Below are 72089 nucleotides of genomic sequence, written 5' to 3'. Positions count from 1 at the left end.
ATAAACGAGGGCCTTTTTGGCGCAATCGTGGCTTATAAATGCTGGTACCAAATGAACGATAACCAGCATGGGTGAACCAGTGAAGTGTCCCTCATTCCGGCTTCTGCTTGTTTGACTATAAAGCGCCCTCTTTTGTCCATGCATGGAGACAATACACTAAGAGCTCTTCCCAGTACCCGCCTTATACGGAAGATGGATAGTGCCACTCAATGAGTGTGAATATATTTTTTTGGGTGCGTGTGAAAATATTTTTTTTTGTACAGCGGCCGCCACATATTATCTGACGGCCGCCAGATAATAAGTGGCGGCCGCTGTACAAAAAAAAATATATTCACACTTTTTATGTGGCGGCTGCCACTTATTATCTGGCGGACGCCACATAAAAAAGTGTGAATATATTTTATTTGTACGTGTGTAAATATTTTTTTTGCACAGCGGCTGCCACTTATTATGACGACTTATGTAGCGGCCGCCACATAATAAGTGGCGGCCGCTGTACAAAAAAAATATTCCCACACGCACCCAAAAAATATATTCACACTCATTGAGTGGCACTATCTGTCTTCCGTAACTTAACGCGTAGTACCTAGTTTTTGTGATTTCAACATACAGGGTGAGCAGAATATTTCGATGAGTATTTTGAGAACCGAAATGTGTACTCACAGACTTTGCGGAATGAATTTTGATGAACAGTTTGAGTAAAATGCAAGCAGGTCTTTAAAGAATTGAGTGAAAGTTGCAAAATGTATAACAAGATCATTAAACCAGTTTTGTCGAGGTTTGTCGCTTTTTTTCAGCACTAACGTTGGTCTTTTCCAAGACCTGGACACAATTTAGTTAGAGCAGATGCATTCAAATTTTCCTTCCTGATTGGTTTCCGTCTAGATTGGTGGGTTGGGTAAGATCAAGACCACCACAATCATCAAGGAGCTCTCCAAACCCTGGATGCTGGATGAGGAAGCAGCCTGGAGACCATGGAGAAGTTTCCTTGGAAGATCAGCAAGGAAGAAGTCACCACGCTCAAAGAAAAGGTAGAATCTCCTCCTTGTGCTCAAGCACACCCCCCCCCCTCCTCCACAGTGAAAACTATAAACTTTATATTTATTTTTGTGTAAGTTGGTCAGTAGTGCAGAATGATTCACATGTTAATTAATGCATGCAAAGTAGAGAAAAAAAGTAAATTTTATTGACTATCATCCCACCCTATGTTATTAAGCTATTGAAATGTCAAACCCCCAAAAAACAGATTTTTACCTACCCTACCACACAGTTGTTTTTTATATCTAATAGAAAACACCACACTTTTGGTTCTTGGTTGGCCTTATTTTAAAGAAGCCGCATCTAAACAAAGAGGAAATGAAGAATTACAGACCAGTGTCGAATCTTTCCCTTTTGAGTAAAACCCTTGAGAGGGTTGTCTTAATGCAACTCTCATCTTTCTTAATTGAGAACAATCTACATGACCCGCATCAATCTGCCTTCCGTGCTAATCACAGCGTCGAGTCTGCCACCCTCAAAATCCAAAATGACCTGTTGCAGGCTATGGACAAGCGCAAGATATCATTGCTCGTGTTGCTCGACCTATCAGCAGCTTTTGATACAGTTGACCATCCCACATTATTCAGCCGCCTCAACACTCGTATTGGGATAGATGGAGTTGCATTAGACTGGTTCAAATCATACCTTAATGACCGATCTCAATTTGTCCGGGTCAATGATTCAAGTTCATCTACTGTCTCTCTTGATTTTGGGCTACCTCAAGGATCAGTCCTAGGGCCCGTCTTGTTCTCTCTGTATACAATGCCACTTGGTGAAATCATTCGAAAGCATGGTATATCCTATCATTGTTATGCAGATGATACCCAATTATACATGTCAGTAGACCCTCAACAACACAAGGTTGATTCAGCAATCCAGCAGATGGAAACATGCATTGATGACGTACGTTCTTGGATGACTCAAAACTGGCTTAAATTCAACGATGAAAAGACCGAATTTATCATCATAGGTTCAAAGCAGCAATCGTGCAAAGTTCATGTTCCATCTATAAGGGTTGGTGATTCAACCATCATGCCATCAAATCAAGTCAGAAATCTTGGTATTATCTTTGATTCATCTCTATCCATGGAACCTCACCTTACATCAATCTCTAGATCAGTCTGCATGTCGATCCGTAACATCGGACACATACGAAAATATCTTGACAAACACACAACTGAAATACTTGTTCACGCTTTCATCACATCCAAAATTGACATGGGCAATTCACTATTGTATGGCATTAACCTAAATCAACTAAACCGTTTGCAGCGACTACAAAACATCAGTGCCAGACTAATCTCTCTCACTAGTAAACATTCTCACATCACTCCTGTACTAGCAGATCTCCACTGGCTTCCAGTATCATACAGAATTAAATACAAACTTGGCCTATTCGTGTTCAAAATCCTCCACAGCAATGCGCCGGAGTATCTCATCGACCTCATCCACCCGTACTCAACAGCACGCACCGGACTCCGCTCCAGTGAGCTCATGATGCTTCACGAGCCCAGGACCTCCACTCTGTGGGGTGACAGATCCTTTGCGGCAGCGTCAACCCGAGTGTGGAACCAACTCCCTCTGGCTATCAAATCATCTCCATCCATCACAACATTTAAGACAAACATAAAATCTCACCTGTACAAACAAGCTTACTCTCACAACACACAATCTTAACTTGACTTTCTCCTCGAGCGCCATGAGCGCCTATTTTTGGCGGATACCGGCGCTTTACAAATGTTCTTTTATTTATTATTTTATTATTATTTTAATTTATGTTTCAGTGTCCAATTCATTTCATGGAGCCTTTCAGAGATCTCTCAGGTTATTCTGGATGGCTGCATGTCTAAGGAAACACATGCTTTATGTTAAAGGGAAATAATGCTCTGTATAATTTTTGTTTGTGAACCCCCCCACCTCCGCCCCCCCCCCCCCCCCCCCACCACACCTCCACCACCCCTCCACCACCCCCAGGCTTGACCCTACTCATCTCTCACCTCATCTCCTTGAAACAGGGTGGATCTAGCTTTGGCTGGGGGGTGCAATGTCAAGTTGGGGGGGGGGGGTCTGGAAAATGTTTTCATTATTTGCGCCGGTTGGGGGGGGGGGTACAGCCTATAGATGCACCACTGTAAAACCAAAATGCAAGCAGGTCTTTAAAGAATTGAGTCAAAGTTGCAAAATGAATAACAAGATCATTAAACCAGATTTGTCCAGGTTTCTCGCTTTTTTTTTAGCACTAACGTTGGTCTTTTCCAAGACCTGAACACAATTTATTTAGAGCAAATGCATTCAAATTTTCTTTCCTGATTGGTTTCCGTCTAGATTGGTGGGTTGGGTAAGATCAAGACCAACACAATCATCAAGGAGCTCTCCAAAGCCTGGATGCTGGATGAGGAAGCAGCCTGGAGACCACAGAGAAGTTTCCTTGGAAGATCAGCAAGGAAGAAGTGACCACGCTCAAAGAGAAGGTAGAATCTCCTCCTTGCGCTCAAGCACCCCCCCCCCCCCACAGTGAAAACTATAAATGTTATGTTTATTTTGTGTAAGTTGGTCAGTAGTGCAGAATGATTCACATGTTAACTAATGCATGCAAAATAGAGAAAAAAGTAAATATTTAACGACTATCATCCCACCCTATATTTTTAGGCTATAGAAATGTCAAACCCCCCAAAGATTTTTACCTACCCTACCACACAGTTGTTTTTTATTTTATATGTAATAGAAAACACCACACTCTATGTTCTTGGTAGGCCTTATTATTTTATTATATGTTTCAGTGTCCAATTCATTTCATGGAGCCTTTCTGAGATCTCTCAGGTTATTCTGGATGGCTGCATGTCTAAGGAAACACATGCTTTATGACAAAGGGAAATAATGCTCTGCATAATTTTTATTTGTGCCCCCCCCCCCCACCTCCGCTCCCCACCTCCCCCCCCCCTCCCAGGCGTGACCCTACTCATCCCTCACCTCATCTCCTTGAAATCCAACTGGGAGAAATGCAAGCTGCGCGTCTTTGCCGCCACGGGCAAGAAGGAGCAAATGGACAGGGAGAAGATGAACATGGCCAACATGCTCAGCAAGTTCCGCATCAACTGCTCGGACGTGGAGGTCATCCCGGACCTGAACAAGAAGCCCAAGGAGTAGAGCCTGAGACAGTTCAAGGAGCTGTCCAAACCCTGGATGCTGGATGAGGAAGCAGGCGAGACCATGGAGAAGTTTCCTTGGAAGATCAGCAAGAAAGTAGTCACTACGCTCAACGAGAAGGTAGAATCTACTTCTTGCGCTCAAGAACCCCCCCCCCCCCTCCTCCACAGAGAAAACTATAAACAAGGGCCATTTGGGCGCCATCGTGGCTTATAAATGCTGGTACCAAAATGAACGATATCCAGCATGAGTGAACCAGTGAAGTGTCCCTCATTCCGGCTTCTGCTTGTTTGACTATAAAGCGCCCTCTTTTGTCCATGCATGGAGACAATACACTTAGAGCTCTTCCCAGTACCCACTTTATACGGAAGACGGATAGTGCCACTCAATGAGTGTGAATATTTTTTCGTTGGTGTGTGTGAAAAATTATTTTTTTGTACAGCGGCCGCCACTTATTATGTGGCGGCCGTCAGATAATAAGTGGCGGCCGCCACATAAGTCGCCATAATAAGTGGCGGCCGCTGTACAAAAAAAAATATATTCACACTTTTTTATGTGGCGGCTGCCACTTATTATCTGGCGGCCGCCACATAAAAAAGTGTGAATATATTTTTTTTTGTTCGTGTGTAAATATTTTGTTTGTACAGCGGCCGCCAATTATTATTTTGCGGCCGCCAAATAATAAGTGGCGGCCGCTGTACAAAAAAAATATTCCCACACGCACCAAAGAAAAATATTCACACTCATTGAGTGGCACTATCTGTCTTCCGTAACTTAACGCGTAGTACCTAGTTTTTGTGATTTCAACATACAGGGTGAGCAGAATATTTCGATGAGTATATTGAGTACCGAAATGTGTACTCACAGACTTTGCGGAATGAATTTTGATGAACAGTTTGAGTAAAATGCAAGCAGGTCTTTAAAGAATTGAGTCAAAGTTGCAAAATGTATAACAAGATCATTAAACCAGATTTGTCCAGGTTTCTCGCTTTTTTTCAGCACTAACGTTGGTCTTTTCCAAGACCTGAACACAATTTATTTAGAGCAAATGCATTCAAATTTTCCTTCCTGATTGGTTTCAGTCTAGATTGGTGGGTTGGGTAAGATCAAGACCAGCACAATCATCAAGGAGCTCTCCAAACCCTGGATGCTGGATGAGGAAGCAGCCTGGAGACCACGGAGAAGTTTCCTTGGAAGATCAGCAAGGAAGAAGTCACCACGCTCAAAGAGAAGGTAGAATTCTCCTCCTTGTGCTCAAGCACCCCCCCCCCAGTGAAAACTATCAACGTTATATTTATTTTTGTGTAAGTTGGTCAGTAGTGCAGAATGATTCACATGTTAACTAATGCATGCAAAATAGAGAAAAAAAGTTCAACGACTACATGTATCATCCTACCCTATATTTTTAGGCTATAGATATGTCAAACCCCCAAAACAGATTTTTATCTACCCTACCACACAGTTTATGTAATAGAAAACACCACAATTTTGTTCTTGGTTGGCGATATTATTTTAATATATGTTTCAGTGTCCAATTCATTTCAAGGAGCCTTTCAGAGATCTCTCAGGTTATTCTGGATGTCTGCATGTCTAAGGAAACACATGCTTTATATAATGCTCTGTATAATTTTTGTTTGTGAACCCCCCAAACCTCCGCCCCCACCTCCCACCATACCCCAGGCTTGACCCTACTCATCCCTCACCTCATCTCCATGAAATCCAACTGGGAGAAATGCAAGCTGCGCGTCTTTGCCACCACGGGCAAGAAGGAGCAAATGGACAGGGAGAAGATGAACATGGCCAACATGCTCAGCAAGTTCCGCATCAACTGCTCGGACGTGGAGGTCATCCCGGACCTGAACAAGAAGCCCAAGGAGTAGAGCCTGAGACGGTTCAAGGAGCTGTCCAAACCCTGGATGCTGGATGAGGAAGCAGGCGAGACCAGGGAGAAGTTTCCTTGGAAGATCAGCAAGAAAGTAGTCACTACACTCAACGAGAAGGTAGAATCTCCTTCTTGCGCTCAAGCCCCCCCCCCCCCCCCTCCACAGAGAAAACTATAAACGAGGGCCTTTTGGGCGCCATCGTGGCTTATAAATGCTGGTACCAAATACACGATAACCAGCATGAGTGAACCAGTGAAGTGTCCCTCATTCCGGTTTCTGCTTGTTTGACTATAAAGCGCCCTCTTTTGTCCATGCATAGAGACAATACACTTAAACCTTTCCCAGTGTCCACTTTACGCTAAGTCCCTGGTTTTTGTGATCTTAAGTCCAGTCTTGCAACATCTATTAATTGTGTCCAACCTTTGACATTCTGGAGGCTGATTTTCAATAATGAGATTGATCACTTTCAATCCATTTTTCGTTCAACTCTCAGTTCATTTGATTTGCCAAGTGCATGGAACTCGACTTTAGTAAACATCAATAAATCACGACATTTTTTCGCCTGAAATCTTTTTCTTTCTTTCAGACCAACAGACAGATGCGGATCCGTGAATTGCTTCGCCAACATTCCCAGGAGGTTCAGCTCATTGTCATGTAAGTACAAACCGGCGATAATGGCCACTATCGGACAATTAACCTATCACGGTGGAATTGCGTCAACGCAGCTTGTAAAATATTGTCTAAACATGATATACAAATGGACGCAGAACGCCAAAATCTGAGACAAACAAAAGTTAACGTACAAAATTCCATGAGCCGTTTTGCGGATACCGCCATCTTTGAAAGGGGGGGGGGGCATTACATTGAAAAGTCATGCCATCATTCTCAGCTACAGTTGCATGATGAGACGTATTTTCATTGTAATGCCCCCCCCCCCCGAAAAAAAAAAAAAAAAAAAATGGCGGTATCAGCGAAAAGGCTTATAGAGTTGTCTAATGGGCGTGGTTAACTCGCAAACGGCGGTAGGTCAATGGGTGGCGCTTTTCATTTTCATTGCTGACGTTCACACGAAATACCAAAAATTCTTTACAAGCCGCTGGCGAAACAAGACACTTTTTAAACAAAACTAAGGACACTTGTGTAAAAACTTACTTGTGTAAAAAGGGCACTCTTTACAGAATACTCGGGGGGGAGGGGGGGGGGGTTGTTAACCGCTGGTGCAAAAAAAGGGGCGGGGTGAGCAATAGATCTAACAGTCAGAGTTGTAACGAGTCACTGATTTTTGTGACTCGAGTCGAGTCGAGTCATTTTAAAGAAGTGACTCGAGTCGAGTCGAGTCATTAGGTCAACAAGGTCGAGTCGAGTCGAGTCGAGTCACAGAGTGTGGTCGAGTCGAGTCGAGTCGAGTCAAGTATTTAGCTCGAGTCAATTCGAGTCACAAATATTTGAACACTTAATTACAATAAAAAGCAACAAACACAAGAGAGAAAGAATACAAGGCACCAGTCTTTTACGGAAATCCAAAGACATAAAGTATGCTGTATGGTACCCAACCAACAGTTTCCATTGCTAGCTCACGTCACAGATAAGAAGATGTGAAACTTCGGTCTTATAACTGGTTTGGTTTCGGGTCTAGATTTTGTTGTTCGCTGATCGCTGACAACGTTAAAACCTAATTGCATTATACAAAACTGTTTCTGATTATTTAAAGGTGGGCCCGTCCGTATCCATTTTTGTGTGTGAAATCGGGACATGAATTTAGCCAGCGTTCCACCAAGAACTTCAAAATCGCCCGAAACCAATGATGAAACCACGGATTGAGAAATGCGTTTTAAGTCTGGTTCCGGGTTTAGCATTACATGCTATAGAACCACAAGGTGGGAGTCCGCGACACGGTGTATGTTTGTTGTTTCATTATGGAGGAAGGAAACAGACTGCCGCTGTATATAAACGTACATTATTCGCGAACATTAACGTGACGTGAACAAAAACTGGCAACGCGAACGGCGCAGCGTAAGTCATTGCAAATATTTTTCGCATGTAAGTTTTGCTTTTATTTTGGGACTCGAGTCTTATTAGCCTTCCTCGAGTCGAGTCGAGTCATTCTGATGAGGGACTCGAGTCGAGTCGAGTCATTTGCTCGCAGTGACTCGAGTCGAGTCGAGTCATTTACCCGTCGGGACTCGAGTCGAGTCGAGTCGCCAAAAAATGTGACTCGAGTCGGACTCGAGTCGAGTCATTGACTCGAGTCATTACAACTCTGCTAACAGTGCTTGTGACCCAGTCTGACTGAGCTACTGTGGTCACCTGATCAAAAGTGGTGATCTGATTGGCCAATGTGCACTGTTGATTGACATGCAGGAAGGGTCCATTATAACCTTTTCTTTGATTTCTTGCAGGAGTCTACCTATTCCCAGGAAGCGTACTTGTTCAGCTTACATGTACATGTGCTGGCTGGAGACATTATCCAAGGATATGCTGTCAGCAGGGGACTTGCATCACCTGACCAAATATGGCATCCAAATAAAAGTCAATACAAAGAAATTCACTTGAAATGATAAAGTGACAAAGGACAATTCCAACCAGTTGAAAGACCCTCCTCACTTGAATGGAATTTGTGCTTTGTTTTGATTGATTTCGTTGATATTGTTTCTTTACCATCTAACGGGCTCACACTTTCACTGATGTTTTCAAAGTGAGTTTCTTGAATGCAATCAAGTAATACTGATTAAGAACAATAAAAGACTTCAAATAATTTGGAGTCTGTTAATCAAGAAACACTTGTCTCACTTTTGCGGGCTTTAAAAACAACAGCCAACTCCACTTTTTTCGTTACTGTGGGTACGTTTCTGTTTCAACTGAAATTAATTAAAATCATGTTGTTTTTTCATAACGAAGCCAAGCGAAAAAAGAGAATATTTATCAACAATGGTTGTGCTTTTGGTAATCCTCAGAATGAGGTTTTATGCATACTGTTTTCATAGCCAGTCAATTGTTACTTTTACATAATTCTCACATATTATAACGTTTAAAATAATGCAATCATTTAATAAAAACCAGTGTATTCTAATTGCTGTGAATAGCATTAGAATATTTCAAACAATTGTTAATCCAAATGCCAAGCTTAAAGTCTATAAGAAAATCAGATTCAATCACTCGAGACTTTTTTCGCGACATGAAATAAAAATTGATACATACATGGGATTGATTTAATTGACATCATCTGTGCTGGGCATACAGGGAACATAAGGCGAAGAAAATAACAAGTTACAGTAAACGCCCTAAAATTATCCAGGTATGTAGCAAAATATTTTGTTTGTTTGTCTGTATGTCTTTTATACTTTGTTTGCTTTAATTAGGATACAGTTATTGTGTTTAATTAGTGTTTTAAATACCCAATACTACAAATAAGTTGCATTTATTTTCGTGGAAAAAACACGATATTTTATATGCTGACCAAATGTGGCAATAAAAAAAAATGGCGGTCAGAAACATGGCCTAAAAAATCCAGGTTGGTCGAGATAACACCATAAACACAATTTTTTTTTAGTTGTTAACATTTCTGGATACATATGGTGGCACTGCTTTTATTGCAAATCTTTTGTTTCTACAAAAAATAATGACCAAGCTTGCTTTGAAAAAATATTCCATCAAAATACTTCTCGATAGGCCTACAATGGGTACAAAAAATCGTTGTCAAAAAACTTAACGCATACTTTTCACTATATCCCAATACTTATGCATGAAGCTAAATATTTTGTTTTGCAAAAAGTCAAAACAAATTGGCAAATCCATTGTAGTATACAGATCAGCACATGCGCAAATCAAAAACATTAATAATGATATTTTGTGACATTGTCATTGAACATTATTTGTTTTAATCCATTAGTTATTGTTTCGGCAAAATGGAAAGCGATTAAAAAAATCAGCAACACGATGCTCGTGTATCTTTATGTGTTGGATTTGTTGTGTTTATTCGGGGTAAAGGAGGAAGCCACTGAATGAGGTGTGGTGATTGGAACTACTATACGCCCTACCGTGCATTGTGAGATACATCGTATCTCCACGCTGCAGAACCACCACCGCGCTCCCAGACACCTGCTCATTGTGACTTGAATCATTGCTATAGCCAGTGACAACCACGTCGCCGTTCTTCCGGAGATGAACCCACAGGCCGCTGCTGGAAGAATATTTGCACACAGAAAACATGAACACGTAGGTGCCCGGCACACCACACGTGAACGTGCCTGTCCCGAGATCGAAGCTGGTACCCGGCAGAAGCGTCTCGGTCGCCTGGAAGGGCAAACGGATGTCGTAAATCCAAGAGGCATCCGAGTCGCTCGTCCTCACCACGGTGAATGCTACCCGCTGGTTGGAGTCGTCTGGTGCCTCCCCTGGCTCACCCTTTTGACCTTTGACACCAGTCAGACCGGTTTGCCCGACTGAACCTTTAGGCCCAGTGTCACCTTGAGGGCCAATCGGTCCGATTAGCCCTGACTCGCCTGCAATACCAGTACGACCTTGGAGCCCCAACTGACCTTTGACACCACGTGTTCCCTGCTGACCCCGGGGGCCGATATCACCCTTTTGACCTTTGACACCAGTCAGACCGGTTTGCCCGACTGAACCTTTAGGTCCGATTAGCCCTGGCTCGCCTGCATGACCTTTGACACCATGTGCTCCCCGCTGACCCCCGGGGCCGATATCACCCGTTTGACCTTTGACCCCAGTCAGACCGGTTTGCCCGACTGAACCTTTAGGCCCAGTGTCACCTTGAGGGCCAATCGGTCCGATTAGCCCTGGCTCGCCTGCATAACCTTTGACACCACGTGTTCCCTGCTGACCCCGAGGGCCGATATCACCCTTTTGACCTTTGACACCTGTTTCCCCTGTTGGCCCCACAAAACCTCTTGGTCCCATCTTGCCCGGCAGGCCTCTGCCGTCGTCACCCGGCTCTCCTTTTTGACCTGCATCACCCTTTGACCCTTGTAAAATTCCGACAATTGCAGCTGTTTCCTGGCAGCACGTTTGGCCCGTCTGAGACGCAGGACCATCACTGTCCGAGGCAACCGGCCCAGTAACGGAAGCTCGGAGGTTGACGGAGTTACCCAGAAGGAGGGCGATTGAAAGAACGGTTGCCACGAAGATCTTCATTCTGTACAGAATAACAATGATTAAACTGAAACAAATCAGGTGAGAATTTCTTTTAAATAAAATAGTTTTAAAAAAATAGCGACGAGTACAGAAAAAGGAAAAAATGTTGCAACCTGACGTCACCTTTTTCTTCATTATATCATCTCAATGAAGGTCATTCATTGCAAAAATGATGATCAGACATGAATCTGGGACTGAGAAACATTTCCATTTTTGTTAGGAAATACTTTTCTTGATCCTCCATAAACTTTGTACACAATCGCGGAAGTGGCGTCAGGTTGCAACCGTTTTTTTCGAGAAAAATATTGATGTCAGATAAACTGCAGAGTTAGTCTAACTCATGACAATCGGATTTGAAAACAAAACAAAACATGAGATTGAAGAAATCGCTGTTCAGAGAATGTGTTCTTCGTGATAACAGTGACGTATCAGGGGGCTGGAGCTAACATTGATGAAAAGCTTAATAGGATAAAGCGCATTGGAGCTGTAGTATTTTTTTGGGGGGGGGGGGAGGCGGAGCACATTTTGCCCCTTCCCAGGTCCTTATAGAATAATTAATTAAACATCACCACACCCACCTCGATGGTTCGTTCTTGAAGATCAGGTCCAAGAAGAGATCACAAGGAGTTCAGTGAAGGCTGAAAAACATACGAAGGAACACTGATTACCTTTTATACTTTAGTAAGAAATAATATTTTATTATTCAATTTAGATAAACTCGTGAGTTTTTTTCTCATTTAATTTTGATGGCACAAATTGTTTTTATGGCACATTGTTGGATTTCTCACGACATTGACTGATGCTTGAAATTAGTCCAATATTTCTATTGAAACGTTTATTCAAATCGCCTGCATCTACTTATGACGCAGTAGTAAGTCATTCAAATTTCAATGCCACACCTTGCTCATTCAATATTTAAAAACATGGGCAAGCGTTTTGAACACCCGGTTGAATTTAGCGAAAGTTCGCAATTGTTCAGAGTATTTTCATTCACGAGTAAAAAAGTAGGCATCAAAACGTGACTTGTGCCTTGATTTTCTTGCGCTTTGGATTTCAGTCCCGCTCGAGAATTCAATTTGATGCGTACGTTTATAAAAGTAGCACGTGTTCAATGACATAAGTTGCTTAAGATGTTGTGTTATAGTGTTGCAAAACAGTTTAAAATTAATGACATTGCTTTTGAAAAAGTTTGATCAAGGAATTTACAGCTATTTCGAAGAAAATATTGAATGCCTAACAAATTTCAAAACAGAAGTTTAAAAATGTAAAATGTTAAAGTGATAGAAGAAAATACATTCTGAGCACTCAAAAGAGAGATCTGTATATGTAAACCGAAGTGAGCAGTTTGTTTATTGTTGTAATCACTCTGTGGAAATAAAAAGAGCGAATTATTTAATTTCCTTTCTTATCGCCAATGCGATTGACGTTTAGCGAATCGCTAATGCCAGATTAAGATGACTCCTGATTTTACTGCACTTTCGCTGACAATGAATACTTCCTCTATAACAAATACGCCTACTCGGTGAAAACTCCAATAAAAAATAGAATGATTTTTTTAGCACGAAAAATGCTGTCCACACGCCTTTTGTTGTTGTAAATATCCCAAAAAATCGAACGCTCTAACTGCGACCATTTGAAGAGTAAACATTGCGACTTCATGAGTAAGTTGCGAAATTGGATGGGAAAACTGTACTATGATTCACTGACGTTATAAACAGTCACGAATGACAACGTGATCAACGAACAACAAAGAATTAGAACGGTAATTGCGGACACAATTTAGTAAATCATGAGAACATGATTAAGAATATAACATTACATGTGTATACATGCTAACTAATCCGCTTAAACAATAACTAGCAATTGATGCAATCAATACTTATTTTCATTAAGTTATTTTTTTACTTTTGCGAATCTAAGGCCAAAAAAAAAAAAAATCGGTCTCTTGTCAGACCAAAGTTCCGGAATTGACGCGGCCACGCGGCTTTTTTTTTTTTTGCTTTTTTTTTTTTTCTTCAAGCTTGGATTGTTCAGACAAGTTGGGTACTATTTTGCTTTTTGACAATTAAACTTAGCGTGTTTCGCCATTAGTTCGAGGCACCCTGGTGAATTTGACGAGGAATCTGATTGTCTGAGAATGAAATCTAAATTGATGGTGTTGCTATACAAAAAATGGCATATCTAGCAACAGTTTGAGTGTCTGTATTATCAACATTGCTTTAGTTTAAAGATGCAGTTCCCGTACTATCTTCGAGTTTCACCTCCACAATTTGATTTCAATTGCTATTTTTCTGAAAATATATAATATATTTACTTTTGAATTAGTAATGGAACGGGAAAAATCCGACAAAGTTTAGTTACTGAATTATTGCTTCACAAACTTTAAATTATTGGCTGTCAGACAATAATTCGCTTCTCGCAGGGCGGGTTCAATTGTGCGCAAAAAATGAAAATTCCTTTGGCATGCAGACGCCCAAAATCGGATCAAAGTAGTTGTTTTTACCTTAATAAACAAAACACATATACACATCGACAATTCGTAAGAGAAACAAATCTATTTTGAATAGCAAGGGGTATGCATCCCTTACTTTGAATAAAGGAAATTGAATTTGAATGCACATTGGACAAATTCGATCGGAAAACCTATATTAATGATAAATTTCCTTCAAGGACGTTCTCTGTTACAGTTTTGACAACAACGTTTATCGATGCACACAAAAAGATAAAGTCTGCCATTAAATAAACGCTCAATTCTGACAGTTGTGTGAGGATATGTCAAATAGCAGATACTCACCTGAATCAGTGTAACGTTCTTGAATTCTCTCACGAAAGGAATCCTCAGCACTCGAGCAGATTGCTGGCTGAAAATAATATCAACAAAAACGAGTCATTGAAAGTCAGATGGGAGATAACTTGGGGGGTGGTGGGGGAGGCATAGCTGAATTGTATCAGTAAAACGCCGCAAAAAATCTCTGTCGGGTGAAATGTGATTTGGATTGATTATTTATTCCGGTAGGAATTCGTTCATCAACGGCCCTGACTAGACTCACGTACGGGCGGTGGTTTTTTTTTTTGAGAAACATCTATACAAAAAAAACAAGTTAAAATTAGTTAAGATCACTTGCAAATGTACAGAAAGTGTACTTCACAATAGAACTGGTTTCAAACAACCTTTAAAATTATTCCGCCTGATTAAGCGTAAAATAAAATAAGTAAAATGAAGGCTTTGCTGTTTTTAAAATAGTGTGCCGGCTGGCACACTCTTTTGCGTGTGTAAGCGACGGCATCCAGTTGTGCATACGTTTACTCTTAAATGAGACGTGTATGTTTGCATGGTAAACATGTAAAAAAGAATATAAGGTTTGCGGTAACACCATGTGAATAATTTTGAGTTGTGTGGTTCTGAGAAGAATCAGTTGTTTACAATCATATTATTCCTTTATTTCTTTGGAATTTCATTTCTAAAGTTGTATTTTAAAGATCGGACTTGGAAGTATCTTTTGTTATAAACTTAGTTTGGATTCAATGTTTAAGACTTTGTGTTTCTTAAATTTGATTGAAGAAGTGTATTTTAATCGATTGTATTTTTTGTTGTTTTATTTAACAGGTTTGAAAGCCATTTTGATTTTAATCTGTAACTTTCTTTGGCACTGTGTTTTTAATTGTTTCAATTCTGGGTTTCGTTTAATAGTTTTACTGTGTGTTGGTCTTGGTTAAGGTTACACTGGTTTGGCTTTTGGTCATTGCTTTAGTATCAATAAAGTTATTTTTCTTATTTTTGTTTATTGAGGAAACCTACATTTTGAGTCACTGTCCCACTTCTTGCATTTCCTCGCGTCTTTACCCTATTCGATCATTAGATTAATTAGGTTTTCTTAAGTGAGTTCCCCCAGCATTTAGTTTTATTTAGTTTAGTCGAGCGGTCCATTTTTCCCGATTACATTTCCGCAAACCTTCGAAACTGCGTTTTCTCTTTTCTCAAAAGTATAGAATGCGCTGAAATTGCAACAGGTTACTAGATATACACCCTATACTTCAGATTTTGATCAATTTTGTTGCTTTTAACAAAAAAAAAAACACCAAGGGCAAAAGATCCTATGTTCCTCTTAATTGTTCAACATTGCTCGAATTTGAAGTTGCAGGAGTCACAATTAAGGAGCATACATATTCTGCTTTAATTAATCGATCTCATGTCAAAAAATGTCAAAAAGACTCTCATTGCCGGAAAAAGTGTGAGTACATCGAACCAGGATTTCATGTTTGACAATTAAAATAATAAAGTAACATCGCAGCAGGGAACCTGATGTAAATCACAAGTGCGTAAAGTATTTGGAATAAGTACGAATCACGATCAATTTCAACTGTTCTGAATCACAGCAGGGAACCTGATGTAATGTACCCTTGAAATAAAATGCAGCCAAAATGTGCTCAAAACCAGTCGAACCTGTACAACCGTGTTGTTGACAATAACATATTCCAAAGATTTAGTTCGCTATCCATAGCGACAAGAATCCAAATGAGTTTGCGAAGAAGTAAAGAAAACAGTCATTATTTCGACAATTTCGTTTTGAGAGTCCAAAATGGAAGTAGTAGCGGAAATATTGTCAGACAGGAATTCCTCATTCCGAACAACAAAAACCTGATATGTTTGTGTGATCGTGTACGACCCGATCACGGTTTTGAAATGGTAAGAATTATTTTATCCCTTTCTTTCCTTTTTTTTCTTCCTTCTTTTTTATTCCAGGCAATAATTCTGTACGATTTTTTTTCTCAACGGTACATGGTATAAACTGGAAACCTTGACCAAACACCAACCCTGATTCCGAAGTGAGTATATAACTCTGACGTCATAATGACGCCATCAGGTATCAAATTACAAACGATTTCAATGCCACAAGCTTATTGACAAAAAGAACAATCATGTTTACACTTTATAATCTGATAGATGATACCTTGATAAACATTTCTGATTTTCGAAAACAAAGTCGTCTGACCTTTCCTTCCGGGGTTATCCCGGTTAAATTAAAGATTTATGCAAACAATTAACCTTTAATTAAAAACAAATCTAATTCCTTCGAAACGGATCAAGGAAAAAAGATGAACTTGAACCCTGGTCCAAAATATTCAGGAAAAAGTTGTGACGGCATCATGACGTCATCGGTTATTTCAAACGATTCATCACGGTCAAATTTACTTCGAATTATAACTTTACAAAGAAATGGGGGCGTTCCCACTTTTTGTAATGTTGTGGGCATTGCCTCAGGCAAAAGCTTTTGTTCCCAGACATACCATCTGTTTGTCAAGTGTCAATCGAATGTGTCTCAGAAACTCAAAATATTCATCAGAGAGCATTTTGTTTTAGAAGGGATAATTGAGGCGACTAATCATCATGGCCAGGAGGATATTTTCATAAGGGATAATTAAGGAGACTAGCCATCACGTCTTGGAGGATATTTTTGAAGAGATAATTGAAGATACTAACCATCATTGCTTGGAAGATATTTTTAGAAGGGATAATTGAGGAGACAAACACTCATGACAAGGAGGTATTTTTGAGAAGGGATAATTGAAGAGTCTAATCATCTGGCCAGGAGGATATTTTAAGAAGGGATTATCGAGGAGACTAATCATCACGGCTAGAAGGCTATGTTTTTTTAGAAAGGACAATTGAGGAGACTAACCATCATGGCTAGGAGGATATTTGAGAATGGATAATTGAGGAAACTTATCATAACGGTTAGGAGGATATTTTTAGAAGGGATTATTTAATGAAAACCATCATGGTTCGGAGGATATTTTTTGAAGGGATAATTGAGGAGACTAATCATCATGGCTTGGAGGATATTTTTGTAGAAGAGATTATTGAACACACAATTTATCCACCACGGCTTGGAAGATACGTTTTAGATGTGATCATTAAGGAGACTAACCATCATGGCCTGGAGGATATTTTTTAGAAGGGCTAAATGAGGAGACTAACCATCATGACTAGGGGGATATTTTTTTAAAGGGATAATTGAGGAGATTAATCATCACGGCTAGGAAGATATTTTTGAAGGGATAATGGGGGCAGACTAACTATCATTGCTTGGAGGATATTTTTTTAGAAGGGATAATTGAGGAGACTTATAATTACGGTTAGGAGGATATTTTTCAGAGGGATTAATGAATGAAAACCATCATGGCTCGGAGGATATTCTTTTGAAGGGATAATTGAGGAGACTTATCATCACGGCTAGGAAGATATTTTTGAAGGGATAATGGAGGAGACTAACTATCAATGCTTGGAGGATATTTTTTTAGAAGGGATAATTAAGGAGGCTATTCATCACGGTTAGGGGGATATTTTTCAGAGGGATTATTGAATGAAAACCATCATGGCTCGGAGGATAGTTTTTGGAGGGATAATTGAGGAGACTTGTCATCTTGACTTGGAGGATATGTTTCAGAAGAGATTATTGAACACACTTTCCATCACGGCTTGCAAGATATTTTTTGAGAAGGGATAATTGAGGATACTAATCATAACGGCTAGGAGGATATTTTTAGAAGGGATAATTGAGGAGACTAACCATCATGGCTAGGAGGATATTTTTAGAAGGGATAACTGAGGAGACAAACCATCATGGCTAGGAGGATATTTTTAGAAGAGATTATTGAACACACAATCCATCACGGCTTGGAAGATTTTTGAGGAGACAAGGAGATTTTTGAGAAGGAATAGTTGAGGAGACTTCTCATCATGGCTAGGAGGATATTTTTATTTAGAAGGGCTTATTGAAATAAAAAAAATCACGGCTTGGAGAATATTTTTCAGACGAGATTATTGAACAGACAAACCATCAATGCTTGGAAGATAATTTTTAGATGTGATCATTGAGGAGACTAACCATCATTGCTTGGAGGATATTTGTTTTTAAAAGGGATGATTGAGGAGGCTAATCACCACGGCTAGGAGGGTTTTTTTTAACGGGATAATTGAGGTGACTTATCATCACGGCTAGGAGGATATTTTAAGAAGGGATTATTGAAATGAAAACCATCATGGCTTGGAGGATATTTTTAGAAGAGAAAATTGAAGTGACTATAACCATCATCACGGTGTCACACGTAAATCCGACTCCTATGAAAATCGGACCCCTATTTCCCTATTATTGGTTGATCCCTCGCACGTGACAGGTCACTCTCACGAAACGATCCTAAAAATAGCATAGTATCGTACTCACGCGTGCGCAGTACTACCAATGAGTCCACATTTCATGGAGTCGGATATTCACGCTACACCGGCAGTTCGGCAGTTTCACGCATAAAAAAGTACGCCCTCTGTTGGCGAGATGGAGTTAGTGGTAATACCACGTGACAACCTAGCGCGATGTAAATAAACCTTACGCACAGCGCTAGCGATCCCTTTGTTTCGTTGGTGGATTTAAATACCCCGCGAAAGATATAAAAATTGATTGGTTTATTAAAATGAATATGCAACAGATTACCAAATAAGGCTTTACAAACCATCAATGAAGTTATGTACGGTCGACAGTTGCCATCTAGCGTGCACAAATTATGATAATGTGTGTTTTTTATGCAGCGTGTGACTTGTGACCTGGTACGATTTTAGTCCGAGTAACTTGGACCCAACTTATTTGGACATGGTCTGGCGATAGTGGGGTCCAAGCTAATACCGCGACCTGGACAACATCATCCTGTCACTGTCCCAAAAACCAACATAATGAGTCACGTTTGTAAACACATACACTGTACATGTGCATTTCGAACTGTAAAAGGGAATCGGGAACCAGCTTGAACTGGTACCCGCCATAAAAGCTGCGCTAGTTCCCGACTCCCTATTATCGTTTGAAATGCACATGTGTTTACAAACGTGATCCAGTCTACTCATTATCATAATCGATGCGTCGCGCGCGCTCGGTAACGGAATCGCACTCGGGATACGGGGACCATCGAATGTACGCTGGGCATGTAGAGGTTAACGTGTTCAAGATCGCGAGGGGAGCTCTCCGAAATGAACGGAAAATTTCACTTTTTTTCCGGATCGTAAGTAAACTTCAGTACAACCATCTTAAAGGGAATGTACATCATTTGCTTTTGCTGTAATTTTCAGAAATGAACTATTTATTGAGGGGTTAGTATAATAGATCAAATATTGTTACACTGACATTTTTGAAGTTTTGTGTACGAAAAGGTTGATAAAACCAAGAAAAACAAAAATGTTCAAGTAGTCTGGTTCCCTGACTCCACAAAAGATAAAATGGATCAATGTATAGATGATGGAAAATTGTAAGGCAAGGGAACCAGTCTAGCTGGCCTGCACCCGTTCATGAACACGTAATCAATAGCAAACAAAATTTGGACTGAAAAATGGTAAATTTGGAGCAGTAGTTGAAAAATAGTTAGGTTTTTCCAACGCTGGTCGGCCGACCACCGTTGGAAATGTATACAAAAATACAATTTTCTTGAAAATGACTTCACACCAGGTGCCATAATTTTACAAGATGCTTGAGACTGTCATTTACCAACATCCTAGTAAGGTATTTCGTAAAAACTTGGTAGTTTTATTTTTCGATGTTTGCAAATGTTGTATATTCCCTTTAATTATCGATGTCTACTTGTACCTTAGGTGGCATATCTAGTAATTTGGAGGCCGTTTTAAAGGTGAAATCTGATGTTTTTTGTTGGAAATGTTGGTTTTTGGGACAGTGACAGGATGATGTTGTCCAGGTCGCGGTATTAGCTTGGACCCCACTATCGCCAGACCATGTCCAAATGTTAAAAAAGGCGATAAGTTGGGTCCAAGCTACTCGGACTAGTACGATTTAGCGTTTTCGTGCCGTCATTTCCACTTCGAGAAAACATCATTTATAAAGTAAAATGCAGTTTTGTGACGCATAGCCTACTTGGTCAATCTATCAATAAATGAGTTATCTAGGTTCACGTTGATATGGACGAAAGGTTTGGGACGACATGCTTTCGTGAGATTTTAGCCAATATTGATGGTGAATAAAACAGGAATTCGTCAAGTCGCAACGTACGAAGTGTACATGTGTCATGGCGTGACGAGTGGGGACCTTCGTGGCCATGTTTTGGCATGATTTCGGAGATTCAGACGGAAATCTCAAAGGTAAGCCTATAGATTATGTATTTACTCTGCTCAGAAGATGTAGTTTTTGTAGTTTCTCCTTGTTTTTAGCCTGCGACACAAGGATTTTGTGTACGTACGCCGCGCCATGACAGGAAGTTATTACAGTAATGTTGTACATGAAACAGTCGTAGCGTAGGCGCCTTGAGCTATCCCACAGCACGCACTTTTGGACGACGCAACGACTCGTGTATGTAGAAGACTTTCATCTAAGAAATATTTCTGCCCAGTGTGCCTTGCTAGTTGCTATTACCCAGAAAATCGTATTCGTAATAAATAATCACAATGCATTCCTTAATCCTAACAGTAACAGTCCTGAATCCTCCAATTTCATTATGATTTTTAAATTTCATGTAAATTTTAGTCAGCGTGGTCAGGATTTGCTGGCAATGGCATGCATCATGCAGGAACATGAATGATGATGGAGGAATGGAGGTCATTCTTTGCAGGCAGGAGCCTGACATTGTTCTTGAAAACTTCTCAAGGAAACTGTGTACTGTACATGTATGTTCTAAATGCGTAAACAAAGGATTTGACATGTAGGCCCTACATGTAGGTTACATTGCCAGGGCTGTCAATACATTAGGCTATTTCTTTTTTGCCCTCACTCAGTCATATAATTGTACTTTTTTTTTTTGTAGAGTATTTTTTCCATTAATTTCAAATTTGACCTGGGACTAAAATGACTTGAGACTTACCCCCTTAGTTGACATTGGACCGACTTTTATACATTTGTACCTGGGACCAAGTTGACCTGGAAGTGGAACTGAGTTGGCCATGCTGTCTCAGACAGTCAGACCCGTCTGTTAGGGACCGAGTTGGTAACAGTGGTTGTTGGGTACGGAGTTTACTCGAAACCCATGTAATGCATGCTCTTGTTCTTGTTGTGTACAAACACAAACGTCACCTAACTGTACATGAACTTGAATGTGTACTTTAATTTGCCATCTAGACCTATTGGTTGTCTCTCGGACGCTGTGGAGGAGGTTTGCCTACAGTTCTTCTTATGCGGAGTGTACGGCATTCCACCATGACACGCAGATGACGTACCCTGCCCTGACGAAGGATACCTTCAGAAAATTTGACAATTTTCATCGGTGAGCATCTTGATATTATTTTACTTAGAAATTGATCATGGCATGTATGTACATGCATGTACATACATCATGTACAAGTACATGTTTACATGTACATTGTACATGTATGTCTGTGCCTATAGAAAAAGATAAAATATGAAACTTTCTTATCTTCTATAGTTTTTAACACTCATATTCAATGCAAGAAAAATCCCAGCAAAGGCACAGACAACAATCTTGAAAATAACCTGGCAATAATTTTCAACAGAGACTTTTGAGACGCTTCCTTTTACCTGTCCTTTTAATTTTTTTTACGTCACATTTAACCTAATGTGCACATGTTCAAATTGACGTCAACACCAGAAAAGGACTGGTGTATTTGCTGCCACCATGCATCTCAAAGTATCCCTTTGACTTTGTTCCATTTGTTATATTCTTGTTGTGCTTTCAGGTTTTGAAGAGTTTCTTCCTATTTCTGGATTGAAGATGGCAACAACATGCATGGCCGGGTATAATGGACGAGCTTTGGATTCCTCCGCATCTGATCTGTACTACCCACCCATTGCGATTGAACTCCGTATCAGATCCTGACCATGCCATGACATGGCCATGTTCATTCAAACAGCCCAACCCCCACTCTGAACCTTTCTAAATAGTCCATGGTGTGGAGTACATGTACAAATACTTTTATTGTGATCTGAATTGGGAGTGGTAGGAGTAGTCTGTTCGCTGCCTCCCTGTCCCATATGCTTGAATAACATAGTTGACGTAAACATTTCATAATGAATGTCTTACTGCTGGGGGGGGGGGGGTTGAGAGAATTGAGATAGTTTGGGAATTTAGGAGATAACTGGAGGTAATCTTTGATCAGGACAGTTTCTGTTTTGTCCTTATTGCCATTTCAGATGGTATATATCTTGTCAATGTCACCACAAACTGACACTTGCGCACACTTGAGTATTTACAGATTTGGGATATTTTGGGTTTCACAAAATGACATCCCCCACAGTGCAACACTTTTAGAGTGCACCCATGCATTTTCGGTTTCACGAACTGACACTGATCTTAATTTTACCAATTAAATCGCTTTTTAATGAAAATTTTTTACATGTATAATCGCACAAGTACACGGATATTGCCGCATCATGCTTGGGTGTCAGTTCGTGAAAACAAAAATGTACGGGGTGCGCTCTAAAAGTGCCGCACTGTGGCGGATATCAGTTCGTAAAACCCAAAATATCCCGGTTCTGTAAACACGCGCGCGTACAGCGCACACACGGGTGCGAGAGTGTCGTTCGTAGTGACGATGACAATCTGTACCTGATTTCATGAAACTTATTGTAACCTACGATGCATCGTTGTATCCCTAGGATGACGCATCCTGTGATTCATTTTACAAAATATGCTGTAAGTGCGACACGTCGTAGTGTATTCAAAGGACAAAAGGTGACTACATGTACATGTTCATGTATTTTCATGTTATGTATTTATTCAAAGTACAGTAGTCGTCGAAAAGTCAACAAAGAGTTGTCGATTGTACTTGTGAAAACTTTTCTAAAATATTTAACAAAATTGACGATGTATGATGCATTCCACACTGGAAAAGAACTTCACAGTGGACTGTGTTTGCATCAAATTGTGAAGCGATGTAGTGCTTTGTAAATCTGGGGGGGGGGGGGGCAGGTCATCCAGGTATGTGTACACGTACTTATGTGAAATTTTAATTAAGCGAAAATTTGAAACCTGAAATTGCCATCACCACCACTTATGAAATAGTGCAGTTGAACTGTAAGCTCCTTTCTCCAACAAAATATTAATAATAAATAAATATAAAAAAAACCTTGACTGTCTTCAGGTGTGAGGGTATGCTTAAATCCATTTGCCCTTTCATAAAGTTGAATTTTTGAATCACTTTCTTGAATCAACTGCAACTACCCTACTTAATTTTTCAGACTTTTCATAGTTTTATAACTTGCCAAACCTGATTTCACTAGTTGAGTTCATGCCTGCATTACATGTGCACTGTATTTACTTGTAAAATATGGCTGTTGTGAAGTTTCACTTCTGTAAATGAAACTTTTTTTAAAAAATAATATGGATTGGTTGTGAAATAAAGAATGCGTTTATTGCCAACAAAAACCTATTTGTTATTGTTTTGTTTAAGCTATAGATCCAATTAATTGTCAGCAACTTCCCCCAGAAAATTAAGAGGATAGAGTGTCTATAGCTATACTGATGGCAAATTCATGCTTGGTTTTGGATTGTGCTGCTTTAATATGCTGTACAACACTCACTCACTGTACACTAAACATTTGTGAATTTCGGATTGTGTGTTTATTTTGTCCACAGTGAGTGTTTTCTTCTAAAGACAGATATAGATGGTTCTTTATTTCTATGTTATCTGTTTTGCATTTTATGCATTTTTTTTTCAATGTCTTGCGATCGTCCCGAATGCGATGGTTTTACGTACGTACACATGTACAATGTACATGTACATGTGTACATGTTGTACGGCGCTTTTGTGTACACAACACACGCGGCGCTAGGCCAGTTGGTACCCGCGCGCCAGTTTGCATGTATTAGTGGGATACTAGATCGTAAACCAGCGATGCATTGTAGTCTGACTTTCAACGTCTATATTTTATTTTAAAATGTCGACCCGACCAAGAAAAAGTATGATTTGGCTATTTTCATAACTGAATAATTAATGGTATCAACATAAAGATTTCTTCTGAAAAACTGCGTTTCGCTTTTATTGAAGGCTTTTAAAAGTCTTCGATACGCGAATAAATTCATCCCGCATTGCAAAAATGTTGGCGAAAATTCCCCTAAAACACACCTTAGCATATAAATTATACCCCTTTCTCATTTATTCCTAAAGAAAACATCATATCCCGTCATTGCCTCTCATTTATGATAATAAAACATATTTCTAAAGTGTCTAATTTTGACATTATTTGGGACGAAACATCGATGTTTTTTTTGTATGTGGACGGCGCCATGTTGTGTGACGTCACCGGCATCATTGGAGTTCACAAATACAGCACTAACGCATTACAGAACCTTTTTGTGTGTACGCGCTATGCATGTGGAACTGCTGTGTCATGGCTTGGAGGATATTTTCTAGAAGGGATAATTGCGGAGACTCACACTCATGACAAGGAGGTATCTTTTTAGAAGGGATTATTGAAATGAAAACCATCATGGCTTGGAGGATATTTTTTTTAGAAGGGATAATTGAGGAGACTAACCATCATGGCTTGGAGGATATATTGAGAAGGGATAATTGAGGAGACTAACCATCATGGCTAGGAGGATATTTTTTAGAAGGGATAATTGAGGAGACTTATCATCCTGGCAAGGAGGATATGTTTTAGATGTGATAATTATTAAGGAGACTAACCATCATGGATAGGAGGATCTTTCCTAAAGGGATAATTATTGTGGCGACTAATCATCACTGCAAGGAGGATTTTTTTTGATAGAGATTATTGAAATGAAAACCATCATGGCTTGGATGATATATTTTAGAAGGGATAATTGAGGAGACTAATCACCACGGCTAGGAGGATATTTTAGAAGGGAAAATTGAGGAGACTAAACATCATGGCTAGGAGGAATTTTTTGGAAGGGATTATTGAAATAAAAACCATTGTGGCTTGGAGGATATTGTTTTAGAAGGGATAATTAAGGAGACTAACCATCATGGCTTGGAGGATATTTGTTAAGAAGGGATAATTGAGGAAACTAACTATTATGAATGGGAGAATTTTTTTTAGAAGAAATTATTGAACGCACAAACCATCACGGCTTGGAAGCTATTTTTTTTAGAATGGATAATATTTTAGGATAGTAATCATCATGGCTTGGAGAAATTTTTTTTAGACGAGATTATTGAACAGACAAAGCATCACGGCTTGGAAGATATTTTTTAGATGAGATCATTGAGGAGGATAACCATCATGGCTAGGAGGATATTTTTAGAAGGAATAATTGAGGAGACTATGGCTTGGAGGATATTTTTTTAGAAGGGATAATTGAGAAGCCTAACCATCATGGCCAGGATTATTTTTTTTCGTAGAGGTAATTGAATGACGTTTTCTGGTTTCTAATTTTGATCAAAAATATTAAATGCATAGAAAAAAAGGAACAGTCTCCTACCAAATCACTGCTCTATTCTGATGCTTGAATGAAGAAAATTTTAACAGACACTCACCTAAGCACAGTTCTTGAATTCTCTCGCGGAAGCACTCTTCAACACTTGAGCGGATTGCTGGCTGAAAAAAATACCAACAAAAATATGAGTCATTAAAAATCCTCTAGGAGATAACTTGGAGTCTGGTGGGGAGGCATAGCTGAATTCCACAAGTACAATACGGCCAAAAAAATGTCTGTACAGTGAAAATGTAATTTGGGTTGACTATTTATCTCAAATGCGTTCTCCAAAAATCAAATCTATCCATGAATTCTACAAAATGCATCCAGCTATTGAACTTGTATAAAACTGTGTGCATCATCATGATCCAGTGCGTTTGTGTTTGCGCCCTCTAGTCTATTCTGACCAGTGACACTTTTATCCTGCAATGCTTAAAAGTAACTTGATGAAACCGGAATGGCGCACTGTGAACTATAGCAAAATGCCAGTTGAACAACAAAGTTCAAAGGCACTGAGAATATCCACAAATAATAACACATATAAGACCGGCATTTTGAGGTGTCCGGATACCTGTATACGTTCTTCCGTGACCAACTTCCGCATAACTTTTCATTCTGATTGAGTTTGAGTGATATCCGGAAATAATATGAGTACATTGCACTAGGATTTCATGTTTGGAAATTTAAACGATAAAGTCAATAGGGAAAAAAGGAGGCAAAAAATAAGAGTGTGCTTGATCATGCCAAAAATATTGGCCAGGTTATAAAGAGTCCAGGTTTTGAGAGACTTTTTTTTGGAAACCGAAAATGTGAAACACCGATTTGTAGTTCCTCTGAAATATTATTTTGAATGATCAATACATCTTTACTGTTCTGAATCACAGCAGGGAACTTGATGTTTTATACTTGCGAAAAACTGCGGTCAGAAAACAGTCCAACCTAACAGTCGAACCTAAATAAAAAAGCCCATAAATGTGACTTCGTAGTGTATTATCCATATCGACAAGAATCCAAATGATTTTTGTTCAAGAAGTAAAGAAACCAGTAAGTATTTGGACAATTTGTTTTTGAGAGTGCACAATGGAAGTAGTAGCGGAAATATTGCCAGACAGGAATTCCTCATTTTTATTGCCTTGAAATTTGAACTCGCAAAACCGTGGTCTGCATCCGCACCAACTGTTTACATTATAAGAGCTGAAATAAAATAGCTCGATAATTTACAAAAGTGTTTGAAATTAACTCTTTCAGACGGGCTTAGTGAATGTTATGCACAAACAAAGTCCGTCTGAACAAGTTAATTTCAAACACATTTGTAAATTATCGCAATACTTTATCAACTCCAAAGTGGTCGTTGGGAAAAGGCACAACTTCTGGATCGGAATTAGCGCGCTGGCTTTGCTGTTAGCAGACGTGTATCAGAGTCATAGTGAAATGAAAAAGAACAATTTGTTAATAAAAATCTTGGGTTTTTTTTTCAGTCCTCAAGCTACCACATTTTCACAAGCACACAAAGACGGGAAAATATCAAGCCTACCACCGCGCTCGCTGTTTGGAGAATCATTGAATCAGCAACATTCAACAAAATCTGAATCCCGCATTGATTCAAACACATTTGGGCAAAAGACAACAAATGTCTTCAGAAGAAAAATGATTGTTTCAAACACTCACCGAGCAAAATCTTGTTCTTGCAGTCAGTTCTCTCTCTGGTTGTCGTCTGAAGGTGACCTGTGGTTGATATGAAGGGTGGACGGCCCCACATGTCTTAAATAGTGCCATCGATTTCTTGAGCAGTGACTAAAAACTCGGACCTGGATTGTGATTGCATGGCTCCTGTGCGCTGTCAATCACACATCACCGACTCGCTTCATATTAATGATATGAAAGCAATGTTAATGTCGTTGAGGCTATAAAGTCACCATAAAAAACTAGTCACCGAGATTGAAATGGCCGCTTCTTATTGGTGGATATTGTATGGATGTCGGTGACACATCCAAACATGGAATTTATGATTGACACACACAACCTGTCAGTCACAGACCACTCACTTGTGGTCACCGACTTGTCGTCACCGACTTGTCACCGACAAACTGTGATTGGTGGATAGACAAGTGACGTATACACTGGCCGTGATTCATTCAATGTACAGTTGGCGCTTCAGTCTATTAAATTGTGTGGATATATTCGGGATTATATGAGGAATTAAATCGTACTCAAGCCAGCGGCGAACCTTGGGTTTTACTTAGGGTAGGGTACCTGGGGTGCGTTATTTTTTTCGAAGGCTGCAATAAATGCAAAATAAACGTATTATTACAACAGTTAATGTTTTAATTCAGGTTTTCAAAATGGGGCGGGGGAGGGCTGGGGCCGGCTTCCACAGGGGGTGGGGTATATGCCCCGTGTCCCCGTAGTTATGCCCCTGAGGTAGGCTTTGCTCCTTGATTGGGACTTTGAGGAAATAAAATACAGTTAAATAAAGTTCCATGAACTTTACGCATCATATACGGCCCGTGTATAATCGTGGCCTTCTAAATGTGGAAAAGGTTTTTACACTTTAATATCTCCCAGTTCGAATAATCATTTCCAGAAATGTTAGAATGCATGACCGGTGATGATGGACCTAAAAATCAAACGTTCACTACTTAAAATAATGACACAGTTCCAAAAAAGCATGTAAAGTGATTTAAAATCCCCCCCATATCAACGAGAAAGGCTTGTATGGAACGACCAGACTTCCTACATTTGCTAGTTTGTGGCCTCCGCATAAAGCGCACGATTCACCCTGAACTAGCCCGGTTGATATCCGGACAAATCACACCAGAGTTTGCCATTCTGTATTGCGAGCCACCTCGATTTATAATAATCTCTGAAGCAATGACGTAGCGACGATGGGGGTGGGGTGGGATAGTTGAACGACCACATGCCCCCCTTCCCCCTCCCTCCCCCATACCAGTGGGACCATACCATACACGTAAATGACAAAGCCACTTGTCTGATTAGGGGCCTTACATGGCTTTGTTCCGAACCGGGCACGAAGCCTATGTTTACAAAACGACCGAAAGTCACCGAGGTCATGATGAGACATACCGGGGTTTCCCAAACTCCGGCTTCGTTCCGTAAACCAGTTTCGGACATGGGGTTTGCCATAGAGCTGGATCCGGTATTGGAGTGAAGCTAGGATTTGGAAAACCTCGCTTGTAGCTCACTCGACGCATGTAGTCGTGTTCCCTAACGTGGCGCACTTCGAAGCTTACCCAACTTTCCTCGTGTAGTGTTGCCAAACCTCTTTGTTGATAAACCTCAAATTCATGCAGTGAAATGCTGGTACTTTTACCTTATTAATGTTTACTATTTAACCTCTGTGAACAATTTCGGTTTCATAAAATTTAATCCGAAATGCAAAAACGGTCGCGTCCGGAAATTGGGCACAAATTGGCGGAGTGTTCCCTAACGTGGCGCACTTGAATAAATCTCAGAAAAATCCAAATTAACATTTAAGAATTTCTGTAAACTTGATAAATTCAGATAAATCATTATTATATTTACTTACAAACCCAGCCAGATGTTTGTCAGAAAATTATTTTCTTATTTTCGGGGCATTTTCAAAGGGTTCACTTTGCACTTGAAAATAAAATCGGAAAATCACGCCAAAATATTTTTTTCTTTTAACTTGTAACGGGTAAATAAACTCGCGATTTATGAACGGGAGTGTTAAGAACTTGATGAAATTTCACTTTCTTGGAAATTTCAGTTAAAACTTTTGCTCTAGCTAGGCGCTACAGGCGAAAAATGAAAGTGCGCCACGTTAGGGGCCGCGCCACGTTAGGGTACATGAACAATACTGTCTAGTCTCCGTTCAAACGGCTCGCTGTTTCGCCACTCGGTTAACTACCGCCGCAATCTCTGGTTAATATTTGCGGAACCACCAACTTGGAAAGTTGGAAAAGCTGGGGTGGAGGGGTTGGGCTGGACGCTAGCCCAGTGGACTCCTCCGTTGTGTACAATGCAATGTAGACGACGTCCAACCTGGGCTAGGCTGGACGCCAACTGACTATTGAGGGCACTGTTATGAATTGCACAGACTTGCACAACAAATACACAACAACCAGACACTATGCCAGATGGAGCAAAATTGTTGTTCACAAACATGACAAAGTGGAAGGAACTGAAGGTGATATTCGATAAGGAAATAGCCGCAGCTGTGGAGAATGAAGCGATTTTGGCAGAAGGAATCCCTCGGTTGGACTGGGGTTATCGTGATGATGCTAGCTCTTGCTAGATAGAGTGTTCGAGATAGGTCAGCAAATTATGTCGGGTGGGATTCGGGTGTTCAAAATCATGGTCATGGTTACTCCTTGCCCATAAATGTGGCCTATTTACTGGACTGCCTCCGTAAACATAGGCCACACATCCTCATGTACAAAAAACGTGTCGACTTTGCCAAATTTTGATTTTCACATTTAGGCTTACTTTGTAGATTTTTTTTGCTTTAGAAGCATTCTGACCCTCTATATGGGCTAATCAGAAAGTGCTGCCTTTTTCAGATGTTTAATTTTTGTGAAATTTCATGTTGCAATTTTGATAGGCAAACGTGTGCAAATGTATCCGGAAATTTCACGAAAAATGGACATCTGAAGAAGGCAGCACTTTCTGATTAGCCTATATAGAGGGTGAGAATGCTTCTAAAGCAAAAAAAACGTAAAAAGAAAGCCTAAATATGAAAATCAAAATTTGGCAAAGTCGACACGTTTTTTGTACATGTGGATGTGTGGCCTATGTTTACGGAGGCAGTCCAGTAAATAGGCCACATTTATGGGGCTAGGTTACTCCTAGAACTATGTAGCCCCATAAATGTGGCCTATTTACTGGACTGCCTCCGTAAACATAGGCCACACATCCACATGTACAAAAAACGTGTCGACTTTGCCAAATTTTGATTTTCACATTTAGGCTTACTTTGTAGGTTTTTTTTTGCTTTAGAAGCATTCTTACCCTCTATATAGGCTAATCAGAAAGTGCTGCCTTTTTCAGATGTTTAATTTTTGTGAAATTTCATGTTGAAATTTTGATACGCAAACGTGTGCAAATGTATCTGGAAATTTCACGAAAAATGGACATCTGAAAAAGGCAGCACTTTCTGATTAGCCTATATAGAGGGTGAGAATGCTTCTAAAGCAAAAAAAACGTAAAAAGAAAGCCTAAATATGAAAATCAAAATTTGGCAAAGTCGACACGTTTTTTGTACATGTGGATGTGTGGCCTATGTTTACGGAGGCAGTCCAGTAAATAGGCCACATTTATGGGGCTAAGAACTATGAGGCTCCACGCAGTGGAGCCTCATAGGTTCAGAACCCCGCAAAATTGTTGTCAGCACAAAACACTAATTAAGTACAAAAACGTCCATCCCAACCAAGCTTTTTCCCACAGAACCGCTGCACAGTTTGCCCCTAAACTCCGTACAATACCTCATGACATACTCACGTTATGTGCACCCAACAAACTTCGATGGATTCTGTCTGTTTTTCAGCAAAAATGATGAAAAATATGCCCTTTCCGCACTGAGCCAACCTAACACTTGAAACGAGCACGCGCGCAGAATGATCGCAGTCATTTTCGGTTCGATCGCTCGGAGCGCGCCGCGGGGGGGTACGTACTTGCACTTGTACGCATGCGCATACTATCGTTCCGCTCCTAATACATTATACCCCCCGCGGCGCGCTCCGAGCGATCGAACCGAAAATGACTGCGATCATTCTGCGCGCGTGCTCGTTTCAAGTGTTAGGTTGGCTCAGTGCGGAAAGGGCATATTTTTCATCATTTTTGCCGAAAACAGACAGAATCCACCGATGTTTGTTGGGTGCACATAACGTGAGTATGTCATGAGGTATTGTACGGAGTTTAGGGGCAAACTGTGCAGGGGTTCTGTGGGAAACAGCTTGGTTGGGATGGACGTTTTTGTACTTAATTAGTGTTTTGTGCTGACAACAATTTTGCGGGGTTCTGAACCTATGAGGCTCCACTACGTGGAGCCTCATAGTTCTAGGAGTAGGTCATGGTGTTTGAAGGTTCAAGTGTAGTCCGCGGACCGTAGCCTAACTTGGAGTTGGACCCTAGCCGGCATAAATGTGGCCAATTTACTGGACTACCTCCGCAAATAAAGGCCACACTTCCACCATGTCCATCATCAGACTGGGACCGTGAGTGCATAAAAACGTGCAAAATTACAACTGACGTTTTTTTACTCACCATTTGGCTAATTAATGCCCACACAACACATACATCAAAATACTATAGTTGCAAGCGTGTCACCTGCGAAATCTAAAATCCAATTTTAAGGCAAGTTTTTGGCAGTTCAAAAACCATCCACGTCATTCTCCATGCTTTAGAAATGTATGTCTGATTCCCGGTAGCATAAAATGGTACGACAGTAGAGCGCGTAATGAATATGCATGACTATGACGTCACTAGAAGCTCATGAGTAATATATCACGCACGGTAGTGATAGATATACATGTAGATGTAGTCCGAGTAACTTGGACCCAACTTATCGCCTTTTTTAACATTTGGACATGGTCTGGCGATATGTCCAAATGTTAAAAAAGGCGATAAGTTGGGTCCAAGTTACTCGGACTAATGTAGATGCACACTGTATGTGCTGCATCCCACTTACCGATAATCATCAGATTTAACAAGTCCTCTTTCTACGGTCGCGCCGCCACCCTCTCGTGTCGCCCCACTTGATGACCATCGGTAAGTGGGGCAACAGTAGAGGGTGGCGGCGCGACAGTAGAAAGAGGACTTGTTTTTTAATCGATGGCCAAATGAACATAACGCCCTCTGTTAAAGCTATAGTCCATCATTTGCAGCCATCCGAAAAGTAACTGGCGTAATTACTGTTGAAAAACAAACTTGGTTGAAAGATAGTAAGGGAACTAAACTCCCTGAGAAATTATTCTTTCTGGGAAGCTGTCATTTTGAAGTAATCAACGAAAGAAGGCATTTCCAACGGTGATTCTTAAGAAGCACCGTAGGAAAATTTAAATTAGTAGAAAAAAGACTGGCACCTGAAACAACCAGTCCAACACAGCTTCAGTACTGCATCAATCAACCATGCCAAAAGAATTAAAGAAACGTGTGGCATGAAGCGGGAACTAGTCTCAATTTACTACACATTTCTCCGTAGTCAAGCCACCAGACTATTGACACTGAATGAAGAGGTCAGTCTTTTCAAATAGTTGGACCATATGGTCATGATGGTTGGACATGTACCAGTCTAGTATTTAGTCCCATTTTGAAATCACTTGACTTCCCTCTCATGTGCAAAATATTGAAGAAAAATCTCCTTTAAAAATTGAATTGAGTCTCCAAACTTGGTTGGTGCAATACTGAGGACATTTTCTTTGCCCGTTTTGTTTTGCACGTTTCAGAGCACTCCAGAGCCCTGTCTGCTGTAAGTGTAACTTAGCCCTAGTCCTAGCCCAGGTTGGACTCTGTTGTGTACATGCAACGGAGTCCAGGGTATGAATCTCTCCTGCCATAGCGAAACAAGTTTTAACACATTTAGTATTAGTAAATATTGCTTGAGATTATTTATGCTTATTGAATTCTTCTCATTGTCTTTGGGTAATGTATTTTTTTTTTCATTAGAAAATTGACGTGACAGGTCACACAGTGGATGATTTGGTGAACAAGAGAATAGAATACCTTCAGCCAAATCCAGGTAAGAACCAAAATTGAAACATCATTGACGCTAACCTTCCCAAATCCTCCAAAATCCTATTTGCAAAATGTAGGCTTTTGCAGGATTGAGGCTATATGGCAAAAATGTGTGCCTGATTTATGAGGATGCACTGTGTCAAGGTCTTGGGCCGGATCTTCCCTGAGCTCAGGGAACCAGACTAGCTGGCTTGCATCCACTCACAGATGTGTAACCGCTTGCCAAAAAAATGCGGACTAAATAAATTGGGTAAATTGGGGCACTATTTGGACAAATCAGTTTCTTCCAACGATGGTCGGCCGACCATCTTTTGAAATCAATACAGAAATTTCACTTTTCTTAAAAAATGACAGCACACCAGGTGCCATGATTTCACAGGATGTCTGAGACTGTCATTCACCTACAGTCAAGTAAAGTATTTCATAATAATTTGGTAGTTTTGTTTGTTGATGTTTGCAAATGTCGTATATTACCTTTAATTGTAACCTTTGGAATAATTACGTTTGGGGTGACTATAGAACACCGGTTTGAATCGGGTCTAAGTATTCACTTCAAACAAACCAAATAGAGATACATCTTCTATTTGTGTGCTGACCCTAATCAATCGTATTGTCTTTCCTGAACAGTCTCCAGAGCCATGAGCAAAGTCCGTGGTCAGAACAAAGGAGGAACCAAGCCTCAACAACCCGTAGGATTCCTGGGAGAAGTCATGCTGAAGAAAGGCAGAGAATTAGGAGAAGATTCAACGTTTGGTGAGCAAGCTTCAAGATGTATTCTCTTTCCTTCTGTGGTAGACTGATCATAAAGCTCTCAAAAAGGTGCTCTAATCAGTGTTCCAATCCACCAACATAGTACCATGAGTATTGTGTAATTTATGTAGGGCCCAGCACTTCAGATATGCAAGGCCAAGTAAAGAAATAACCCAGTTTCTCGTAGCTGCCCGCTGCCTTTTTTTGCACCCACTTTGTATTTTTAAAATTTTTTTATTTATAAATGCATGCATTGCAATATACAGGTGAGTCAAGAAAGATGAAACCCAAATAGCAGGACCAATTTTTGAATGAAGTTTTGCCTGTAGCACTTTCCAAATCTAGGATATGAAGGCCCAATCAGTGGGCTTTGTTTTAGCACAAGAATCATTCAAATCACTCATGAACTTTTCAAATTGCTTAATTTTCAACACAAACGCTGTTTTAAAAGTTCTGTCCATGGATCACAAAAAGGTCAGTGTTCTTTCAATAAAATGAAAACAATTCACATGCATCCCTGTGAGAATTGTTATCACTTTGCTGCAAGAACACTTCCTATTTTTGTGATATGTGGACAGAACTTTAAAACGGCGGATGTGTTCAAAATTTTGTAACTTGAAAAGTACATGAGTGATCTGAATGATTCTTGTACTAAAAGAAAGTTTAATGACTGGGCTTTCATATATCCTGGATTTTGAAAGTGCTACAGGAAAAACTTCAAACAAAAATTGGTCCAGCCTTTTGTGTTTCGTTTTTTTACTCGCCCTTTATTTGGCAAATTTGTCAATTGTCTGTTTATTTGTTTCCAACAATATTGTAGCTACATGTACTAGTACAGCAGATAGGCGATGGGATTGTGCCTTTGATGATACAAGCATGGCATTTGGCACACAGTCAGAGTATGTCATGAGAAAGATATTTGGCCATAGGGCCATCGCAGATTTGTCCTTTGAAAAAATATAGACAAATCCGAAGGCAGCCATTTTCTGCGGTGTCGCAATGTTTGCGCGAGTCGCACTCAGGTAGGGGGTGTGCTCTAGGCTCTTTTGACCAATAAGAATACCAAAATGCACGCGCGCCTCGTCTTTAAGAACGCGTTCAGTATGCGCATGAGCGAGACACCACCGCAGTAAAAACCTGCTAATTCTGGTCGCCAGATTCCACTATAGGTAGTAAAATGACCAATGGCAGCCATTTTGAAAATTTTGAATATTGCTTGTTAACTAGATTTTTTCAAAGGACAAATCTGTGATGACCCTTTTATAAGACATACTCTGACTGTGTGCCAAATGCCATGCTTGTATCATCAACTTTAGGCACAATTCTCCCAAATATTTCCGCTGAATAATGCATTTCACAGACCATCCCAGCTCCCGTGGTAAACATAGCCCAGCTGTTCTCATTTTGGTGGAAACATCAGAACAATAAAATCTTGCCTTTTGTTTTTTTGGATACAGGTACGGCGATGGTCGAGCGAATTGCTGAGGCAACTTTCTGAAGTCAAGGACGCCTTTGATCTGAACGTCAGACAGAACTTCCTGGATCCCCTGGATCATCTCAAGAACAAAGATCTGAAGGAGATCAACGTGAGTTCCATCTTACAAAATCTAACATCACCCATTATCTGGTTGATTCTGATAGAATCAGGACTGTGTTGCACAGCCACGTTCCGGGAAATTCAAGCACAAATTAGGGAAAATGGAAAAGCATAAAGCCACGTCAGAATGAAGTGGCTACGGCTAATACATTAGTTGCACCTATTGAAGCAGATGAAGCCACTTCCCATGTGGGCTAGTGTTAGTCGTAGCCATGTCATTCAGACATGGCTTATATGCTCACTAACAGAAGGGTTAACCAGGGTTACTGGAAATTACATTCTCATACAGCGTAATCCGGCAAACAAAGTTAAAAGCCATTTTTGAGGTCGCGCCACGACTACGTGCACGCGTTCTTAAAGACGAGGCTCGCAAATGTTTTGGTAGAAGGAGTCCGGAGTGCGCGATTCACGTGAGCCTAGTGCCTCCGCATTTATTCTGAGTTATCCTGTTCACAGACAAACCAAGGCCGATGAAAACATGTACCTCATGGTGGAGGTAAAAAAAAGCAGACAGGAAACCGTTTTTTTTTTAACTCTGTCTAATAATGCATTTCATAGACCATGCATTTCATAGACAATCTCAGCTCCCAGGGTATACTTAGCACAGCTGTTTAGTTTTGGTGGAAACAACAGAACAATAAAATGTTGTTTTTTATAGGTATCATTAAAAAAAAATTGTTTTGGTTATTTTTTGGATACAGCTACGGCGATGGTCGAGATAGGAGAATCACTGAGGCAACTTTCTGAAGTCAAGGGCGCCTTCGATCTGAACGTCAGACAGAACTTCTTGGATCCCCTGGATCATCTCAAGAACAAAGATCTGAAAGAGATCAACGTGAGTTCCATCTTACAGAATCTGACAGAATTTGGTTGATTTTGATAGAAGCAGGACTGTGTTGCACAGCCACCTGCGGGGAAATTTAGGCACAAATTGTGGCCAATCTGGAAAAAAATTGATACAAGACAAGTGATCGATTACTGGTTGATTTGGGTTGTAACTTATGCCTGCGTACTTTGGGTCATTCGATAAATTTGGGGTCCACTTTTTTCCTGTCCCTGTTACATCTGACATCTGTGATTTTATAATTCTGATGCACTCCTTAATGCAGTCGTCCTCCAAGGGTGATTATGAATAGCAAACTACCTACACAACGAATACAAAATTGTTTAAAGTCATTCTTAACCCTAACTCCCTGGGCATTTTTGCGATGATGATGCAAAATCCTCCAACTGCCTCCATGTCAAAATTGCATGCAGCCTCAATCCTGCAAAATCCTTCATTATTTCTTGAATGTGATCCGTGGAAGAATGATCACTGCCTCAATCCTACAAAATCCTCCAGCAATCACTGTCAATATGTTGAGGCAGAGCCAGTGACATCCTGGAGCAGTGCGGAGGACTTCAAGTATAACACAGCTGAGCATCAACAAACACAAGGCCCGGCCCAATACCTTGACACAGTGCATCCTCCAAACTTAGTTACACATTTTTGCCAAACAGCCTCAATCCTGCAAAATCCTCCATTTTGCAAAAAGAATTTTGGAGGATTTGGGAAGGTTAGGGTTAATGCAGTCGTCCACCAAGAGTGATTATGTGATGCAGACAACCTACCCAACAAATTGTTGAAGTCATTCTTAATGATACGGCAAATGACATGTTCAGAGATAACAGGAACTCGAAAATTGTCACACTTTGACCCATAATTTATATAAGGTGCCTTACAGCAATGTGCAAATGTCTCTTGTCAAACAATACATTAACTTTCTCCCTAATGTTTCATTTCTACAGCACCATCGGAAGAAGTTACAGGGGCGACGTCTTGACTTTGACTACAAAAAGAAGAAGCAAGCAAAAGGTAGGCGACACTGAGATTATCTCAACTCCATCATATTCAAATCATCTTTCATTAATAAAATCATAACTTTAACAAAAATAAACCATCAGACTTCCAAAGTATTATTGTTAACCTGACACTAAATTTATCATTATTAATTGTCATAGAGTGTGTCCCAAAAAAGTGTCTGTGAAAAAAAGTCTGATGTGGTTTGGGATTGAAATAATTTGCCCTTGAGCATTAAACCAAGGTCTTGCCGTGATGACTGATAGCCAGGCAAATGATTCCAATCCCAATTGCAGCCCTTTTCACAACATGCATGATTTTACACAGCTTACTTAACACAGCACTGAAATTGATTAAGGCAAGGAACTTGGTCACAGTGTCCCAAAATGTTGTTGTGATCAATTGACAAGTGTGCAGTGATGCGTGACTGAAATTAAATGAAACTCATCGGGGTTGAGGCCAAGGCTAAGGAGTATCTGCACAATCAAACTTTTTCAAAATGGACTTCATGGTTTTGTATTTTTAAAAAAAATAGTCAGACGGACATTTCTTTTGGACATACTGTATAATGCGAATAATATTTGTTTGCACTAAAAGAAAAACAAAAATTGCATTTAAAATAGTGTTCCTTGCAAGCCTTCAATTGTGGTTTAGATTGTTTGAGGACTTAGTTTAGACAGTCGAGAAAAAGTTTGAACTTTGTGTCAACCATATTCACTCAGCGGCCAATATCTGATCTGCCAAATATTGTTTCCAAAAGTGGATATTGTCATCGGGAACTGAACTTTGTTACTTTGATCGATAGGCCTAACTGTCTCTAATAGAAGAGTTTAATCATGAAATCCTTAAAATTAACGTCGCTATGAAAAATTTTCCACACCTTTGAATTCAACATCATTTTTTTTTTCACCACTTACTGTATTAATGTTTTACTTTCATTTTTCACTGTGCATCATCTACATACTCATCAGCATTAGCAGGTTTGGTCGGTATGTCAATAGTCTAGTTCCTAGACTCGTCATGAATGGTCCTTTATTTTGCTTAGCACCCATAGTATACACCCATAGCTCAGTACACTTTTGAACTAACAATAAGCGAAATTGTCTGTGAGTTTCAAAAATGAGAATAGATAGTGTATTTGACCTTTGTTAATGCACAATATTACCTTGTGCTTTCCCTACAACAATATTGTGAATGTGTGTATGTAGAATGCTAGATGCTTAAGATTTACAACCGTGATAAATGTCCATGTAATAGATTAACCTCAGTCCACATGTACGTGCAGGCTTTTAAGTATTCCTACTTTTCCTAGATATTTTTTTTTTTACCGTGCTCCATTTTTTCCTACTTTTTTCTTGATTTTTGTCCCACAACTCTGAAGAAATTTAATCTCATTGAAAACTTTCATGGCAGTGTTACACACTGTCAAATCACACAATGAAGGGCTTGGGCGCAGGAGTACTGCAACTGTACTTCCACGAGCTTAGTTGAGGATGGAGCACAAGTGTTGTGAGTACAGAACATGCCAAATGAGGCTTATGATGCTGTGGGCATGGGCGAGCATCAACGAAAACTACCCCAGAAAGCCCACTACAGTCCTACTTTTATCCTGAGTCTGTCCTCCAAAATCCGACTTTTGTCCTGTTGGTTTTTGTAAATTTTGACCTTACTTTTCTCCTACTTCTTCACCTGGGTCTGCTTGAAAGCCTGTACGTGTATCGTACTATCATGACGTTCTATTTTGAAGTGTGTTTTAAATCAAATTAGGTTAACTGCCCTTCAACGACGTTTAAACACTGTATACTCAGTGGGTAACACACCGAGTATACAGTGTTTAAACGTCAGTGAAGGGCAAAACCTAATTTGATTTATATCACCCCGATGCAAAATTCCATCTTATAAAAGTGTGTTTTAGTTAGTTAACCAGCTACATGTCCCTAATAAACGTCTACTCCTTCAGGATTGGTCTAGACAGCCTCCGGGATAAAAAAACGACCAAACTGAATACAAAGGAATCCAACGGCTGCTTAGATTAATGGTCTCCATGCGCAAACAGGAGAGGGAGCTATTTGATCACTTTCGATAGTCCAGTGGATGGGGCACACTACGTATAGCGCATGGTACCCTGACTACTTTCATTCCCAATATGCACAAAGCCATAGCGTCTTCCTGTGGCGTCAGGCGTCGTTGGCAATGCGTTCAAATGTCTCTCCCAGTCGTCTCTCCGACCCCAACTCTCCCTTTCTTACCGTTGAGGGGGTACTTGTGCGAAGAGCCCATTGGTCTATTATCCTATGATGACATCATGTTTCTATTTTTACTTTCCATGTACCTGTAAAAACGTTTTCGTCGGTTCCTCTCAGCAGCAGGTGGTATGTCAACACCGATTTTGTAGCGTAGCATTTCGTAGAAAATATTGTGGTGAAATAGATCAGAATTAATTGAGGATTCAGAAAATACAGTATAAGGCTAAAAATCCGTGTGTCCGTCATGCGTAGTGCGCACTTCCTGATGTGTAAAAATCAGTTGTTTGATAAGCAATGTGCATACATACATAGGTCCATGTACCTGTATTGCGCATTGCGCTATCCCTGCTGCGTTAAGACCAGTCATTGTGGGAATATGAGCTTTTACGTCGGTCAAGTGTGCCGAGAAATACGTACTCGTGGATTTTCAGAGTACGCATCGCGGATACGCAACTGGTATGCAAAACGCAATACGCACATCAAAAACGGACACATGGATTGTCGGCCTAAAGCGTATCAAATTTGGCCAGCAGTCTGGGCTATAGAGTAGGCAGTAGTGCTATATATTTGTAGATTTCGCCGTGGGTGCAGAGTCGAAAATGAAGGGAAAAGGAAAAAGCGTAAAGCCACGTCAGAATGAAGTGGCTACGGCTAATACATTAGTTGCACCTATGGAAGCAGATGAAGCCACTTCCCATGTGGGCTAGTGTTAGTCGTAGCCATGTCATTCAGACATGGCTTATGCTCACTAACAGAAGGGTTAACCAGGGTTACTGGAAATTACATTCTCATATACAGTGGAACGTTGCTATACCAAACACTGCTATTTTGAAATATATTATCCCAGATTTCTAAAGCTCGGTAGTCATTTTTTTGAAAATCAAAACTCAGCGATTAGAGTTCACTTTGTCATTTTGCAGTTTTGGTTTTGATGCTAGCTTGTGCATGTTACTTCCTTTATTTTGTTTGGCATTTCACGGGAACGTCCTCATGAAACTTGCATGTTTTGTTTTTAAACATCCTGCTTGGAACACTAACAGCATGTCATAGAAGGAACAAACGTAGCCAGCATTTTCACTTTGCCTGCATGTTTAAGCCAGCTGCTATGTTTTCTTGATTGGAGATTATCATGCCTTTTTTAATTTCATTTTTTTTCATTTTATTTCAAACTCATCCAAATCGAGCAACAGTCTAAAGACCAAAAATGTCTGATTTACTGGGGGATTAAATAAGACAAAACTTTGTTATTAAAAAAATCCAAACAATATATTCAAAAAGAAAACAAAGTTGCATTGGAAGATGTTCAGATTGACAAAAAAATGGTAAACTGTAAGAGTGTTTTCAGTTTTAACATCAAAAGACATATTGTGTTACAAGTTTTAGAATGTAATTTGTAACTGTTGTAAATTATCGTGTCTACTAAAGAAGGACAACTACTGGCAAAGAGTTAATGTTGGTTGTAGTTGATTCTGTCAGAAATAACATGAATTTGTATATATGGAGGTATCATGAATATTCATTACATCTCATACATATTAATGAGCCTGTTTTTGCATTTTGTTGGTCAATATTCAATGGCATTGATGAAAAAAATTGACCCAAATCATTTTTGCGTGGACTCAAACTTGGAAAAGTGTAAATAAGTGACTTTTCCGAGGACGAAATTGAGAATGTCTAAGTGTTAAATATGTGTGAGTTGTAATAAGTACGGAACTTTGTTATGCAGCTGATTTCACAAAACAGTGCGTAACTTACGCCATGCGTAGGACTTACACGCAACAAACTTATTGCGCGGCCACGCAATGAACTTACGATCGATTTCACGAAAGTTGGCGTTCATGGGCCACGTTTTAAACAATCTAAACATCTTGGACGAGGATAATAACAGCATTTCATGGAAGAAATGTTTGTGTATGATTTGTTCGTTCATGAAGCAGTTGTTGAATCACTTCCGCCCGCCATTTTGAAAAAAAAACCTGGATTAATACAAAAAATTCTTAAAAAGCAATCAAATTTAATAGACGAATGAAGTATACAAAATGTAGCTCCATGGAATGCCATTGGAAGCTATTGAGCTGAGTGAGAATTACAGATTACACACAGGCATTCAAAAACAAATGAGATTTCAATCATTTGAGTCAAGACTGAAACAGTATTTTTACTGTCAGATTTTGTGTTTCAATTACGAGGAACAAGTCCACTCTTTTTTTCTGAAATATTGATGGCAATTTTTGTCCGTTTTTGTCCGTTTTTCCATTCATTCATGGAGGTGGGAAAACGTTTATGTTTCATGGTATTTAATGGGTATTTATTTGTTTGTAGAATGATAAATGATCAGTGGTGGACAACTGAATTTTGGATCATTGTATCAAAATAGTCATTACTTGGGAATAGAGTATGCAAATTACGTGAAATTTTCACAGTTACTAGTCAATAACAAGTACTTTACCCCTATTTTTATTAAACAGAGCGAGCCACATATTTTTTGAAATATGTTTTTAATTTGGTCACTTTCTTTATGACTCATTGTGTACATGGTGACGGATTAACTCTAACTCCCTAGCATGATGTACCAGGAACCATACCCATCCTGGCAAATTCCAACACCATATGGGAAACTGCACACACATATTTCTGACTTTGATTCTGGAGGTGTGCCAACCCAATGTAAAAGACAGTCAGTTTAAGGGTACTGTACCCATCCTGACAGATTCCCACTAAACATGCCATTGGGGTTTGATGGGTTGAGTTCTGTTAGGGTTAATGCATGCTTGCATGATGCAGCAATTATACTACATTTCCACACCAGGAAAATACTGGCATCTTGGATAATTCTGAGCCGATATTTCTGACTTTTGTTCTCATCAATCTTGTTTTTGTTTGTGTTGCAGGAAGCACAATTCCTGAAGAAGAAATCCAATTTGCAGAAGAGAAGTTTCACGAATCTCAGGAGCTTGCTGAGAACGGGATGAGGAACCTCCTTGAGAGTGATGTAAGTACCTGACAAATCGGAGCAAAGATGAGCCAAGATGCACTAGAGCATCTTACTACTCAATCAGATACCACTCATTGAGTCTCAAGAACAACTTTTCACTTTATATTTCTTCGCATTTATTTTGATATTTCTCTCAGTTCAACCATGGAAGAATAATTTATACCGACATTGTATGGGTGAAGAGATTGACGGTTTCCTATTTATTTCTGTTGTGTAAGATATTCTTTAAATTGCCATGTAATTTAATTGTTTTAATGCAATCCTTGAAAATGCACCTTGTTTTCTTTAACAGGTTGAGCAGGTGTTACAGCTTCAAGCGTTAGCCGAGGCACAGCTAGAATACCACAAACAGTCTGCGGAGGTCTTGGAAAGCCTTCTGTCAACACTCAATGAAAGGTATGCCAACAGGGGAAATCTGCCCCCCCCCCCCCACTCACAACAAGTGTCCATGTTTGATAATCAAAAAAAAATGAAGAGAAGTAGGGGTTACTTTTTTCTAAATCGATGCTTCTCGTCATCAACGGATTTGTGAAACTTAAATCAGAAAGAAATATAAAAGGTTAAACAACCCTAACATCAGAGGTCCAGAACATACACCCCACCCACCCCATCCCTCCATCCCCACCCCCACCCACACCCCCACCCCCTCACCTTCTAAAATTTGTATCCTTGTGGAGACATTTCTTTGTTCTCGTGTAGTAAAGTGTTCGATTTTGAAAGTGAAGTTTCAAAACGCTCTTATTTTAACCAAAATGAGTTTCCTTGGCTGAAATTTGGACTTGATATCCCTTTTCTCAAACTCTTCCATTTGCGACAGATCAACCACACCCCCACCTACACCCCACATCCCCACCTACACCCTTGACTTGTGATGACTTTTCTTGTGCTGGACTTGTGATGGACTTGTGATTGACTTGGGATTGACTTGTGATTGACTTGTGATGGACTTGTCATTGACTTGTGATTGACTTGTGATGGACTTGTGATGACTTGTGATGGACTTGGGATGGACTTGTGATGGCCTTGTGACTGACTTGTGATTGACTTGTGATGGACTTGTCATTGACTTGTGATGACTTGTGACTGACTTGTGATTGACATGTGATGGACTTGTCATTGACTTGTGACGACTTGTGATGACTTGTGATTGACTTGTGATGGCCTTGTGATGGACTTGTCATTGACTTGTGATGGCCTTGTGATGGCCTTGTGATGACTTGTGATGACTTGTGATTGACTTGTGATGACTTGTGACTGACTTGTGATGGACTTGTCATTGACTTGTGATGACTTGTCATTGACTTGTGATGACTTGTGATTGACTTGTGATGACTTGTGATGACTTGTGATTGACTTGTGATGACTTGTGATGGCCTTGCGATGGCCTTGTGACTGACTGACTATAATACCCAAACTTGTCAGTTACCATCCTTCTCAATGTTCTGTGATGTTTTCCAGGGTTGAGGAGGCAGGCAGTCGACCCAAATCAGAACGCAAACCCAGAAGTACTTTCAACTCTTACTCCACGAAGAGAGACTCCAGTGACGGAGACGACACCGACGCGTACCCGTCAACGGTGGATTACAACGCACCAGGTAAGTCAACAGGGATCTCATGCTCCAGCTCAGCACACAGTTTGCTTAAGGTTGCAGGCCAGTAAATAGGCCCCAAATTGCCTTCCCTGGCCAAATCACAATTTGAATGCCCTCAATTTGTTTGCTACATGTATTGGAGCATTTTGTGGGCCGTGAACTTGAGGGTTTGTAAAAAAAAAGAAGGGTCCATGCCGTGATGAGGACGAAATTTGGATGAAATTACCAGTAGGCCCAAAATTTGCTCTATTTTGCAATGGAGCATAGACATCGTTTTTCAAAATGGCGATGGACTTCAGGACTACTTTTGTGATATTTATTTCCAATTTCTCAGTACCTGTAACGGCAACGAAGGAACGCTGCAAGGCACTGTACGACTTTGAGGCAGAAAACGAGGGCGAACTGGGGTTTCAGGAGGGCGACATCATCAGCATCGTCAGTAAGATCGACGAGAATTGGATCGATGGAGAGTTAAACGGTCACACGGGATACTTCCCGGCTAACTACGTGGAAATTATCTAACCGGTTTAATCATGGTAGGTGGTAGCGTTACTTATAGTGTTGCAGTTTGTACTTTGTCATCGTGTGGTTGAGTATGAGTGTGAGTTCTTCGCGATGAGTACACGTACAAGTACTTTGTCATCATGAGTTTGAGTATGAGTACGTTGCCATGGGCACAAGGACACATTGAAGTACTTCGTCATCATGAATTCAAATACGAGTACTTTGCCGTGAGTTCTAGTACGAGTACGCATATTCTGGCATGACAAGTATGAGTATGAGTACTTTGCCTGAGTATGAGTCATTTCTATCAGTATGAGTACTACAATACTGGTTACTCACAATGGAACTCTGTGTACAGTAAACAGATACATTGAATAGCGCCCTCTGGAGAGTGGTCCTATGTATATCAGCATAATGTCAATAAGCCTTTTCGGAGTTCCAACTGCGCATTCGTAACCTGTGACAACGCATATTGTTTGTCTCAAATGCCCTTTGACAGTACCCACAATGCACAAACAGCCTTTTTGTAAAGTCAGTGGCGCGATGATGTCAAAGGCCATTTGAGACAAACAATGCGCGTTGTCACAGGTTACGAATGCGCAGTTGGAACTCCGAAAAGGCTTATTGTGTACTTTTTTTTTTTTTTTAAATTCCATCATATTAAGCTATGTATTTCCATAGACGAGATCTCTTAATTGTTAGTTCTTTGTAAGCCTTGGCAGTCTGGTGTTTTCTTTCTTGAAACAACTAAGAATATGTCTTCCCTTTGATTATACCAAATGAGAAATTACCGGTCTGTTGGTATTTAAAAGGAGGCATTATACAACTTGGAACTCTTGAAAAGTTCCCCAGATTCAGTGAATTCCAAATGATGTGGCTACGGCTAGGAAGTACAGGAGTCTATGGGAATTGACCTCAGCCGCTTTCCATAGACGTGGCTACGGCTAGGAAGTACAGGAGTCTATGGGAAGTGACCTCAGCCGCTTTCCATAGACGTGGCTACGGCTAGGAAGTACAGGAGTCTATGGGAAGTGACCTCGGCCGCTTTCCATAGACGTGGCTACGGCTAGGAAGTACAGGAGTCTATGGGAAGTGACCTCAGCCGCTTTCCATAGACGTGGCTACGGCTAGGAAGTACAGGAGTCTATGGGAAGTGACCTCAGCCGCTTTCCATAGACGTGGCTATGGCTAGGAAGTACAGGAGTCCATGGGAAGTGACCTCAGCCGCTTTCCATAGACGTGGCTACGGCTAGGAAGTACAGGAGTCTATGGGAAGTGACCTCAGCCGCTTTCCATAGACGTGTGTGTGATTGCAAGCCGTAGTCAAGTAATTTGAACACAGCCTTGATCAAGGCTTGCTCAAGAGTAGTCTGGTACCGTTTGCAGCACAATGGGGAAAATACTAGGTTGCCATCATGAACTAGCATTTCCATTGACATGTAATTTGTTTGATACAGAACAAGGATAGCCGTGTCTGAATTACTCAGCTATGGCTCATGTGTAATATCAAGCCGTAGTCGTAGCCCAGTAATTCAGACATGGCTAATTATTCCAATTTTAAAGACGCTCCTTAACACACAGGAACTGAACAATTTAAGAATAATTTCTTGATATTATAATTCATTATATCATAATTATACAAATACCGAATGTTACATTACTTGAATATTATGTATAAATGGAGCTAAAATAATTCTTGCGTATCTTTTATTTTTTTTATAACGGAAATCTTAACAAGCAACTGATCATTGTGGTGTTTGTTTTTTTCAATGGTAGAGAAAATTAGAATTGTTTTCTGTTTTGGTAGACGTAGTTTATGTATCATATATAAATAAATAACCTATTTTTGTACAGAACTTAGCTGTGGAGAATGGTTCACACTACAATGTCTGATAGGGAAAAGAGTGGGAAAGTTATCATAGATGTCCAGATTTCAGAGATTCTAGAGCAAACTTTTGTGTCGACTAGACAGGGTTGAACTTTGGGCATTTCATTTGAGAGTTGCCAGTTCAATCTTGCATTGATATGTTTGTCTTAATAAGAAAAGTACTTTATATTTTGCGTTGAAGCTAAAACTGTCTCAAGTCGAGATTGATGGTCTTTATTTTACTAGTATCTTTTTTTTTTTACTTGTGTAGTTATATCCCTGAACTTTATGTACAGTTGACACTCAATGTATAAAGGCAGTGGGGAAATCGATCCCTATTTTTCCTTTTCTGGATGGCATTTGTGAGAAACGTGTTAAACCCGAGATTTTAACCCAAGGTAGTAGTAATGGTACGCTTTTGGAAAGAATGCAGTATCCAGACGCTACTTCTTTGGCTATGCACAAAGTCTATGGAGAGTCTAAGACCACTTTCTAACAAAATTGGACTCACGTTTCTCAGTCCAAGATTCATGTCTTTTCGACATTTTTGCAGTGACTAATTCATTGAGATAATATATGAGGAAAAAATGACATCAGGATGCAACAGTCTTTCCCATATTTCTCTCGGAGTGAAATTTCTTTTCTTTTCTTTACACCTGAGACTCTAACAGAGAAAAATCTATTCAAACTTTTTTTTTCAATCTAAGTGTATTTTTTTTTCACTCTGAATGATCTGTTGCCTACTTTTAGTGGGTAACAGAGTGATTTGTCGGATTAAAAATAAGAATGTTTTTGCAGGTTTTCTGCAAGGTGTGCGTGTATAAGAGATCCCTAACTTGTAAGTTCCTAACAATTATGCATAACTACCCATGATGCATGTACCTTGATGTAAGTTCAGTCTGTCACAAGCCAATGTGGCCCATCAGGCTGGCATTTATCTCCAGTTTCAGTAGCATGAAACGAGAATATTTCTACTCCCCCTGGATGAGATGCCAGTCCATCGCAGGTTACTCCCCAGCTAATGCTGGAACCATTTATACTCCTGGGTGGAGAGAGGCAAGTGGGGTAAAGTGGTTTGCCCAAGGACACAGCATATGGCCAGCAGCTGGATGCTAGACCCTAATGTGTCCTTCAACAAAAATCTGTTGAGATTTGTTGGGTTCCAATAATAATTTCAGTGACAGTTAAATCTTCTTTGTAAACATGTCCAATTGTTCATTCTCGAAGATTCATATAATTGTCAGCGCGGTTACGTAGTAAATAATTTTATACATGTGTACTTTACATGTATTGTCTCTTACATCAAAAATGTTACATAGTGACTTGAAACAATGAGAATCCAATGATTAGAAATTAATGTGTGGTCGACTAATTTGAGTGTTTATGTTTCATTTTAGTATTTTGTTGACTACTTCTTTTTCATGTTTTTATTTTATTTATTTTTTCATTTGATGTGACCCTAATATGAAAATGAAAATTAAGCAAAGGAATTGTCCAGATTTTGTTTTCATGTTGTACATGGATTGGCTCGTCGCAATTTGACGCTGGTTTTGGAGGACTCTTGTAGTCGCTAACACTGGTTCTCGACTTCCTAGTCAGTTCATTGGTCAACTGCACCCTGTTGGATTTGAATGGGTTTTGGAAGCACATGTAAAAATGCGAAGGTTTCAGAGAGAACCATCTGGAAACATTTTCATGTTGTTATTTTAATTATTGATTTTAATTTGTTGTATAATATTGAAAATTATTGGGTTTCTTCACTTGAAAATTGATTAAATTTTGTGAATCAATTCAAAGGAGAGAAATCCCTTTATGTTCTGAATTTCAAATCGTATTTAAGAATGGAAATAAATTCCTTTGTAAATGGTGATCGTGGATGTAGCAAACCGAGTCATTAAGCCGCGCCCACTGCCACGTGAGCATCAGCAACGCATGACCCACTCAACCAATGCTGCAATGCGTGTTCAAGACGCGCGCGTCGTACGCAAATGCACGCGTGTCAGACCACATTAAATCACGGCTGTGATTGGTCAGAATATCATGGGGCGGGGTTTAAGTGGATCAGTTTATTATTTTTGCTGGGTGGGATCGTTGCCTTCCAGTGAAATTGAAATAACCTACATGTATTTCCATTTATGAACGAAGATCATAACCTCAGTTTGTTTATTTTAACACCAAATTCAAACTTGTGGAAAGTCCCAAGTTTCACTATTCCCGTTTTTACCCAAAATTATAAACAAAAGCAAATGCTAGGGGTTAAACTGATTCTTTTTTTACTGAAACAAGGCCAATAAAATGAAATATCTGCAAACGAAAATAATGAACTTTCGGTGAGACGACCAGCGTAAATCAACACAAAAATACTCAATTTCTACACTTAATTCTAAGATTAGAATTTATTTTAGCGATTTATGTCAAAAACGGAGACAAATCTGCCAAATTTAACTAAACTTAATTTTCTTTCAAGAGAGGGCGCGCTACACAAATAGTGGTCACCATCGTAAAGAATGTTCTGTCTTTAAACTGAAAGCAGGAATGCAACTTTCAGAGTTCAAAAACAACACACTCGTTTTCCAGACGATAACTCAAGAAATGCGTGTTGCATTGAATCGATATTTCGTATTGTGATTAAAGGTAACATATATCACAAATCTGTTGAATTTGGAGTGGGATCGTCCGACAATAAAAACAATATAACCAAAATAATGTACTGGGGAAACACGGAGAAAATCCCGCCAATTTATGTCATTTTTTTTTCTTTCACAAGAGGGCGCGCTATTGGTCACCACTGTACTGTGTACGTAAGTACAAAAGTATTGTCAACACGAAAAACCATGCCTCAAGTTCATGACACAAAAACGCTCTCGGTTTGACGATTCCTCACTAAATTCAACAGATTTGTTCAATCATCTGTATGTTTAATCAATTTATTAAATGTCGATTTCATGCAAATATGTATTTCTTGAGTTATCTTCTGGAAACCGAGTTGTTTTTGTGTCATGAAAGTTGACTAAAATCTCCAGTTATTTGTAGCAAGCTAGTTCTTTAACACACTACATTTCCGGAGTATATTAATTATATTTTTGACGGTTTCTCTCCAAATTCGCAAGTGATGTGTTGTGTATGATAACTTATCAGGAGATTTGATTTCAGTCCAATACAACAAGCATTTCTTGAAAAGTCGTCTCCACAACGAGTGTGTTGTTTTTGTTCCATAAACATATTGACTCAAATTCGCCTTGTGTTTTGCGCGCTTACATGCCACATTGTCTTGTGTATATTTTTATTATTGGTCAACAATTGATATCCAAATTCAAGAGATTTGATACATATATCAGGTTGAATCGTTATGCAATATTTCAAATTAATGCACCAAGTACTTCTTGAGTTATCTTCTCGAAACCGATTGCATTGCTTTTTGTCATGAAAGTTGACTCAAGATCGCAAGTATCTCGAGCGCTTTAACACACTACATTTCCGGAGAATATTAATTATATATTTTTTTGATTTTGAAAATAATACTTGACTTTGGACAATGAGTCATTTTTAATGCCAAAACCCAGTTACTAGTCCTTATCATTTGTTTGTAAAACTGTACGCATGCATTTACTGACATGCGTGAAATGTTTTGGTTAAATATGATTTTTTTATTTTGTGTAACAAAATGCTCTGCAACTAGTTCGAGAATACCATAGTCAGTGATAACTCTGTGTTAAGTTAAATTCATATAGACTGTTATTTTGGAGTTGAAAGAAATAAAATTTCAACTGCTTTTCAGGAAACACTGTGTTATTTCCAAACTTGTCTCTCCCATAGTTTTGAATTTCTTGATCCAATCATGGAGGAATAAACCCAATATAAAAAAAGAATATTTTATATTTTTAATTCTATTTTATTCTGAAAACAACACTTCAATTTTTCTAACATAAGTTCAGTCAATTTATGTCTCGGGAATGTAAAAAAAGGGAAGAAAATTAAGTAGCAATAAAATAATGTGGGACTCGAACCTGAGTCGCCTGATTGGGAGTCCTACGCCGGTCCACAAGACCATTAACGCGCTCAGATGCTCAACCAGTTCTACTTAATTATAATTGTAAGATAGGCTTATCGTGGCTTTTCACGTTGACGCCCATGCACGCTTAGACGTAAAACACAGTCTGACGATGTTAAACATTCGTTTGATTTTGGGTGTAGCTGTTCTAATCGATCTAAATTTAATTGGAAAAGGGTAAAGGGTGTCAACTGAACTAAAATCCTGAAATTCAATGAAATAAAACTCGTACAATCTTTGGTTTCAGTACGAAACGCACGTGTTCAACGGATGCAGAGAAGCCCATTTCTTTTGTTAAATTCCTTTGTTGAATCTTGCGTTAACAATAAAATGTTTCCATTGAGGCGAAAGGATTAAACGCCGCGATCTTTTTTCACGCTTGAGTGCCTCTGAATAGGGAATATTGAAGCGGAAAATCACGAATTACAGCACTTAGGCAGCATTTTATCCCACATAATGATACTTTTTGGAGAGGAAATTGCATACTGAATAAAACTGTAGTTTCAAAATTCAAAAATTCGCCGTATTTAAAAAGTCGAGGTAATTTTTTTGGAAAAATTTCACCAAAACTTTCCTCATCCTAACGTAGGCGGCGCTATATATATTTCATTCTCGCACGTGCACCGTATCCAGAGTTGGCCAGCGCATTAGCGTGTGTGTATGGCATTGCAAGGGGATGGGGGCGGGGCTGGCTGCCTATTTTGTATACATGTACGGTTTATAACCCTTTTTTAAAAACATTTTTCCCACTAACAACTTTTAGTAAAAATATTTTGCTTGTTCCCCCCCATCTCACACGACAAAACAAAATGCCCGCCTCCCTCTTGCTCATGTGTATACCGGGGCCCTTTTATTAATATCCTTATACGCGTCTCTTTTGTTCCATTAAAGTTGACTTTTATTCTGATTGCATTTTGTTTCACAGACCTTAATTATCTATTGTTTTAGTTGTAGACCTATTCAACTTTTATTGGTGAGATAAATTGAAATTGTGATGCTAGGATAAGATTGGGTACAGTGGATAGCGGGTGATACTCAGATGGGGCGGCGGCTAGCGCGATAACAATGCGCGCAATGAGAATGAAATATATATAGCGCCGCCTACGTTAGGATGAGGAAAGTTTTGATGAAATTTTTCCAAAAAAAATTCCTCGACTTTTTAAATACGGCGAATTTTTGAATTTTGAAACTATAGATGTATTCAGTATGCAATTTCCTCTTCAAAAAGTATCATTATGTGGGATAAAATGCTGCCTAAGTGCTGTAATTCGTGATTTTCCGCTTCAATATTCCCCATTCAGAGGCACTCACGCGTGAAAAAAGATCGCGGCGTTTAATCCTGTTCCCTCAATGGAAACATTTTATTGTTAACGCCAGATCCAACAAAGGAATTTAACAAAAGAAATAGGCTTCTCTGCATCCGTTGAACACGTGTGTTTCGTACTGAAACCAAGGATTGTACGAGTTTTATTTCATTGAAGTTCACAATTTTAGCTCAGTTGACACCCTTTACCCTTTTCCAATTAAATTTAGATCAATTAGAACAGCTACACCCAAAATCAAACGAATGTTTTACATCGTCAGACTGTATTTTACGTCTAAGCATGCATGGGCGTCAACGTGAAAAGCCACGATAAGCCTATCTTACGGTTATGATAAAGCAGAACTGAAGCTTTGTTTAAGTGCGACAATGGTCTGCTGGACCGGCGTAGGACTCCCAATCTGGCGACTCAGGTTCGAGTCCCACCATAGTATTGTTGTTTAATTTCTTTCCCAAAAATGAATTCACTGAGCTTACTTTTAAACAAATTGAAATTATATTATTCTTTTTTTTTACCTTCCCAACTTTTTATAGCCCCATGCCCAAACATAAATTTACTAAACTTATCTTTTAAATAAATTGAATTAAGTTTTGTTTTCAGAATCACAAACAAACTACCAAGAAAACAAACAAATCAATAACAAACAGGTATTTTTTTCACTTTTATTTATTGTGATGATTTAATATCTCTTTATTCAAAGAACTATGCACAGCATTTCAACAATCTTTTAAGTAACATTTACTTTTAAAATTCACCTACACAATATTTACACTGCAAGATAAGATTTATCGGACTTGAAGGGAATGTACAACATTTGCTTTTGCTGCAATTTTCAGAAATAAATGGATTTGGAGGATTAGTATGTTATAGCAAATACTGTTAAAAAGACTTTTTTCGCATTTGGGCTTGTAGATGCTGGAAAAGCCAAGAAAACCAGACATGTATTTGCAGTCTGGTGACCCCACTTATAAGATAAAACGGAGCAACTAATAGACTTTGGGGAATTGTAAGGTCAAAGAATAAGTCTAGCAGACTTGTCCCTCTTCACAGGTGTGTAATCAATAAGAAAATGCGGAATAACTAATTATGAAAAATTCGGAGCAATTTTTGAAAAATAGCCAGTTTTCTCCAACACTGGTCGGCCGACCAGCGTTGGAAAAGTGGAATTTTTCTTAAAAATGTCAGCACATCAGGAGCCACAATTTTACAGGATGCTTTAGACTGTCATTCCCCAACAATCCAGTAAGGTATTTTGCGATAATTTGATCATTTCGTTTTGTGATGTTTGCAAATGTTGTATCTTCCCTTTTAAATGAAAGGCAGTAAACTTTTAATGTTTTTACAGATGAAATAAAGAAATGAAGTCAGAATATCACACAATATTGGAAAATAATGTTGCAACCTGACGCCACTTCAGCGGCGTCAAGTCTATGGAGCGTCAAGAAAATTTTCTCTTAAGTATTTCTCAGTCCCAGATTCATGTCTTATCATCATTTTTGCAATGAATGACTTCATTGAGATTTTATGAAGAAAAAGCAGTATCAGGTTGCAACATTTTTTCCCAATATTGTACATGAAAAAAATATAGTATTGACAATGTGATAGATTGCCTTTGAGAAAGATTCTGTTGGATTGAAATTTCTGAAACTGACTTGGGACATAGATGACAAGATTGACTTTCAAGGATTTGTGCGGACTCGGGACTTGAATACAACCTGGGCCCAATTGCATGGCGCTGCTTAACAGTTACCAGAAAAGTTGCGCTCATATTACTACAGCAGAACTGTACCATCCTTAAGCACTCATGGCGTGGATGTGCTAACGGTTCAGCACGCATTGAGATCTACATGTACATTGTTACGTCAAAAGCTAAGCAAATTGTTCCTCTGAGGTATTAATTAGCATGCCTTTTGCTGTGTTTACTGCTTACGGTAAGTTAAGCAAATTGTTCCTCTGAGGTATCAGCATGCCTTTTGCTGTGTTTACTGCTTACGATCTCCGTAATACAGACGGAGAGGCTCTGCTGGCAGAAATTGTGTGCTTAGCAGCGCTATGAAATTGGGCTCAGTTCAAATCACTTATTTTCAATTTGTTTCATGCCTTCTGGACCTTACACCCTAATTACCTGACAAACGTGCTCTGAAAACTTGTACATGTATATTCATATCAATATAAACCATTAATTAGTATAATTACATTACGTACAGATGACTACCCCCCTCCTTGAATAACCATTCCTGGCCCATTCTCATGCCGTTGGGTTGTCTCTAAACAGGCCCCAGAAACTCCAAGAAAACAAACTTGTAGAGTTGTCCTACATGTAAGCAACATTTGTGACGTGAACATTCATAATTATGATGAACATTTCAATGCTGCCTGACTGACTGTCTGACCGAGTCACTGAGTATTAACTGATCGAGTCAGTCACTATTATCACTGACTGACCGAGTCACTGACCGAATCACTGACTGCGCGATGAGTCACTGACCAAGTCACGGAGTTGATGACAGCCACTGAGTCGCTCAATGAGTCACTGAGTGATTCCTTAACCGAGTCGCTGACCGAATCAATGACCGAGTCACTGACCAAATCACTGACTGCGCGATGAGTCACTGACCAAGTCACTGAGTTGATGAATGAGCCACTGAGTCGCTCAAAGAGTCACTGAGTGATTCCTTAACCGAGTCGCTGACCGAATCAATGACTGAGTCACTGACTGAATCACTGAGTCGCTGATCGAGTCACTGAGTCGCTCACTGAGTCACTGACTGAGTCACTGACCGAATCTGACTGAATCATGGAGTCGCTGATCGAGTCACTGAGTTGTTGACTGAGTCACTGACTGAGTCACTGACCAAATCTGACTGAATCATGGAGTCGCTGATCGAGTCACTGAGTTGTTGACTGAGTCACCAAGTCACTGACTGAGTCACAGAGTCCAGCTTAACTAGGCAAGCCTACTTTGTTTATGCCATGAGAGACTAGCCTCTCTCCAGAACTGTTGTTTTCTCCTGCATAGCCACCTTGCCAAAGCTAAATAGAGAAATATTCCAAGGCAAATTTCCCAATGTGAAGAACAAATCACTCTTAAGTTAATCAACAGTATCGTTTCATTATTTTATGTTTGGAAAATCCCTTTGCGAAGCAGGGTTTTTTGGAATGCACAAATTTAAACAATCTCAAGACTAGGATAGGGACCACCTCAGGAAACTGGTACCCTGTTGTCCTTGGCCCACTTCTTCATGACACGGATGATGTATTCAACCTGCGGGTTACCGGTGTTGTGCAAGATTTGGAGGATGTCTCACAGTGTTCCTCTGTACAGGAAAAAAAATGGTAAAAATCTAGTGGCTTGAACTTCACTGGGTTTTGTGCACATAAAAATGAAAGCTATTAACAAGATGGACTTTGCGTCGAGGCGATGTCAATCAATATTAGGATTTGTCCTTCACCGATGTATAAACACTGTATACTCAGTGTGTTACCTCCCGAGTGAAAGTTGGGAAAATAATCACTTGGGTGGGATTCGAACCCACGACTCGACCATGGAGCTTACGGGGTTGGTTGGCTGGCTAGGTAACCAATTCTGTAAGCTTGATGGTCCAGTGGTTAAGACGTCTGCACTAAAAAGCAGGAGGTCATGGGTTCGAGTCCCAACAGAGTGATTTTTCCAACTTTAACTCGGGAGGTAACGCACTGAGTATACAGTGTTTATACGTCAGTGAAGGGCAAAACCTAATAGTGAAAATGAAAGCTGTTTATAGAATTTAGGGGGAAAAGGAAAAATCCATAAAGATCAATGAATTTGAACTAGAGGGCTAAGAAGGTGAAAAGTATTCATGAAAATTTGTAATAAAAAGCCGTATCCTCTCTGAGTGATCCCCGTTTGATATTTGCCAGGTCTGCATCGTGACTTTGGGCGTGATCCCTGGCTGCATGGCATATGCGGGTTGAGGGCTTCTGACTAGCGCCCCTTTGACAGAGACATTGACAATTAGGGAACCGCCAACATTGGGCTGGATAGCTCAGTTGGTAGAGCACCGGAGTGATATACTAATTGAGATGTAATTGGTCAGTACGCACTGTTTGATTGATGTAGTGTGGTCACCTGACCAAAGGTTGAGATCTAATTGGTCAGTGTGCACTGCTGATTGACAGAGATGACACCCACCTTGGTTCATGACCAGCTATGATCTGCTGGAATACGCCCACGCACGTCCCTCGCTTGCCTTCCCAGTATTCAGGATTGGGGTCCAATCTTTCCAGGACACCGAAAGCCTTGGTCGCATAGTAGAATTGGCCATCTACCGATAGAAAAGATGAGAATTGAGGATCGAGAGACCGTGACAATTATATTTTGAGGTCGAGCAAAAAACATCAGAAGTTCGAACGAAAATCCTGAATTTTCTTATCATATCGCCACTGTGTTGACAAAGTGATGAATTTGTCCCAAATCAACATTTTTAAGCAGTTGGGATTTTTGGCTATTCTAATATTTCATGATGCCCTCTACATGCTTACCAAAGTTTGCGACACAAAAGTGCATCCTTCATTATGCAAGCTAATGACACTAAGTCGTAAATGTGCAACGAATCATTTTTTTCTCTCTTTTGACCGGAATTCGTATTCTCGTTGATTTTAAACGTGGGAAACAATGTTGCAACCTGACGCAACATTTGTCTTCACACATCATCTCAATAAAGATCAGTCATTGCAAAAATGTTTCACAAACATGAATCTGGGACTGAGAAACATTTCCAATTTTGTTCAGAAATACTTGGAAAGTTTCTTGACTCTCCAAAGACTTTGTACACAACTGCTGAAGTAGCGTCTGGATACTGCATTCTTTTCTACACATACGTTATATTTAGATTTCTGTCTCCTCGATTTGCGTTTGGATGAAGTGACAAATCTGTTTCGTGAAATCGCCTGCAGGTTGAGATTGAGTGACTGGATACTAGTTTGGGGCTAATGCCAAAATCTTGACCATACATACAACGGACAAAAATAGGGGATGATGTTTTACCTTGTAGCCGTCGTTGGCAATGAGCTACAGCAGGCTGAACGATTCGCCAGACGTCTCCATCTTAAGGTACAACTCCCAGGCTAGTCTGGCCTTACGATTCACGATGTCTGAACAACGAAAACAACACAAAGAAAGGTTATAAATACATAGGATACTGCTGTAAGAAAACACATTGGGGTCCACAAAAGATGTTCGGTTCAGTGGATGCTCGTTTCAGCAATTTTCGGCCAGCAATGCTCAGTGTAACTGTGTACAATATTTGGGAGCCAAGAGGGATGTTCAATGTAGCAAATTTCTGTCGTACAATCTGCTTAAAATGTGACAAAACAAATCCAACATGGCAAGTATATGATTAACATGTGATGTTTACACGTTTAAACAAAAAAACTTTTAAATCTGCTTACAATTTGTTCAAAACATTTAAACTAAACCCGAATTATACAAACGGAACCTCCGTTCACGCGATCTTCCTTGGAGATAACCCAAATAGCACAAATAATTAACACAGTTTTCAAACCTACTTAATGTAAAAAACCTTAGAAGCACTGTAGAACTTGATTACATTTGGGGAACACGTAGTTACATTTTTACTTTATCAACGACTGCCTGCTATTTACTATGTCAACCTTTGTTGATTTACCATGTCAATCACGCCGGTCTGCAGATCAGACATAATGGGTAGGCAAAAGCCACTGTCAATGGCTAAACGTTTAAAACGGTTCTAAAAATATTTGCTTAACGTTTACACAATGAAAAGCAAAGTCACATCCTTAATATACGATCAGGGCGATGATTGCATGCTGGTTATGTCATTGTTAGAGACCCTTCAGTCTACCTCACACATGGGCAACATGTGCATCTCCCTAATGCCACTCTGGATTTTCCAGCAGTACATGAAATGCATGCACACGACGTGTCGTGACTTTAGTTGGACATTTGGTTGTGCAGTCACAATTGAGAGTGGTCAAATATGAGTTGAGGCTTAACAGGTGGATTCATTCTCATAATTAGCAACTTGGAAGTTGGAAGAGGAAACGTCATTCACAATTGACGGTAATACTCACAGCATCTTGCCAACCAGAGACACGTGTAGTCATTCTTGATCTTCTCACTCAGAAAGATCCCCATCCGGGTTTTAGACTTGTTTTTTTTTATGCCTATTCGCCCTGAACAAGGCTAAAAGCCACTCAAGATATACAGGGCTACAAGTCGGAGCAAAGCAGCTAAATCAACCACACCATCTCTGCCCTCATAGGCACCCACTTATAAGCCATCAGTGTGGGGGTTTGGTCAGTATCAAATGAGGGCAATAATGCTCATTGTGATTTTTGGCAAGGTATGCACCCCTCTTGTCAGAAAATATGTGACAGCATTGCAGCGGTGGCAGCTTTATGGGTGATATCACTTTTTTTCCTTTTTTTAAATGGCAGCCAAAACATGCCTGTTACCACATACAATTGATCCGGTTCAAGCATATTGACGGCAATTTTGAAAACACAAATCAAAAGTGATAACACTGCCACCACTCACACTGCAAAGCTATCACACATTCTCCAACTCTAGATGTGCCTTTCAAAAAAATGCTATGAGCATTGCTCTTTTCAATCGTCTGGTCCAGTTGCTGATAGTGCAATTCGGTTTTGGGCGTATTGGCTTCGATAACGCACTGGTATGGAATACAAACGCAGATATGTAAATAGACGTACAAAATACATACAATATTTCTAGCTCTCCATAGAACCACAGAACGCATCCATGTTTGTGTACAAACATGGATGCGTCCATTAGGCATTACTGACTTTGTACATCGACTTAGCACTTTAGTAATTTAATATAGCTCTATGCTCTTCTTAATCAACAGTATCATGTTCCAATATTATATTTTTGGAAAATCCCTTTGCAAGCAGGGGTTTTTGGAATGTACAAATTTAAACAATCTCAAGACTAGGATAGGGACCACCTCAGGAAACTGGTACCCTGTTGTCCTTGGCCCACTTCTTCATGACACGGATGATGTATTCCACCTGTGGGTTACCGGTGTTGCGCAAGATTTGGAGGATGTCTCGCAGTGTTTCTCTGTAGAGGGAAAAAAATGACAAAAATCTAGTGGCTTGAACTTCACTGGGTTTTGTGCACATTAATCTGAATTAACAAGATGGACTTTGCGTCGGGGTGATGTAAATTAATCAGTATTAGAATTTGCCCTTCACCGATGTAAAAACACTGTATACTCAGTGTGTTACCTCCCGAGTGAATGTTGGAAAAATAATAAATTGGGTGGGATTCGAACCCAGGACTCGACCAACGAGCTTGCAGGATAGGTTGACTGGCCAGCCAACCGATTCCGTTAGCTCGGTGGTCCAGTGGTAAGACTACTGCACTAGAAAGCAGGAGGTTATGGGTTCAAGTCCCAACCGAGTGATTTTTTCCAAATTTCACTCGGGAGGTAACGCACTGAGTATACAGTGTTTATACGTCAGTGAAGGGCAAAACCTAATAGTGAAAATGAAAGCTGTTTTAGAATATGGGGACAAAGGAGTCCATAAAAATCAATGAAGTTGAACTAGAGGGCTAAGAAGTTGAGAAGTATTCATGAAAATTTGTAATAAAAAGCCGTATCCTCTCTGAGTGATCCCTGTTTGATATTTGCCAGGTCTGCATCGTGACTTTGGGCGTGATCCCTGGCTGCATGGCATATGCAAGTTGAGGGCTTCTGACTAGCGCCCCTTTGACAGAATTAGGGAACCGCCAACATTGGGCTGGATAGCTCAGTTGGTAGAGCACCGGAGTGATATGTCAGCCTGAGTGCACACTGTTTGATAGATGTAGTGTGGTCACCTGACCATAAGTTGATCTGATTGGTCAGTGTGCACTGCTGATTGACAGAGATGACACCCACCTTGGTTCATGACCAGCTATGATCTGCTGGAATGCGCCCACGCACGCCCCTCGCTTGCCTTCCCAGTATTCAGGATTGGGGTCCAATCTTTCCAGGACATCGAAAGCCTTGGTCGCATAGTAGAACTGGCCATCTACCGACAGAAAAGATGAGATTTGAGGATCGAGAGACCGTGACAATTATATTTTGAAGTCGAGCAAAAAAAATCAGAATTCCGAATGACAAACCTGAACTTTTCGATCATATCGTCACAGTGTTGACAAAGTGATGAATTTGTCCCAAATCAATATTTTTAAGCAGTTTGGGATTTTTGGCTATTCTAATATTTTATGATGCCCTCTACATGCTTACCAAAGTTTGTGACACAAAAGTGCATCCTTCTTTATTCAAGCTAATGACACAAAGTCGTAAATGTGCAACAAATCTTTCTTTTTTTCTTTTTTGACGGGGGTTCGTATTCTCGTTGATTTTACACGTGAAAACAATGTTGCAATCAGACGCCACTTTTGTCTTCACACATCATCTCAATAAAGATCAGTCATTGCAAAAATGTTTCACAAACATGAATCTGGGACTGAGAAACATTTCCAACTTTGTTCAGAAATACTTGGAAAGTTTTCTTGACTCGCCATAGACTTTGTACACAACTGCTGAAGTAGTGTCTGGATACTGCATTCTTTTCTACACATGCGTTATATTTAGATTTATGTCTCCTCTACGATTTGCGTTTGGACGAAGTGACAAATCTGTTTCGTGAAATCGGCTGCAGGTTGAGATTGAGTGACTGGATACTAATTTGGGGCTAATGCCAAAATCTTGACCAAACATACAACAGACTAAAATAGGGGATGATGTTTTACCTTGTAGCCGTCGTTGGCAATGAGCTACAGCAGGCTGAACGATTCGCCAGACGTCTCCATCTTAAGGTACAACTCCCAGGCTAGTCTGGCCTTACGATTCACGATGTCACGCCCCTACGAAATACTCTTATAAGAATCTTATAAGAATCTTATAAGAATCTTATACGAATCTTATAAGAATTTTGTAAGAATCTTATAAGAATCTGAGAACCTTCTTATAAGAATCTTATAAGAATCTTATAAGAATCTTATAAGATTCTTATAAGTATTTTATATGCAAATTAGTAAGATCTTATAAGATTCTTATAAGATTCTTATAAGATTCTTATAAGAATCCTGGCGTGGCCTACAAAATACTCTTATAAGAATCTTATAAGAATCTTGTCAGAATCTTATAAAAATCTTATAAGAATATAGTCACAGAATCTTATAAAATCTTATAAAATGTTTAAAATCTTACAAGATGATGTTAAACATCTTATAAAATTTTTAAAATATTGTAATACTTTTCTTATAAACCTACATCATAAATAGACATGCTCGTTACTAAACATCTATGAAAACCCATGACTAACAAAAAAATCTTGTGTTTGCTGATGAAATAAATATTTAAAAAAATGACACCTCAACAATTAATGGATGCCAGGACAGTAAAAGTAGGCTAAAAGAGTTAATTTAATACTTACAGTTTGTTTCAGGACAAAACAACACATGAAACTGATCATATAATTAACAGCTTTCAGAGGAAAAGTTGAAATACAATAATTATTTTCGTTTGGTTTTACCACACGTTAAATAAAGTGATCAGAACCAGTCATCTGATTTATAAAATACAATGTATTCCAAAAAAGGTACTTAACATCTTCCAACATACATACATGTACATGAGTTCGTTTTTGCATTCAGTATGGGATGTTGAACAATAGAGGACAATAGGGTCCCCAATTCCCGAGAGGTCCCATATTTACAATCGTGTACAAAACATGTGGGAGATAGGTCTCCCTGAAAAGTCAGAGTACAAACAAAAAAGAGACAATAGGCGTCCTCGATTGCTGGATACTTAATGTAGTGAAGGGTCTTTGTTCTCTGCGGCATGGACGTCTCCAACATAATACATCAGATCATATGTCCTGGTTTACAGCACGGCAGCAGTGGCCAGCAAAGCGAACTCGTCGTTGAGCAACAATAGCAGAGATGTAGGTGGAATGTCTCCGTAAATCTGTTCTATAGTCCTGTGCTCAAACCATGAGATGTTCTCCACCCTCTTAGAAGCATGGTGTATGTGCCATCAAGGTGATCTTCTTTCTTCATGGTCCAGGTTTCAGCTCCATAGAGAAGAATGCTCTCCACACAGGCTCTGAAGAAGGCCAGCTTTGTTGATTGTGCTATACTTGATTGCCGGATGTTATGAAGCTTGTTACAGGCACTTGCCGGACGTTATGAAGCTTGTTACAGGCACTCCAAGCTATTCCTTTGCGAGTGAAGAAGTCCTTCTTACTGTCGGCAACATAGGACCCAAGGTACCTGAAATCACTGACCTCTTTAAGTTGGGTGCCGTCACTGGTGTATATTGGGTAGTGGCTCTCCTCATTGATGGTCATGTACTCGGTCCTCTTTGCATTAAGAAACAGGCCGACCTTGGCTGCAGCATTCTCGAGAGATGTTAACAGGTCTTGAGCATCACACAGATGATCAGCCGTGAGGGCCAGATCGTCCACGTAGTCAAGATCAGTGAGATGCAGGCTTTGATGATGTCTTGATTTCTTCTGCTTGATGGTTAGACCTTTGTCGTGGATGCAATCCAGACTTTGCGTAAGGATTTCGTCCACCACAATCATGTAATTGCAATTTTGCTCTATCTGAAATGAAAAACAGAATACTTGGAATTAATTAATATATACAAATGTAATGTAAAAACAAGTTTTCATTTTTTTTTTTAGAGTATTAGCTTATGACCAGAAGTTGCTTAATAAACTGAGCGTTAAGCGTCATTAAGTTTAATTAATTTTTTTTTCAATTCCTTTTCCATGCTTAAGTTTTAATTTGTCATTTGAAAGACACCTGATTCATGTAATGCAGTCAAATTAAGCATTAACACATACAGAATTAAATAATGTCCTAATTGTACACGTTGTGTTATACATGCCCATGTACATGTACATGAAGACTTACCAGTTGCAGTGCACAACATTGCAATTGCAAACGGCTTGAGAGCGTTGACTCTTGACAATTCTTGACAGCAATCTTTCCAGAGACTTCCATGCAGACATCGGTCCAGCACACATTTATTTTGGATGTCATGTACAGGTTAAGTGTGTACATGAACAAAAAATCATGTCCAAAGGCCATGTCAGGGAATATATCCACAATTTTGACCCAGTTTTGTACAGTTTTTGTCCTCAGTTGCAAGCCAGTATATGTGCACTCAACACTGCTGCACTTAATACTGACTGCAAATTTCAAATTTCCCACACTGACTGTTTATCTCTGGAATGCAAGGTCACTGTGTCATGTGACCTACTTGTGGCCCATGAGCAGCCAGCTTATGTAACATAATACTTCCTGACAAAGTTTCTTATAGAGACCCCCTGCCAAGTTCTTACTCAAAGGGTTTCTTATAAGAATTCTTTAACATTCTGACTCAAACTTTGGTCTCTTATAAGAATTCCTCAGGAACAATAAGAAGTTATCAGAAGAAATTCTGACTTGAAAATATGTTATAAGAATCTTACCATATTCTTACTCACTTGTAAGAATCTTATAAGATTCTTACTCATTTACAAGAATCTTATAAGATTCTTATAAGAATCTTATAAGATCTTATAAGTTAAAATCGTACGGGCTTCATCCTCAATCCTCCAAAATCCTCATGTGCTTCAATATCATCCTGAATCCTCCAGAATCCTCATGTGATTCAATCAGCATTCATCCTCAATCCTCCAGAATCCTCATTTGATTCAATCACCATTCATCCTCAATCCTCTAGAATCCTCATGTGCTTCGATCACCATTCATCCTCAATATCCTCCAGAATCCTCATTTGATTCAATCACCATTCATCCTCAATCCTCTAGAATCCTCCAAAACCACCAGAAGGATTGTGGAGGAGCGAGGTGGGTTAGGGTTAAAAAATACTCCGGAAAGATTCCATACCTGGAGTTCTGGACATTAAGTGAAATGTCCTTGGTATTTTTTCAGACAGTAGGATGCTGGCAGTGGCAGTAAGCATGTAGGATGGAACGCCGTATTATCGCGGTACTTATCATGTGATCTTGTTTGGAATGGAGATTGCCCGCTAACCTTCCCAAATTGTCCTGTCTCTTAGGTTGTATAACTCTTCCTTTTCAAATGCCTGTGAAAATAGACATGCTCGGAATGTGCGAATGGAGGTGGACTCCCTATTATCGCGGTATGTGGGAATTGTGGTTTTTATAATAATCTCAACTTTTTTTTTTCATAGTGAATGTTTTACCAAAACATCCCCTGAATAAAGTCTGATATTTTCCCTGTAACGTTCAAGTTGATTAAACTTGGACAGACTATATCCCTGCAGGATGATTTCTTAAAACCCTGCCCTTCCCCGAAAGGAGAAGAAAAATTACTGTGACAAGTCTACTGATTGGTGATTGGGGGCGCCATTGAGTTTACACGGTGTGCTGTTTTATTTTTTTATGCGCTGTCCTTATTTTGATCCCACGACTCCACGATCGATTTTCGGAGGTAGGTCGACTGCGGCAATCGATTTTCGGAGGTAGGTCGACTGCGGCTCCACGCCTCCACGCAGCCGTACGGAGGCGCGGATGTAGAGTAAAGTGGCCCTGCATTCTATAGTTGTACCCCTGAATCTTTTGGGAACCAGACTAAAAATAAATAAGATGTTTATTTTTTATCAGCCAATCAGCATCGAGCTTTCATCGCAGCGAGCTTTCACGTTTGCCATCTTGGTTTTTGAGTCTGTTTTCTGGTTGTCATCGTCGTCTTTTACCCCTGAATTTCCCTCATAAATCAAAGACAAAGCCCTGCCCTCTTTCCACAAAATTAAAAACCTGCTGATATTCAAGAAGGTGTCATTGCCAATTGTTCAGATGTGCCAAGAAGTCAATTTTGAGTGTCATTTAGTCAACTGTTTTGGTGAGTCTTTCCCTTCCTATATCATGTATATAGGAATGGGGTCCTAAAAGTAAGGATTACCGCGATATTAGGTAGGTTTCGATTGCGAACGGTTAGTGTGCACGACTACAATTAGCTACACGTCACGAACGTGTACGCAGTCGTTCCGACGCGACAAGCAGAAGGGTTTCGATTATGACCTCACGGTTACATTTAGGATAACTGTTGAGGGCGCACTCTTCAAGATGGCAGCGCCCATGAGACTACTTGATTTTGCACTTGAAGATGAAGATAACGATTTGATGTACCTCCTCTTGGCCAATGCACCGATACCAACGAGAGTCACATTCAATCCAGAGTGGCCCAGGTTTGATATAGTGACACTTACAAATAATCAGTGCTTGGATAAGTTCAGATTTTTGAAGGATGACATTTACCGGCTACGAGATTTACTTGGACTTCCTGAGAAACTAATTTTAAAGAACGGGTCCACTTGCAGTGGTCTTGATGCTCTTTGCATGGTACTCAGAAGATTTGCTTACCCAAATCGCCTTTCTGACTTGGAGGAGTTGTTCGGGAGGCCAAAATCCACACTTTCACTGGTTATCAATGAGACCGTTGAACTTTTGTATGATTTGCATCACCATCGATTTCTATCCCTTGATAATCCATGGCTAGATCGTGCACAGCTACAAATTTATGCGGATGTTATTCATGACAAAGGGGCACCTTTGCAGAATTGCTTTGGATTTATAGATGGGACAGTTCGCCCAATTTGTAGGCCAACTCATCATCAGCGAGTGTGCTATAATGGGCACAAAAGGATACATGCCCTAAAGTTCCAGTCAGTGGTATTACCTTGTGGATTGATTACACATCTGTACGGCCCAGTAGAGGGGCGAAGACATGACAGCGCTCTCCTTCGCATGAGTGGACTTCTACAAGAATTTGAGAGAAGAAATCTGACCGATAGAAATGGATTGCCATTTGCACTTTACGGGGATCCTGCGTATCCACTCAGACGTTATCTACAAGCTCCATTCAAAGGGGCAAACGTAACAGCTGAGGAGCAAGAATTCAACTCAAGAATGTCATCAGTGCGAGAATGTGTTGAGTGGGAATTTGGAAAGATGATCAAACTATTCGCCTTCCTTGACTTTCGAAAGAACTTGAAAGTACTATTATCCCCAGTTGCAAAGTACTACCTGGTCGGCGGGCTTCTCACTAACTGCCATACTTGTGTCTATGGAAATCAGACAAGTAATTACTTCCAGTTGGACCCACCCTCCTTGGAGAACTATTTATCATGATTTTATAATTTACATAGCCGTCTTTTCTATGAGTCCTGAATATGCAAGAATTTAGTGATTTTTATAACATTGGGCATTCTAGTTAGCCTACTACATAATTATCTTCAGGCAAACTTGAATCCTTGATTCTGATTGATAAATCCATGGCAACAACAGTATGATATTTATATAGAATTGGATGGCTTATCGCACTCTGCGTATTAATTGCGCTGTTCTAACTCCATCTGCCTGTCAAGTTTGCTTGAAGATAAATTCATTATCACGTGTGCTCGTGGAATATGGAAAAATAGTGCTATCTGCATCTCATTTCATATCCAAGGAGGCTGAAGGCAGAGTTGGATATGGGATGCAGAAGTACTAAGGTATATTTTCCCGTATTCCACTCTTGCTTGTGTGATAACTAATATTATATACCATACACACAGATCCTTGTCATTTGATTGGTGGGACACATGTCACGTGTCATTCCTTACTTTGCTATGTATTTATAACCATGACACGTCGCGGCGCGTAATATCGTTCCAAAACAACATTGGACAGGCCCGTCCAATATTAAAATAAGTATTGGACGCTTGTGGACATTGAACCCGTGTTTTCAGCGTCGTCTCCAAAATATTTGTTCCCAGCCCATTTGTCCAAATAAGACAAGGTCGTGCTGCAAGTGACAAGGTTGGTGTCCAGTGTGGAGTCGTTCAAGTTGTTTAGAGGGTGTTTGTAGAATTTTCCGAGTGTGGGTTGAACAAGTTTCCGTGTCTAGTTTGTGTCAGTATTGTGAAAAAATATCAAATGTGTGAGTGATATAAAACAAATATTGAATGTATTTTGTTCGTGCAATGTAGCAGAATATTATCGCTTAGTGAAATCTGGCTTTTCTATTTCACTCGCTGCGCCTCGTGATTCGTGAAATGGAATAGTCCAGCTTTCAACTCCTGATTAGAATCTGCGACGTTGCACTCATGTGCATCCAATATTTGTAGTGTTATGATACACAAGATACAAAGCGAAAAAGAAAAACATTATTATTATTATTATTATGGTTTATTAATAACATGTAAATGTTTAATAGTGGAAGGAAAGACAAAAATCACATAACAGGGATATATACCAAGCAAATTTTGGAAACCCAAAAAATATCAAACCTTCTTTACATTATGGCCTAGCCGGGAATCGAAAATGGGCCAACAGTGGTGAGAGGTGAACGGTTTACGCACTACACCACCCATGCCATCCAACATAATGTTCAAATTATATTTAAGGTCACGGGAAATTACCTGTTATGTCATCATTCCTGGTCTTCGTTGCAGATAGGGATTTCATCGCTACTTCTCGTATGATTACACCCTGCCTCTCTTTTTCAGCTTCTTCAGATTTTCTTTTTATCTGTGCCAACTTCCTTTCCTCATCAAAGTCAGCAAGTTCTGTTAGGAGTTGTATTCTTTCATTGTATTCCTCATCTGTACCAGAGCTGGAAAGGTAAATGTTTTAAGATTAGAACATTACCAGACACTCGGCTCGTATTCAATAGGGAAATCCTAGATTGTGCAAATTCTGCAGATTGCAAAGAACACCATCAGGGTCATTCTCAAGATTGAGCACTCGTATCTATAGAGTGCCCCTAAATTTGAATACTTTGTACAGGGAAAATGATGGATAGGAAGGTCTATTGTTATAAATTTTGTAACCATTTTTTAAAAAAATATTTGGATTCAAAAAAATGAAAAAGCTACTTACGCCCTAAGAGAGCTCATTTCTGCTCTTCTATGACAATCCTGAAGATGTCGGTATCTGTCTCTGCACGCCCTTAGTGTAACATAAATATGTTTGGCCTTGATGGCATCATTGATGTTCTTGTGGATTACTTCCCATGCTTCCTTTGAAAGTCCTTGGCCGTCTTCACTTGAAAGTGCCAATGCCTCCCTCAGGAGTACAATGTCCAGGCCAGGATAAAATCGAGCAGTCTTCATTGCAATTCTGAAAGAATTAAAACAAATAAACAAAATTAAAAAGAAAGTTATGTTTTTGGGAAAAGTTTTACAAAATTCTGGAAGACAAAACGTAGGCCTAACATTAGGTAGCCCTGCCTACCCTAGGCCTAGCCCTAGTCAATGGCCCGCACTGAGTAGACTCTACATTCTGGGCCATACAGATATTGTTTCCCAAAGTTGAGGATTTGAAAATAAAAAAGAACCAACAATTTTAGTGCAATCATTCCAACTAATACGCGAAGGGTGGGTTCACTTACCCGTACCTCTCAATATTCCCCCAAAATTAGGACTTTCCCGTGCTTCCTTCTGGTGAACTTGACTCTTAAAAAAAAAAATTGTCAACCCAGCATGTAGAGTCTACTCAGTGTGGGCCATAGACTAGGACTACCCTAGGCCTAGCACTAGCAGCAGCACTAGCTGAGGCATAGTTCTCACTCTTTCTTTTTCAATCAAATTTTAAAGATTTATTAGGCGAAGTAAAAAAAAAACCATGTTTCTCGTCTCAACCGCTTCCTTTTTGGAGGCCGCCTGGAATTTTTTGTTTGTTTTGGAAAATGCAGTAAAAAACACCAAAAAAGTCCACAAATTCATCGGAAAATAAATCCCAATAGCGGCCTACCAAAACAACTAAATGACACTGTCACTGTAAATATGTTCACTTAATTCTCTTGTCCAACTTGTCTTGCATTTCAAAAAGTGTCTTTGAACAGTGAAAACACCAACGGTTGCAAGAAATTTTAAAATGGCGGCCATCTTGAAAAAAAATTAAAAATAAAAAGCCCCTCTTCCTCCTTTTTTCAAAAACCCGGACGAGAAACATTTTTTTTTTCATTCGGCCTTAGCGTGCAACTTCTTGCATTTTGTCAATGTCAGCTCAGCGTCACTAGGTAAAAAAAATTAACACCCTGAACAAAAATGGCTGGGCCTTCTTAAGTGAAGTAAAAATCGTGTACTGTACTGTAGCCAAGCGCATAGGCCTGGGCTACGTGCACTCACTTAATGCTAAACAAGGCTGAACGTAACGAACGTTACAAGAAGAATTTATCCCTCCATTGCAAGACAAAAATTCACAACCAAAATACAGATAACACACATCATACCCAATCAAACATGAATGCTGACATTCTAAACTATAATGACTGATTCATTACTTGTGCTTTTCGCTTCAAATTTAGACAAAATTACTGACTTTTTACTATCCGTTTCCACTTACGTTTAGCAGAGCTGCTATTCGTGTTGACGACGATTTACAGACTGTACCGATAGTGTAAAAGTCATACTGCGCATGCACGCACAAAAAGTGATGACGTCAGAGCCACTAAAAGTCGTCGTTCCGCTAACCGTGCGTAATCGAAACCTCGCTGGTAACTAAAGTAAAGGGACTCCGACTATAGTTTTTTGGTAACAAATTTCCCTGCTAAATCCAATATTTTTGGACGTTTTAAACAGGAATGGTGGCATAAATCACTGAAGGGAAAATTGAGTAATGTCCAGATATGGGAATCTTTCCAGTACGCCGAAAGGAAGCTGAATTTTGACAAGTAGGCCCTAAATAGTCCAGACTTACCTGATGTACAGGCCTAGCCTACCGCTACATTATCCATAATGTTGATATCGGATAACCAAACAACAGGTGGCGCTCTTCACAATTAACGGCGTCATATACAATCTCGTTTACGTAGTGTTGAGCTGTACGCACTGACAAGTACTTAATACAGGAAAGAAAGTTACAAAATAAAGTTAACCCTGGGGACGAAGTTGCGAAAAAGTTTCGTAGTCCGAATTTTCCCATCATGCATGCGGAAGTGGGAATCGTTATTCGTTTTCCGTTTTGCTGTCGAGAATGGATTTTGGATTCGAAGTCCGTTATCCGTTTTTACCCCTCAGCCGAGAGGCTCGAGGGGTATTGTCATCGCCTAGGGCGTCCGTCCGTCCGGATGTATGTGTGTCTGTCCGTCCGTCCGTCCGTCCGGGCAGCTTAGTTTCCGGATGATAACTTGAGTTAGAAATGTTGTTTGGGGTTGTAACTTCGGTAGGGGGTTGCCCTTGGGAGTAGGCAAGTTGGGATTGGTTTTGAGGTCAAAAGGTCAAAGGTCAAGGTCACCGTGGTGAGTTAAATGTAAATGGTTTCCGGATGATAACTTGAGTTAGAAATGAGATTTTGGTGTCTAACTTTGGAAGAGGGTTGCCCTTGGGAGAAGGCAAGTTGGGATTGGTTTTGGGGTCAAAAGGTCAAAGGTCAAGGTCAGCATGGTGAGATAAAGGTAAATGGTTTCCGGATGATAACTTGAGTTAGAAATAAGATTTTGGTGTCTAACTTTGATAGGGGGTTGCCCTTGGGAGTAGGCAAGTTGGGATTGGTTTTGGGGTCAAAAGGTCAAAGGTCAAGGTCACCGTGGTGAGTTAAATGTAAATGGTTTCAGGATGATAACTTGAGTTAGAAATGAGATTTTGGTGTCTAACTTTGGTAGAGGGTTGCCCTTGGGAGTAGGCAAGTTGGGATTGGTTTTGGGGTCAAAAGGTCAAAGGTCAAGGTCACCATTGTGAATTAAAGGTAAATGGTTTCCGGTTGGTAACTTGAGTTAGAAATGCGATTTTGGTGTCTAACTTTGGAAGAGGGTTCCCCTTGGGAGAAGGGAAGTTGGGATTGGTTTTGGGGTCAAAAGGTCAAAGGTCAAGGTCACCATGGTGAGATGAAGGTAAATGGTTTCCGGATGATAACTTGACTCTGGCTGAGGGGTTTCAACAGCAACGCTGTTATTTTTCTTTTTGCTTAGGAAGTGGAATTGATTTCGTTATCCGTTGTTCTTTTTGCTTAGGAATTGGGAGAGTGGTTTTCGTTATCCGTTTTTCTTTTTGCTTAGGAATTGGGAAATGGTTTCGTTATCCGTTTTTATTTTTGTTTAGTTAATGCGGGGAATTAATGGGTTATGAGATTGTCACTGCACTTGACACCGTTAATTGTGAAGGGCGCCGCCTGTTGTTTGATGATATACCCCATTATTGTCCGAATAGCGCAGCAGACAACTGGATAACGTAAGAGTACCGCCCTAAGACAGTCTGGACTTTTTATTCACACTTTAAAGACAAACAAATATTGTGATCACCAAAAACCTGCTTTCTGACATTCATTCAAATTTTAGGCAGCTATTTTTGTGGTTTGAGCAACGCATTTTTTGGTACACGTATTTCTTTTATAAATATTTTGAAAGTCGTGTGAACATGGTGAATGAAAAGCATTGTCTAGAGGAAAGTGAAGTTTTTGACCAAATTTTATTAAAAAGGTAAGGTTGAGAATTTACCAATTGGAAATGGCTGAAAACTATTATCCTTAGATCTAATCATGTCAATTAGATATGTATTTTAACAATCCCCAATTAAACAAAGCGAAATAACGCGTTACCCTATCATGCCTATTGAATTTAACTTATGTTTCTTTAATGACTTGAAAAAAATAAAATGACTCGGAGTTAGAAAATATTAAAAGAATATACAAAAACTTGGCGATAGGCTTCCTGCAGTCCAAAAAGAATATTTGCCTCACTTTTGCACAGAAACGACAGTCCAGCTGGACACGCTATTAAGTGACACATTGAATTGAATTCTAGCATAACTAGTCATGAAAAATAGACAAACAAGACGTAGAGTGTAGTGACCCTGCATTCTAGAGTTGCGGCAATGCGGAGGTCCCAGGTTCTATTCCCTCTTCCTTTCAATTTGTGGATTGTTGTATTTCCCTGTACAGGCCACAGATTATTGCATTGACTGGTCGCCCTGGATGCAGGCCTGCCCTGGTTCACTTCGTCTCCCATATCACC

The 72089-nt window shown here is 39.8% G+C and overlaps 3 protein-coding genes, 2 long non-coding RNA genes and 1 pseudogene across 8 annotated transcripts; 2 read left to right on the top strand and 4 right to left on the bottom strand.

The window, feature by feature from the left end:
* Nucleotides 1-18543: 18543 nt before the first annotated feature.
* On the top strand, nt 18544-22857 carry LOC119739245. Of its 3 annotated transcripts, none has more exons than XR_005272548.1 (4): nt 18544-18825; nt 20244-20355; nt 21326-21470; nt 21901-22857. It is a non-coding gene; the product is annotated as an uncharacterized LOC119739245 (long non-coding RNA). The 3 variants fall into 3 exon arrangements; XR_005272547.1 differs by lacking the exon at nt 18544-18825 and adding an exon at nt 19233-19271; XR_005272546.1 differs by lacking the exon at nt 18544-18825 and having other exon boundaries at nt 19958-20355.
* Nucleotides 22858-33272: 10415 nt separating this feature from the next.
* LOC119739234 (endophilin-A1-like) lies at nt 33273-45310 on the top strand (the record flags this gene model as incomplete). Its single annotated transcript, XM_038214093.1, has 9 exons — nt 33273-33321; nt 33945-34070; nt 36366-36499; nt 37453-37519; nt 39871-39876; nt 42642-42742; nt 43038-43141; nt 44204-44340; nt 44672-45310. Coding segments are annotated over 9 exons (912 nt in total), but the record flags the coding sequence as incomplete, so codon positions are not given.
* A 9775-nt stretch (nt 45311-55085) lies between these two features.
* LOC119734428 lies at nt 55086-58582 on the bottom strand (annotated as a pseudogene).
* A 561-nt stretch (nt 58583-59143) lies between these two features.
* LOC119739229 lies at nt 59144-61027 on the bottom strand. Its single transcript, XR_005272545.1, has 3 exons — nt 60867-61027; nt 60007-60139; nt 59144-59183 (listed from the first exon to the last, which is right to left on the bottom strand). It is a non-coding gene; the product is annotated as an uncharacterized LOC119739229 (long non-coding RNA).
* A 496-nt stretch (nt 61028-61523) lies between these two features.
* Nucleotides 61524-63770, bottom strand: LOC119739220. The gene is made up of 2 exons (XM_038214074.1): nt 63039-63770; nt 61524-62725 (listed from the first exon to the last, which is right to left on the bottom strand). The coding sequence occupies exons 1-2, from the start codon at nt 63213-63215 to the stop codon at nt 62252-62254; spliced, it is 651 nt and encodes a 216-aa protein (XP_038070002.1). The 5' UTR covers nt 63216-63770; the 3' UTR covers nt 61524-62251.
* A 1770-nt stretch (nt 63771-65540) lies between these two features.
* LOC119739205 lies at nt 65541-70015 on the bottom strand. Of its 2 annotated transcripts, none has more exons than XM_038214062.1 (4): nt 69839-70015; nt 68018-68257; nt 67558-67751; nt 65541-65914 (listed from the first exon to the last, which is right to left on the bottom strand). In XM_038214062.1, exons 2-4 carry the CDS (start codon nt 68248-68250, stop codon nt 65847-65849), a joined length of 495 nt encoding a protein of 164 aa, XP_038069990.1. In that variant the 5' UTR covers nt 68251-68257; nt 69839-70015; the 3' UTR covers nt 65541-65846. The 2 variants fall into 2 exon arrangements, with proteins under 2 accessions (XP_038069990.1, XP_038069981.1); XM_038214053.1 differs by lacking the exon at nt 69839-70015 and adding an exon at nt 69485-69781.
* Nucleotides 70016-72089: the final 2074 nt, after the last annotated feature.

This window comes from Patiria miniata, unplaced genomic scaffold (assembly GCF_015706575.1).
Source record: "Patiria miniata isolate m_02_andy unplaced genomic scaffold, ASM1570657v1 HiC_scaffold_10, whole genome shotgun sequence".
NCBI classification, from domain to species: Eukaryota; Metazoa; Echinodermata; class Asteroidea; order Valvatida; family Asterinidae; genus Patiria; species Patiria miniata.
The sequence above is the reverse complement of the archived record's forward strand: the minus strand, read 5'-3'. Positions and strand labels throughout refer to the sequence as shown.

What these genes read in the sequence shown, in the direction of transcription:
- LOC119739220 (XM_038214074.1), bottom strand. Translation starts at nt 63,215, where the DNA reads ATGGCCTTTGGACATGATTTTTTGTTCATGTACACACTTAACCTGTAC. An exon ending in AATGTTGTGCACTGCAACTG is followed by an intron (nt 62,726 to 63,038) that starts GTAAGTCTTCAT and finishes TTTTCATTTCAG; the next exon opens with ATAGAGCAAAATTGCAATTA.
- LOC119739205 (XM_038214062.1), bottom strand. Translation starts at nt 68,250, where the DNA reads ATGAAGACTGCTCGATTTTATCCTGGCCTGGACATTGTACTCCTGAGG. An exon ending in GAAATGAGCTCTCTTAGGGC is followed by an intron (nt 67,752 to 68,017) that starts GTAAGTAGCTTT and finishes TTACCTTTCCAG; the next exon opens with CTCTGGTACAGATGAGGAAT. An exon ending in CAGGAATGATGACATAACAG is followed by an intron (nt 65,915 to 67,557) that starts GTAATTTCCCGT and finishes AAATTCTTGTAG; the next exon opens with AAGTCCACTCATGCGAAGGA.